Source organism: Oryza glaberrima, chromosome 9, assembly GCF_000147395.1.
Source record: "Oryza glaberrima chromosome 9, OglaRS2, whole genome shotgun sequence".
Lineage (NCBI taxonomy): Eukaryota > Viridiplantae > Streptophyta > Magnoliopsida > Poales > Poaceae > Oryza > Oryza glaberrima.
In genome coordinates, this window is record NC_068334.1 from 7,744,882 (window position 1) to 7,816,970 (window position 72,089).

General features: G+C 41.6%; 1 protein-coding gene and 1 long non-coding RNA gene across 11 annotated transcripts; one reads left to right on the plus strand and one right to left on the minus strand.

Annotated features, from left to right (window-relative positions):
* Positions 1-13,482: 13,482 nt before the first annotated feature.
* On the plus strand, positions 13,483-42,031 carry LOC127784420 (protein ACCELERATED CELL DEATH 6-like). 10 transcript variants are annotated; one of them, XM_052311715.1, is made up of 6 exons: positions 13,483-13,613; positions 13,700-13,724; positions 26,996-27,707; positions 27,835-28,385; positions 36,682-36,803; positions 37,206-37,414. In XM_052311715.1, the coding sequence occupies exons 1-6, from the start codon at positions 13,522-13,524 to the stop codon at positions 37,282-37,284; spliced, it is 1,581 nt and encodes a 526-aa protein (XP_052167675.1). In that variant the 5' UTR covers positions 13,483-13,521; the 3' UTR covers positions 37,285-37,414. The 10 variants fall into 10 exon arrangements, with proteins under 10 accessions (XP_052167675.1, XP_052167683.1, XP_052167684.1 ...); XM_052311723.1 differs by lacking the exon at positions 36,682-36,803 and adding an exon at positions 28,766-28,821 and having other exon boundaries at positions 13,485-13,613; positions 37,206-37,286; XM_052311724.1 differs by lacking the exon at positions 37,206-37,414 and adding an exon at positions 28,766-28,821 and having other exon boundaries at positions 13,485-13,613; positions 36,682-36,719.
* LOC127784421 (uncharacterized) lies at positions 37,958-39,939 on the minus strand. The gene is made up of 4 exons (XR_008019486.1): positions 39,872-39,939; positions 39,693-39,739; positions 39,415-39,471; positions 37,958-38,702 (listed from the first exon to the last, which is right to left on the minus strand). It is a non-coding gene; the product is annotated as an uncharacterized LOC127784421 (long non-coding RNA).
* Positions 42,032-72,089: the final 30,058 nt, after the last annotated feature.

Sequence of the window (72,089 nt, forward strand, 5' to 3'; positions counted from 1 at the left end):
AGTTAGGTTGGAGAATGCAGTTGTTCAATTTTGGCATGAGGGGCATCAGGAAAGTTCATGCAAGCAAGAAAAAGAATGATTGGAATTGAACTGGCTAGTGGACCAGGAGCTTCTCCGTGCCATGCTACTGTCCGATGATGCACGCTACTACGTGCTACGTTTCGTGTTGCAGGTGATTGGAACAACGGTTATTCAGGGAAGGTAGCTAGACCAGCTGTAATGTAGTGGAGCCTTATTAGCGACAAGTTGCGCACTCTGGATCAGAAGAATATCAAAGTAGGATGGGAGGTATTAACCTGGCAATTGCTGCCTAGCTAGCAGGATCGTCCTTGCTAATTACCTTGGCAAGTGAACCACACTACTAGGGAAAAGCATTATCGCAAACGGGCAAAAATGGTCTTCGCAAGCGGGGCGGCCGTCCGTCCGTAAGCAAACGACTGTGAAGATCGGGGCAGGACGGCCGTCCGTCTGCGAAGAAAATTTTCGCAGGCGGACGTTGGCTAGTCTGGTCCACCTGCAAAAATAGTAAGCGGCCGCCTGCAACAAAAAAATATCCGCCTGCGAAGATAGGTAGAAAATTTTGAAATTTAATAATAATTTGCCCGTAAATTTAATAATAATTTGCCTGTTAATAGAAATTCTTTGCAGGTAGATTATTATGTACATATATTGGAAGATTATCAAGCATTAGGTACTGATAAATCTACATATATTGCATAACTCAAAAGTGTTGCCAAAATATATATATTACAATATTTTTTTACATTGTCACTTCAAATACGCCATCCAGTTATATTATGGCATAGCAGTGTTCCACTCCCGAAGATCCTTGAATTCGTCACTTGTCACTAGGGCACCCTCTGGGTCGAAGAAATCTCCTTTCACATGTCAGCATTCATGGTGTATGAAGTTGCACAGATCACACTGGACATTTGTGATGCCTGTATCGTCAAAGCTTGTTCGATGTTCTAATCTTGGCAACTGCATGCATTGAAGATAAACAATATATTAGTATCATAAATATGTGAAGCTTTCTAGTACATAGTATAGATACTTACATCCTCTGCGTTAACCCAGTACCTCTCATTAACCCTAAGGAATTCGCACGCATAATACCCGCAAAGGACAATTCCTCTAAGTTGCTTGTGGACACATCATAGAAAAAATAGTTAAATTTTGCAATTAGTGAAACAATTGGAATACATTAAGTGAGTGGAGTATTACTGGCCAATAGGTATGTACTAGCAGCTTCTCCTTTGTTTGGGTCTGTTCTCCACCCTTGAACTTGTAGTATTGGTACGCACTGTATGGATGTCGTACCGTTTCACATTAAGGAGGATATTTAATTATAATATTCATATAAAAATGCAAGAGTCACAATCACTTACTACTGTAAGATTGTTAGAAATTCTTTATATGACTGGTGTCTGTAATCGAGAGGGTCCAAGACTACCACGGTTCCGTCTTTAGGGTGGATGAGTAAACAGATATAATGATCGCTATATATTAACAACAACATTATTTGTTAGTACCAGCTAAAATAAGACATATGTGTAGAAGATAAATGTACCAGACTTACTCAAAATTATAAGCGGCCATGACGACTCTCTTATTTTGAAAGTGCAAGAAGGCTCGTCCAATGTACTGTGCGACAATAATCAATTTCTCCTTGTGCAAGCCCTTCTTGTATTTAGCTATCTCTTTTGGAGTCTTGCCCTTCAGCTGGTCTGACCCTGGTGCTAGCCTCACGGTATGTTGTGTTTGACAGATCCGAGTTGGATCCAAGAAGCCGATAGGTTCCTTTTTCTTCTTAGCATCCATGTATTGCATCCTACAGAAGAAGTTTGTTAGTAACATTCACATGGATTTGTATTGTACATACTTTTCATGTAATTAATTAAAACTCATACTCACATGCACCAAACACCGACATAGTTGACGCCCATCTTATCCCGACGATATATGGTGTTGAGATCTGAGATATCTAGCCATACGTAACCTTCGGCACCGAAACAATCTGCCGGTGATCGAGCTGTTATATTGCCCAAGCCTTTCTTGCTCGCTTCCATGTAGAAGGTATTTAACCTTCTCATCTCCCATGGTCCTTCGTTTAGTGCCCACTCCGGCAAGAGTGCTTTCCCATGTTCGTACTTTTCCGGGCAATCATCAGTTGGCAAGCATGTTGGCCCGGCTAGTGCAGCGGCCTTCTAGGGGTCATCATCTCTGAGTTTGGCACGTTCCTTACCCCCTCTGAAGACGGTTACCATGAACTTCTCCTTGTTCTCATCTTTGGACTTGGAGTGGTGGCTCCTAAGCACTCTAGGCACCTCAGAATTGGTAGTGGCCTTCTCAGTGACCGGGGTGTCTTGCACCTCGGGGTATTTTGCAGGAGAAGGGTCTTCAAATATTTCTGGCTCTGTACCGTCCCATTCCAATCCTGGTACTTCTTCTATATCTGTCCCGACTGATGCCACAAATTGCACCTCAGGTTCTGCCATTGTAATCTCCATGTGGACATCTGGCACTACAATCTCCATGGGCACCACCGGCACTGCAATCTCCGGTGGCACTTCCGGCACTAGATTTTCCTTATGCATCTCGGGTTCCTCCGCCTTATCAGTCACCTTCCTCTTAGGTTGTCTCGGAGGTTTTCCCAACCCTGGTTTTGGCAGTACAGGTTTTCGCGTGGCGTCGGTGCCCAATCCAAAGGATATGTCATTCTTGTGCCAAAGAATTACAAGATCAACCGCATCCCCAAGTATGGATACAGCATCTTGAGTAGGGAAGTCTATGTCGTAGGACTCAAACCCTTCGTGGACCACTTGCGGCTGCACTTTGGCATACGCATTGCCTATGAACTCTTCATTATATGTTCTCCCAGTGATAGCAATGGTTATAGCGGCCTCAAGAGTTTTCCCGGCGTGTCCAATGGGAACGTGCAATCTGCAGGGTGTATTCTCCTTGAGGTCATCAAAGGGGTAATCAGGCTCAGGTTCCTTGGTTTCGGGGGGAGGCAAAAGCATGTGCTTGACACAGAAATCCATCATTTGCCTTTCAAAATCTGCAGCCCCTTCGTCTCTAAGTTTATCCTTGAACGTTTCACGCGTCTTGTAGGGGTCATGTTTGAACCCTTCCTTCCAACTCATCTTGGACGACACACCTCGAACCCTACCCCTATGCTCAGGAGTACCAAGCGTCGTACTTAACACATCTTTCTCCCTCTTAGGCTTAAAAGCTCCTTTCTTCTGTGCACTGGATAAATTCTCTATTGTATCGACCACCACCACCAGCTCCGGATCTTCAAACAATACTTTGCCTTCATCCGTAATCTTAGGAGTTCTAGCTCTTACCTAGTTCCTTGATCTCTGTGTCCATTCCTCCATTGGTACCGGAAGCCCCGCCTTCCTCATTTTCTCCTCCTCTTTTGTCCACTGCTCCACCTTTGGTGCATATCCCATAGAGCCTAAGCGATGAGGAAATTTGTTCTTCTTGGCCAACTCTGAAAACTTTTTGCTCCTTTCAAGTTCTTCCGGGGAGTTCTTGAATGTCAGAAAGTCGTCCCATGCTTCGGGGTTATGTTGGCATACGTCGAAAACGGTGTACGTCCCATCTTCACGAATTTCTTGTTCAAGGTGGTTTTCCAACCACGCCAAGACTTCTCCATTGTTTGCAGTGCACAATTCCTCACTGCTGCCTCTGATCCATCCGGGAACTGGAAGATTTTCTTCAACTCTTTCCATAGGTCTTCCTTATCCCCAATCGATACATGATCCCAGTCCTTGACCGTAATGGGATCTTTTCCCTTACTATTATGCCACACTATGAACTGAATTTCACACGTGCCGTCTTAGGGGCGAGCGGCTCTCCTTTTGGCGAAACATAGGTAACAACATGAAACCCTTCGTCCTTTCTATTCACGCTTCTCTCGCCCCTTCTTTTCTTCGCCTTTGCTGACCGTTCGCTTTTCTTTGAGCCGGTTGTGTTAGCTGGGACCTCATCGTCTTTCGACGGATCTTTTTTCTTGGGCTGCCGTTTTGATCATCGTGGTGCCGTTTCCTACGAGAAGGTATATACCAAATTTACTATTAGCTCGGGCTAATAGTTATCACGGTGAACAGTTTACATATTAAGTTTACTTACCCCTTCTTTAGGGGGAATAGTTATCACGGTGAACAGTTTACATACCTTAACAACAAGACTAAAGGTACCTTCATAGTCTACATACTATAACGCTACTTAAACCCTTTTGCAACTAAGCGAGCTTTATATCTATCAAGACTACCATCTTCTTTCCTTTTTATCTTATAAACCCATTTGCAATCAATGACATTTCTACCCTTCTGAGGAGGAACTAAATGCATCCATTGCAAGTTTCCAATTCTTATCTTTCAAAGCATCTTGTAAATTTTCAGACACACCAGTTGAGGTCAAAAGACCCCATTTTACTGTACCATCAGTGTAGATTTTCTCCTTGCGAATTCCACATTGCAGCCGTGTGCGAAGACGTGCTGCTGCGTCAGACTCCTGATTCTGATTTGCAATTCCAAGTCCGCGCTTCGCCGTCGGATCGGCGGCGGCGATAATTCCAAGTCCGCGCCTCGCCGTCGGATGGCCACCGCTGCCACCGCTCCTCCACCGGCTGCCATCGCCTCGTTTTCCTCTCTCCCGTTTGTGCGCGTGCCTGTCGGTCCCTTGCCGCGTGCCTGCTGGCCCTTGCCGCGCACCGCTACCATGCAAGTCTTGCCGCATATTGCCGTGCCGTGTCGGTGCCTGCCAGCCACTTGCCGCGCGTGCCGCACCGTGCCGGCCAGTTGCCGTGTCGCCCGTCCATTTTGCTTGCCGTGCCAACGCCGTGTTTGCCTCAGCTCAGCAGCTGAGCCGACAAACCCTAGCGTTGCTTGGTCGGTTTCGTGACCGACCCGAGCCACCGGTTTCGTGGATCGGCGTTGGACCGCACGCGTTGTCCCGGACCACGGTAGGTCGGCTCCTTGAGATGCTGACCTATGGGGCCTATCTGCCAGTGCCGTTTCCCCTTGTTGTCCACCCTCGGGCGTTTATGCATAATAATTGAATAAGGATTTTTGGTTTATAGTAAGAACACAGTGAAGCTTCTAAAATTCATATGTACTTCATCTGTATTCCGTTTTAATCCATTCAAGATTCAGTAAATTCATAAAAACACCTAGAATCTATTAAAAATAATTTTGTTTCCTGTTTCAATAGACTTCTAGAAGGTTTGCTTGTGTGTTTTGCTTGTTGTATAGAATGCGGCAGTTCCGACACTCATGTCTACTTCGAATTGGTCGCTGAAGCCCCTCCAACTCAAGAGCAAGGCAAGTCATACACAAACCATTGATCATATTGAACCTATTTTTACAAATCCCTCGCTTTCTATTTAAATTGCATTGTTTTTATATTGTCATGTGGGATGGATTCCTATTGTACTTAGCCTATTGTTATCCTATGTCATTTATAGCTTGGGAAATAATTTGACTAGATGATTGGTTTAGGTGATGCTTGGATCAATTAGCACACTATGGGTTTCACATTAACTTTAGTCCTTAATTTAATGATTGATTACCACCATGGTAATAAGTAAACTAAAATATGCTAAAATGGTGTATTGTGGGTGCATGGTTTTGATAGTCGCACCCATGACAATTAAGGACCGGTTCCCGGGAAACACTGGAAGAATTACTCGTACTTACCACAAGACAACATGAGCAACGGCTGGATTTGGAGTGTAGCTTTTTCCTAGCCGACGTACTAAGGCAAGGGTGGGTGTGATGGAGTAGGATGGGTCCTATGACGACCTCTATTGCTTCCAGATTCACCTAGGCATGAGGGGGCTGCCCACTGCCGGTAGGGGTGGGGGCAAAACCTGAGGTGGGCGCGATTGGTTAGGGAGGGTTATACAAAGGGTCCTATCACAGTCTCTTTCCGAGGTACCTTGGTGGTATTGAGGCGTATGATAACATGTCGTGGGGCTGTGTCTTGTGGGTAAAGTTGTACACTTCTAATCAGAGTAAAACTATTCGAATAGTCGTGCCCGCGGTTATGGGCAGTCAACCAGATTCACCGTTATTAGTCTCACCTGAATATTTGGACTTGTTGAATGGTTTAGTTCAGGTGGTTTGTTTGGGCCTGTTTCAACGTGGTTTAGCGTTGGATAGTGATGTTTAATATTGATTAATTTATATCTAGTGTTTTACTATATTCAACTTGTGATTTTAAAATGCCAGCTTTATGCAAATATCCTATACCCTCCTTTGGTACTATCTTGCATCATGCCTTCTATTGGTATGGATTGTTGAGTACGGTGGGTAGTACTCAGTCTTACTTTATTTTTCCCCCAACCCTCAAAAGCAAAGTATTATTCAGATGGAGATTATTGGGAAGAGTAGGCTTGTTGCGGACGTCAAGGATGCCTGTGGATTTGTAGACGCTATGTTTTCTCAAGAGATCGATGATTAGTTAACTCGATTATTTATTTCCGATGCATATATAAGACTTATTTATATTTTTGTAAGACGTGGACCTGTGTATCAATATTATCGTCAATGTACCCTGGCTGGTCCTAGACAGATATTTTAATACACTTTCTGCTTGAAATTCGCGTTAACGAATTTCTAGGCGTTACAGACACCACATTTCATTTCATTATATGCAGGCATTGACAGTCAGATATTATGATTTAAGAACCATCAACAGTCGCCATGACGGCAGCGCACCGGTTTTGCCGTGGTTGGAGGGGTCGTTAACGTGAATGACCTTGGCGGTGGCAGCAACGAAGTTGGCGAGGAAGAACGGTGCCAGGGAAGTCGTGGCCGGGGATGGAGCGTGAGGAGTCATATGCCTACGGACGCTGGCCTGTTGACGGTGAAGTTGAGAGCTCCGAAGCAGAACTCGGCCCCTACAGCGAAGCGGAGTGTCTGGACAGATTCGAGGACACCGGGGCCCACCTGGACAAGTTGGCCGGAGTTGTTGGCGAAAAACTTGAAGGAGTTGAAGGAGAAAAGTTTGGCGGTGGGGAAAGTGGCGGTTTCGCGAACGTGGCCCCGTGAAATGCATGCCATCTCCTCGAAGAAAAGACGATTGAGTGCCCCCTAACTAGCATGCCAATTTTCGATTTCTAGGATCGAGAATATGAGGTGCACTAGATCAAGGAGAGATGGTGACATAGACAATTATCCTGGTTCAGGCCCTTAGCATGGGGTAATACCCTACGTCCGGTGATGTAGATTGGATCTATGTCAACTAAAAAGACAAGAGTGTTACCGCTTAGGGTTAGTGCCAGCGCCCTTATAGAGCTAGGGCAACCGACGACATGCTTCGTACAGTATCCCTCATAATCCGGGTACCTACCATTTGCTTACTAGGGACGAGATAGACTTCCTTATCTCTTATCCCTTTCTATATATCCAAAGTATTACATGGGCCTAGGACACTCAGCCCACCCTATGCAGTACGACCCAAATGCCTGTCCTTGGGTATCCGGGTACCGTGTGCCCCATAGCATGCATGACGGTGGAAGGAGGTGACGACGCGCCTCGCCGTGATCAGTGGTCGACGAGCGGGATGGTTGCCTGGTTGGCAGCTGCCTCCGCCGGTACACCATGCAATGATAGAAACTACGTCGCTGCTGGTGTGTTGAGAAGGTCCAGCGAGAGCAACCAATGGGTTTGCATTCCACACTTCCCGAGCGGCGCGTCGAGAACCTCCAGCCGTGGTTGTTCACATTCGCTAGTGGCGGGCGGGGCGGCAACGACGACCACCACCATGGGCCACAGTGGCGGGGGCGGCGTTCGCGACTACATCATCGCCAAGTGCACATGCTCCCACTGGTTCGGACTCCTCTGGTGTGGCCGGCGCGACGACTGCTACACGAGGACTCATACACGCGGTCAACGTTCGACGCCATCCTTGCCGGCTACGTGACGGCTTCTTCCACCTGGATTTGCACCCAACACCATTGGTAGTGTGGCACCTGCCGCGCAACCACACCGCATGCATGGTGAGCTCGCCATTGCTCGATCTGCTTCCATGGCGAAGCTCGACAAGGCTTCAAGGGCGGCGCTGTTGGTATTTCTTACGATCACAGATAGAATCCGCAAGCGCACGGATATACCAATGTAGCACTTCCCCTACGGAGTATTCCAAGTGTATCGAATCCAAGAGAACGTGTGTGATTATCTTCTCGTCAGGTTCATCCAAGGACACAAAGCTAATGTGGGCATAGGGCAGAGAGGATTTCCTAATGAGAAACAGTGTCTAGGGAAAGCTTAACTTTAATCGTAACGCAATACTTCAGGCACTAGCAACCCACTGTTCCCAGATGTCGCTCTACTATGTACCCGGACAGGGAGGACTTAAGTGCTCTTGAGGGCTGTCACCACCTCTACACCTACCTCAAACATACTGTGGGATACGCAACAACCACTAGAGATTAATTACCCAGACACCACGTTTACGCAATTAATAACTACTCTAGTGCCGATCAAACACTAAAGCAATCACTATAAATAAATGGACTATAATGAACCATGATCTCGTATGCTAATTAGGAACTAACCAAGAAGTAATTCTCACTAAGCAAACCTTAATTACTCACAATGATATTTTCTATTAAAGCAGAGTAATTAACAAGATACAAAAGTAAGAGGAGATTACCGACAACTCCGGGATTCCTCCGATTACTTCTACCTTAATGTAATACCCCGTATATTAAAAGATTTTTAGGTTTTTTTTGTTTGGGTTGACTTGTTAAAATAAAGATGTTAACAGAAATAAATAAAAGAAAAATATCTTTAGAAGTGGGTCAACATGAGAAGGCCCATAAACCCAGCCCATTAGTTCTCCCCTAAAACCTAGAGAGAGGGGAACCGAATCCCACCTCCCCTCATAGTGCCGCCTGATTGGGTGCCTCCTTCCTCCTCTCCTCCTGTGTTCGCATCTCTCCCATCTACAGCAAATTGCTCTCCGTAGATCTCCACCTTCATAGCTTGGATCAAGAAGCGAAGTAGAAAAACGGAACGAGGAGGAGAGGAGTAGAAGGAGGGGTTAGACCGGAGTCTCCCCTATTGTCTCCTCACAAGTTCTCTAAAGAAACCCTAGGTGAGGCTTATCCCCTTGTTGTATCAGTTTTTCTAGCATGGCTTTAGTGCATTAATTCGTGGTTAGGGAAGGCTAGAGAAGGAGTTTGGGTATTTGTGGTTCGGTTTGTTGAAGTTCTGCATGTGGGCAGATTTGCAGTGCTTCAGTGTTTCGATGTTTTGGGGCTCTAAATGTTGTTTTCTGCAAAAGTGTATAACTAGGAAGTTGTATATATGTTTGGATATATCTTTTGACCAAAGGGCGCGATTTTTATCTCAAGTGGTTTAGGAGATATAATTTTTTTAGTATGACTGTTGTTTTTGTGTCATAATCTGGATAGTAGTAGATTGAACTGTTTTTGGAGGGGCTAAACAGTAGAATCAGCCCGGCCGCCTATAGACAAAGTTGTAGACGTTTTTCTTAGCTTTCCATATGGTAAAGTACAACCTGATTGGGCGCGTAGAACTCCAGTTATGGTTGTTTTAGCGTGGACAGTCTGAAATTCTGGACAGATTCTAAAGCTTGCTTTCAAGTGCAAATTAGACCATTTAAATAGCAGAATAAAAATATGCTTTCTACATGAAAGTTGTAGGTATTGCTCTGTAGATTTTCAAAATTTATACATTTTCCGTCATAGCCTTTTCATATTTCGAGATATAAAGGTTTGAAGCAGCAGTCTTGTGTATAATCCAAGTGGCGTTCCTTGTTATTGAGTTTTGATGGGATGGGGCAGTAGGTTCACCTTTTTATTGTTTTATACTCATGTTTGAATGTGTTTGCTAAGGTTTTGTTTGTGATTAGGTGGTGGTCCATCAGCTCGTGCATGATACCAATCCTTCGTTGGAGGCAAGTGCATGACGAACTAATTGTGTGATTCATGGATTGTTTACTCTATCTATTTATTTCTGATATATTTCAACGTGATAAGTAACTGCTTATATTCATATTATTGTTCACGCCATTTAGATTTCAAGTTGATCTTATGTGTACGATGTTATTCTTGTTTTAATATTCTGGATTCTGATTCTGCTTAAATAATTCAAATTCCCTGCTTGCCATGGATGTGTTTCAATTTGGTTCTTTGATTCCGGTTTCAATTATTCAAGTACCATGTGTAGTCATGGTACTGCAATTTGGTTCTTTATTCAAGTTCCCGTGGGTAAGCGCTGATCACGCTTATTCGGCTTTGCCAGCAAATGCTAGGATGTATTCACTATTGCCGGAATGAAAACTACTATTTCAATTCATGTCTGCCCGGGATGGGAACTACTATCTCCTTTGACTTGGTGTTTGAAAATGTGTTTCCTATCAAAGAAAAGAAAATCTTCTGTTCATGCTTTATTGTCAATGATGTGTATATGTGTTTTCTAGTTCATATTGTACTTGCTGAGTATTTTTATACTCACTCTTGTGTTTTATTTGGTTTTAGGTACGCATTGAGACCGACATGCATGGGCGGGAAGTAACGCCCTTATATTCACATCTACTTGTACACTATCAAACTATATTGCTTAGGTCCATAATGACACTTAAATTATATCCTGGTTTGGTCTTATAATAATCTTTTAGATTTCTAATAGTTTTTTCTCCATGGATTATAAGGATGGATCGTATTATAGGAATGATATTGTTATTAGTTTAACTTATAATTGCCTGTCGTGGATGTCCGTATTTGCAGGGGTGACTCTGCCGAAATTTCTAATAATTTTAGAAGTTAGTGGTTTGAGTGTTTTTTTGGTGTGGCACTCTAGGTACGTGGTTACCTGGGGTGTTACACTTACTCTCTCCCTTATCATTCCCATAACAATAAAGTACACTAGGTCCTCTTGTAATTCATCTTATGCTTTGGTGTGTGTGAATGAGGGAGAGGAGAGGGGTATTTATAGGTGGAGAGTTGCCTTGGGAGAGTGGAGATGCTCCAAGCATCCTATGAGCATATTCCTTCTAGCTTCATCTCCTCTTGACAAGTGTCCTCTCCATGACGGTTTCCACCGGTAGAAAATGCCACAACCGTCATTGGGATGAGGAGTACAATCGTCATATCGAATATGGGCTGGATTGGGCCAGCTGTGGGTTCCGCCGATCCAGGGGTTCGGCCGAACCCTGGTTGGCTCCCCTGGCCCACATCTTTCTTCAGGATGCTGACATGTGGGCCCCACTTCATGATGCTCCATGTTTTGGTCCAAATAATTGCACATTTTATATGTTGTAGCTCAAAACCATGTGAGTTCATGAGAGCAAAATATATTTCCATTCTTTATGCTCATTCTCTCCCAACTTTGGTGGTTGATCACCTGCATACAAATATACACCACCACTCGTGGAAATTGTTAGAAATAAATCCTACCACTATGTTGGAAGTTTCACATTTGTGGTTTTATACAGGTATTGACAACGTTATTTTGGCACTTAACAGCCGTCAACAGGCGCCGTGGAGCTCCAGGCGGCGTGTCTCCCCTCTTTGCGTTGTCTGCGCGTTCATCGGCATCAGCACTTGATGCCTTGAGCTGACCAACTCAGTGGCTGCTGGCAGGGGAAGAGAGGTGAGGAAGATGAAGAATCAGTCTGACATGTCACTGGTGGAGAAATGATTTGTGCTCCCGGTTGGTAACCCTATGTAACCCAGGTTTTTCAACTAGGACTATGAATCCGGGACTAAAGATCACTATCTTTAGTCCCGATTCAAATACCCGGGACTAAAGATCGATCTTTAGTCCTGGTTGGTAAAAATCGTCTTTAGTCCGGATTAATGTTACCAACCGGGACTAAGGGATTTTTTTTTCTTTTTTGTTTTTTTTTTTGCTTCCACTGCTGTTTTGCTATTTCCATCTCGAGCACAATCGCACAAAAATCATACGCATAAATCATTTACAAATCACGCACAACACACCTAAATCATCCACAAAAATCATTTACAAATCATACACAACACATGCCCATCCACAATCCACAAATCATCTCCAAATCAACAAAAAAAATCTACACATCAATTCACAAAATAAAAAAAAGCTCCACAGGACCACAACCACCACCCGACCACCTCCCCTCCCGGATCCGGCGGAGGGGAGGCCGCCGCCACCCTCACACCGCCCTAGTGCCGCCGCCGCCACCCCGCTGGCTAGCTCGCCCTGCCGCCTCCCCCTCCCAGATCCGGCGGAGGGGAGGCCGTCGCCCCGCTGCTTCCCCGGCCGCCTCCCCTCCCAGATTTGGCAGAGGGGAGGCTGCCACCCCCCGCCACTTTCCCGGCCGCTCGGCTCGCCCCGCCGCCTCCCCTCCCGGATCCGGCGGAGGGGAGGCTGCCCCCGCCGCCCCGCCGCTTCCCTTCCCCTCCCACTGCCGGCTGTTGCTAAGAGGGAGGGAGAGGGAGAGGGAGCGGCTTGATATCGAGAGAGGGAGAAAAATCTCTCCGCAGAGAGTTGAGAGAGGACAATGCGGAGAGATTTTTCTAAGTGTTGATTATATAATTTGGTTGGTAACAGGGCGGGGAGAATGATGCGGAGAGGGCTGATCCGGATTTTTCTTTTGTCCCGGTTGGTATTACCAACTGGGACTAAAAATAGTATAAGCATGACACCAGCCTGACAACTTGTCCCGGTTGGTAAAAAAGTACCCCGGGCTTTTTGAACCAGGACTAAAGATATTCTTTAGTCCCGGTTCTTACTCAAACCAGGAGTATTGTGGATTTTGGCTGACCGGGCAAAGATGGTTTCTCCAGTAGTGTGTGGGACATTAATTATTTTCAAATATATTTTATTGACTTAGATATGATTGACACATCAGCGCTACATTGGCGAAACCACAATGTTTCAAACTTCGAACGGTTTTAAGAATTGAGGGGTGTATTATACCCGGTTTTAAAGTAAGGGGTGTGTTTCAGACAAATGCTATATAGTTGAGGGTAAAATGGACCGAATAAAATATGTTTGTCCGTCGCTAATGACGTGCTTAATGAATTTACGTTGCACAATTAACAAAAATAATCCATATAAATCGAGGGTACATTTGCAACATTTTTTTTTGGTTTTATTTGCCTTTTCAGTTTTTTTTTTTGGTGTTGCCATATTTCTTTGACGGTTGCACTGTTCTCCACTTTTTTTTTTCGGTCAAATACGATGCAGCGCTGCACGCTTCTCTCCTGCTGGGCAGACGACGCCTGCAGGCTGACGGCTTTTGTCAGCGGCCCAACGGCGTCGTCACCATCACCTTGCGTCCGTCCATCCGGAACAGTGCACTAGAGCAGTTGAACAGTGCGGGGTTCCTAACCACACAGCCTAGCGCTGCGAACCACAACTAGCGAACTAGCCTTATCATTTCCGTTAGATGGTTGGATCAATAATGACCGCAAATTCATAGCTGTTACTGAAGCTGACCCTGGAGGCCTGGACGCCCCATGTCTTGGAAAACCGTGCACGCTTTGTATATAATCACATGAAGCCCCCGCGTCCTGCTAGACCCTTCTCACAGCGCCAGATTTTGAAGCTTGCAGCAGATCGAGATATTCGAGTTGGGTCGCCAGCTAGGTGCACTTCACCACTTTCCCTTTTCTCATCCACAGATCGAGTTCGATTAATTTATCTTTATTAGTTTTATTTTGTTTCAAAGCTAGGAGGAGGCGCTCTCCAGTTAAAATGGTTAGTCTTTTGTTTTAGTTAGTTTCTAACGGCAAAACACCCAACTTATTTGTCAAATAATTTTCATTTCCGCTGGTTATCAAAAGAGAGAAAATACGACTATACAAGCATTTGCGAATTTACCACTTTTTTTTCAATTTTGCAAGCATGCCGCTCGAACAACAGTTCAAGTTGAATTTTCGCAATGTTCTAGTGACACTCTTGCAATAACGATTCAAAACAGTGGTAAATTTATAATTACCCCAAAATAAGATGTTGAAGATTCAGCAGGTTTAGTGTTGGCCGAACGACAGCGATTCCTCATAGTAAGAGGAACATAGGTCATTTACATATAGGCCTTGGTAGAATCTCTATTGTTAGATTTTTTTTCTAAAAAGTATATGGAATTTTTATATTGATAGTATTGATGTCTAATTCGGAATTTTTGTTGGGATGATGATTATATCATTGTTCACGTGAAAAATCATGTACGTTGCTTTCTTATGGTCTAGCGAGAATTGTTAAGCAATTAGGAGTCCGACTTTCGCCCCAAGTTAGCATGTGAGGGTTTTAAAAGGATTTCTTATATGACTCCTTATGTATTTACAAAAGTGAACGAACATAAAAATAGATTCAAATACGAACCGGCATATCAAAGTATCACAGAAACCATCTTTAATTTTTGAGCACTGCTCCCGTCCAGCAAACGGTACCCCAGGTACCAGTAACCCAGGTACAAAACTTAATCTGACCATTGAATTAGAGCGGGGCACAATCGGGATTGAACTTAATGTAGACCCCCGTTTTTATAACGGAATCACTCATGTTAATAGTACCATTTCCCTGAATCAAGTAGTCTGGTACTCACGGTTACATTGCTGAATTATCAAGTGCGCATACAAAGATTGTTTAGCGCGAATTATTACATCATAGGCCCGCGGGCAGTCTTAGATCATAGGACTAAACGGTCCACAATACAAACAATAACAGAAATAGATAAGGCAGCAGATTATAGGCAGCGGCTATGCCATTGCCACAGGCAACGACCATAACTAAGACCTACGGAGCGCCGTCATCCTCCGCATCCTCCTGAAGATAAGCATAGGGATCCTCCTCGACTTCATTGCCATCCACTGATTAAATTTTGTAATAGCAAGAGTGAGTACCAACCGTACTCAGCAAGCCATCATAACAACAGTGCATATGATAGTGATATTCAAAGTATGGCCGTTGGTTTATTTGCATAAAGCTAGTTTCACAATTCTTTTCACAAACTTATTATCTAGCATAGACTAGTCCAGTTTTAATTCCAGTATTTATTACACAGCAACGGTTCTATTCACCATCCATTGTCTTCCCAAAGATGGCTTCCCGTTACTGGCTGTAATGGTTTTCTGGGGTTTACTCCTTCTCGTCTCTCGAGAAGATGATCCGCCAGTATAAAATCATCATGCATATCCCATCCCATTCAATTTAAGAATTTAGAGTCTAGCCAAGTGTAATACATGTCCTGATGCTCAATATCCGCGAGCACGGCTATTCGAATAGATTAGTTTTACTCACACTGCAGTGGATGTACACTTTACCCGTACTCCGCGACTTGCCCAACACATGAGCCTACGTCCCAACGAATGAGACTTGCCACGGCAAAGCCTTTCAATAACCTCACGTTGGCAGTACCCGCTCCATGAACTTGCATCCTCATGCACTCTAGGCGTCATGAGTTTTTAGCAGTGAGAGGAGTTCTGGCGCTCCCGGGAAGGGAAGACTCACACATGCATTAAGTTTTAGTTAAATTAAGTTTACACATAGCAGTCCTACCGATGGCGGCACCACTGTAGGCACTCGCCCCTCGCGGCCCCACCAATGGCTGTCCCATCGTAGGCCCTGACTCCCACACACCAAGAATAACCACTATGCAGGGATACTGCCTTCGCTCGGCTACGTACTCCGCTAGGTCTATACCCATACGAGAAGTACGGTTGTACGAGGGTCGTTTCATGCTTAACTTCACGGCTCGGTCCTTAACTGACCAGGGACGGCACTAGCCTTTTCCGGACACCACCCAAGTACCCCAGCCGCCCCGGTCGAAAACAGTGTTTAGTTTTGTTTCTCTTTTCACAATTCATGTTATCCTTGTCATGGCAATGTGGTGCCCATGCCTCCACATGCCGCATCTCAACTACCTTCCCTAAGGTAGTTGCCCAAGCATATAGCACTTGATAAATATGAGAATGCATGATTCTAATTAGCATGACTAAGCATTTGTTCAATATCGACTAAGTACACACGTTAGCAGGGTTTACAATGGTCATACAGATAATCAATATCAAGGCATGGCATATTTAGCAAGTAGGGCATTCATATTCACATATGTATAGCATGCAATTTTATTTAAATCAACATAATTTTCGCAATAGGTTCAACATGCTCAAAGATTAGTGATGACTTGCCTTGATCGCAGTCTTGCTATCCCTGCTCCTCAATCGACTCAACAATTCCCTCGGAATCTAAATTTACATGCGAAAGATCGGATTTGAACTCAATTAGAATTCAAATAAATTCACCAAAATTTAAACAGTACAAAGCATATTGAGAAAATGGTATCACCAGATAGATCTTGATTTTAGATGAATTTAGGTTCAAGTTTCATTCAATTCCGAGTTAAGATGAGTGAGTTATGCTTGTTTAAAGATTCAATTTTGAATTAATTCAAACAATTGTGAAATGGCACTGTGCAGCCGAGAGGGGCATTATTACAGTGGCTGACATGTGGGCCATCCCCCTATTTTATTTCTGGTTTTTATTTTTTTAAAGGAAATCCTATTGTGTCATTGACAGGTGGGTCCGGCCCCCTGTTGAATCTCCAGTGGGACCCGCATGTTATTAAGACATTCACTTAAAACCTAATTTAATTAGATTTCTAAGCATCCGGGCCTACATGTCATAGGTTCATAATAATATCATTAGTTTTAGGGATTACTGTACACTAATGAAGTAGGGTCCACATGTCATAATCTCATCCTCTCTCGTGCCTTCTCTCTCTCCCGTCGTCTTCTTCCTCGTGCTCGCGACGAAGCAGAGGAGCGGCGCGCGACGGTACGATGGCCCGAGCCGGAACGGCTCGGTGCACGGTGGGGCGAGCGGCGACGCATCACCGGATGCCCGCCGGCGGCGGCGGCGAAGCGCGGCGACCGTCCGGCGCATGGCGCGACGGCGCGCGACGGCGCCGAGATCCCAAAATCGGCGGCGGCACGATGAGGACCAATGTGAGCGCAACCAACAACGATTCAACCATCTAGGGTTCACATGGAGTATATAGAAGCAAAAATCTAGCCTCGGTTGTATTGGAACAAAGTCCCCCCACGGTGAGCTCAGCCATCGCGCGGCGGCGGCCGGAGTCGGCACGGGTACGGCGGCGCACACCCCAAATCGAGGGGGCCGTTGGTTTCTAGGTGACCAGGCGGGACTATAGGCGCGAGGGCTTACCACGAAGTGGCGGAACGGCGAAGTTCGACGGCGAGTGGCGCGGTGCGGTCGAAACAGGGGCAGACGGCGGTCGGCGACGGTCGCAAGTGTTCGATGCTCGTACTCCCTCACGTAGCGGCTCCCGGCTCCCTCCAACAGCAGCAACGGCAACGGGCACACCTCCTCAACACACCCCGCCACCCACACCGGCCGAGAGGCCCTGCGGCGGTGGCGCAATTTTGTTTTCTCTGGGATGGAGCAAGAACTCCGGGAAAGGGGAGACGAATGAGGGTTCGATTTTGGATAAGGTCGAGCTAAAGGCGAGCTTATAACAGCGAGAGGGAGGACGGTTCCTATTGGATAAGATCACTCGATGACTCAGCCATGTTTCGATCTCTCCTAGGTTCGATTCAATGCCTTGGGCCGGCATGATTGCCTAGATGATAGGGTTCCAGGAGAGGGATCATTATCTGTGGGAGGAACCCCCCCTATTATCCAGCGGTCTCGGTGGGGTGCGACAGGATGGCAACGCGACGGTGACAAGAGCGATGGCGACGGACAGAGATAACGGCTTGGATAGGGGGCGCCGGGCTATGCCCTAGGGTGACGCGGGGTTGTCGTGGCGGCCGTTATCACTCCATCCCGAGGGCGACGTGTGAGGGGACGGGATGACGCGGGCACCCGTGGCGGCGCAGCCTTTGGCACGGGCATTTGGCGGATTGGTCGGCGGCAGGCCCACGCGGCGTGGCATGACGCGGTGCGGCGCACGGGCACGACTAGTGCGGCGCACGAGTCGGAAAGCAGGCGCGCGGCACGGCAGCGGTTGGAGAGGGCGGCGTCGGGTGTTCGGTCGGGTTAGGCACAGATCGAACACCTGGCGCGCAATGAACAGTAGCGCCAGGAAAAGAAAAAGGAAGAGAAGAGAAAGGATAAGGAAAAAAGGAAGGGCTAATCTGCAAAATGGCTTGGAATTGAGTTGTAACTCTATATATTTTGGATTCAAGAATTCAAACATTTGATTTGAATATTTATTTGGTTATTCATTAGTCCCCAAATGAATTTGCTTCCCATCATCCCAAATACAAATATTTTAATTTGCATTTTTATTTATTTATTCATATCTCTACCAAATGATATTACTCTATATTGGATTATTCCAAAATTAACTTAAATAATTGGGGGGCTTTGATAGTCCTAAAATTAATTAAAATATTCAATGGGTCCATTATTAATACAATAGCACATTGGTTGAACTTATTTGCATAACAAGTTATTCATGTAAATTGTAATTATTATTTAGATGCGCGTCTTTACTTTGATTTTTCCATTGAGATGATTTACAGTTTGGCAAGCAATATCAACCATAACATCCATCATGATGCAAAGTTTTAAAAAGTTCAAAATTTTAGTGATTTTTATTATCGAGGATTTTTAGGATGTTACACTTAATCTCGCGAGGACTCAGTCTCCTGCCACGCGTTGCATCCGCATCTGAAGTCTACACCGCGTCACCGCCGCAATCCTTTCGCCCTACTCCGACGCGGTGTCCAAGTGCCGTCCTCTTCCGGCCTCCGATGCGGTGTGGCGGCTCCTCCTTTGGCCGCAGCTTTTCCCCTCCCCTCGGTCCCCTCCTCCCCTACGCCTCTCGGCTGCCCCTGTGCGGTGCGGCAGCTCGTCCTTTGTCCATGGCCACAACTTGTCCCCTCCCCTCCGTCCCCTATGCATCTCGGCTGCTGGCACCTACGCAGTCTCCGGCATAGGATCACGATACCCTGAGTTTCTTTACGGAAGATGTATGAGAGAGATGAAGTATTTCTTTCCTGCTGGACATTGCTTTGCTGCTATATTCATTGGAAGAATCTGCTATGTTGATGGGAGAGGCTGAGTTTGATTTATGTTGTGTGCCAAGTTCTGGACCTAGTTCCTTGTCTTTTGATATATGTAATGAACCTACTTGATTTTGCTGAAAGTATGAATGTAATAGTAGTAAAAAAGAAGTAGATGTTCTGAAAGTTTGTAGTTTCTTGCTCTGATGTGTAAACTGTTCTTTCGTTGTAGACCTTAAGCTTACTGTTTCATCTTAAACAAAATTAACATCGGCGGTCATTGAACAAATTGTCAACTATCTTGAATAAAATGGACACTATTACAACTAGTGATCCCACAAACAAACTTCTGAAATTCTTCGATCTCTTTTCTTTGCTTGCCCAATTTCTTCTTGCTTGTGCGATCCATGGCCAAAAGCCTTTTAGCCATCTCAATATCTAGCTTCGTTTTTTCTTCTTTCTGTCCCCTCCTTCCAGGGTTGCTAGTGCTCGCGATCCAATGCATACCACAGCGATGGCGATTCCACGAACAAAGGCTTGCGATGGCGTCGGCGGACAAGCTGCCGAGGCCATATTCGCCGCGCTGAGCTCGTCGCCATGGTCACCTCTTCTTGTTGGCGCATTGAGGTCGTCGTCATCCAAGGATAGAACGACTCCCAGAAGTCGGCGGCGGCCGGACCTGGACCGGCTATAGGAAGGGCAAGTTGGGAATGGGCAAGTTGGCGACGACTGGTTGCAGTGAGGGAGGATGCGAAGTCCGGCGAGATTGGCTGCGCCGCTGCTAGGGATGACAGAAGGGGATCGGGAAGAGACAGATTACCGGGTTGGGGACTTGTACCGTCTCTAAAAAATTGACTAACCACGCAAAAATCCAATTCTGCCCTTCCACTAGTTCCATACACGCGAACAAAGGGGGAGGTACCCCACACCGGATTCCCGTACCTCGCGGTACCGACGATTGTGGGTCGTTTGATCTGGCTGAATGGACGGTTATGATTGCAGTACCACGTGGTACCAAAAATTCAGCTGGACAGTAAAAATTCTCTTAATTTTTATAATAGTAGATAAGTAGAGATAGAGATAGAGATTGACCGGTCTAACAAAAGGTGTAGACGTGGTACACTTGAGCGCGTGAAACTCGATGATGATAAGGTTCGATTGTTAAAATCCTAAGGCAACAAAGATTACTATTTAATATCTATTAAAAGAAAATTACATATAAAAATTTTTTGAAAATTTTATATAGATGTAGCTGTGCAATTTCTCAATTGGTTAGTTTCTTTACAGCTAATCCAGGCCACCCATGTTCAAGTCCTAAACTTGTTAGCATTTAAGGCTAATTATTTTTTCAGTCGTAGTCCTAAACTTATTAGCATTTATGGCTAATTATTTTTTCAGTCGTAGTGATAGGTGACCTACTGTCGATAGCGAGATATCCGTGGTGACGTCATCAATTTTAAAATATATTGGTCCGGTATTTCGGAGGTGCTCATAGGGGTAGGGTACATACCTGTGTATGTTTATAGGGATGAGTATATGTGCCTGCATTTGTATTTTGTTTCTTAAAAACATCATCAATTTCGAGATATGCTGGCCCGATATTTTGTAGATGCTCATGTATTCATGTGGGTAGGGTGTATCTGTGTATGTTCGTATGGACGAGTATACATATCTACGTTTTTACTATACCAATCAGGTTTTGCCTTCAAACCTATACCAATACCAATCAGCATTGGATTCGTCAGCAGATGTGTTGATTTGCATAGGTGACCGTCTACACGGAGGAGTTAGCACTAGTCCAATAACGAATTTTCCGTGCGGTCGAAAGTGATTTTCGCGTACGGATCTTCCACCCGTCTGTAATGAAGTGCCTGCAAAAATAGCTATTTTTGCGTGCGGGTGGCGCACCCGCACACGGTGGTTATGTTGCCCGCACGTAAAAATGAAAAACCGAAAAAAAAATCCAAAAAAAAACCCTAACCCTAAAGTTGCTGCCGCCGCCCTCCTCGTGGTCGTCCTCGTCGTTGTCGTCATCGCTGTTGCCGGATCCGCTGCCTCCCCACCGTCCGAGCCCGCCCACCCGCCGTTACCGCCGTGCCGGCCGCCACCGCCGCCGCATCCTGGCAGGGGACGGCTACCGCCGCCAGATCAGGGTTGGGGGCAGCTGCCTCCGCCGGATCCGGGCAGGGGCCGGTCGCTCGCCACCGTGCGCACGCCAGCGAGCCCGCCGCTCCCGGTTGCTTGCCGCCAAGCCCGCCGCTCCCGCCTGCCGCTGCCGGAGCCGAAGGAGGCAAAGAGGTCGGAGCCGGAGGAGAAGGAGAAGGAGAAGGTGGCGCTGGCGCCGGCGGTGTGGCCTGCAGGATGCGAGCTCCACGCAGCCGCGCGGTGCTAGCTTAGCGGAAGTGAGGAGAATATTGAGCGGAGGAGAGGAAAGTGTGGAGAAGATGGAGGGGGGGAGAGGAGAAAGGAAATTTTATTTTTTTTTTGAACAGGTTCATAGGGAATGAGTATTTTTCTGTGCGGGTCTATTAGGAGGCCCACCTGCGAAAATTGATTTTTGCATGTGGTTTTCACACGGAACCGCACACAAAAATGGAGGATGATTTTCGCAGACGCGACTTGTTATCTGCAATCTAAATGGGTCCCTGTACAAGAACATTGTTTTTTAAGTAGTGTAGCGAACGTCCTTCTATCAAGAAGAAGTGGGAAGACTATAAGTTACCCATCTATGCTCTAAAAATACTATAAATATTCCTTAATTTATTACCCATCAGCTAAAGATTTACGATGTTAATAGAGTCACCAACCATCTCGATCTAGAGAACTCTAAATCAATATGGGGTTTGGAATAGGACAAAGGCTGTGTTCAGATGACCCTTTTCCCAACCCCTCTCCCTCATTTTCCACGCGCACGCTTTTCAAACTGCTAACCGGTGTATTTTTTTATAAAAAGTTTCTATACGAAAGTTGCTTAAAAAATCAAATTAATCCATTTTTGTAAAAAAAGAAAATACTTAATTAATCATGCGCTAATGGATTGCTCTATTTTCCATGATCACTGTTCCGGATGGGAACTTGTTCTAGCGAACACACCCAAAATCCACTAACGGAGCCAATTTAGAGATCAGACCAACCTCTAGGTCAATTTGGATTGATTTGAAGTTAACCATCTGTCTCGTGGGCGAATCAGAAGCTTTTCGAGACAAACCTATAGAGGGTATATCACTTGTCGACGAGCTATATCTATCTATGGTATTTGTAGAGTATGAGGATTGTTAGTGCTAGGGTATGCACAAGATTGAGGAATAAGAGACGGAATATATTGATTTTTATATAGTTTCGGACCCCTTAACTGACAGGTAATAGCTCTACTCCTGTTGACCGGAGTCATTGTTGCCTTTATATATCAGTCTCACACGAGTACAACATTTGAGTTGACCTAATCTAGTCCCTATCGGTCTAGCAGCATGAAGCTCTCACATGTGATCGACGACTTGTGCAGTCTTATTCCTCAAACATGAACTCGACGAAATTGAATATATCTCTAGATCCCTTATGTCCACATTGGGTTTGTCTAAATTTGTCCTCGTGTCTCTCTCCTTCTAGGGAGTCTTGTATTTATATCATTGAGTATCCTCTTATCCAAGTAGAACTAGGTAACTGATACAAACACACCCGCAAGGGGAGGCTCGATCTTCACGGTAGTAGGTTTTGAACCAAAGAGCACCGGTGTAAATCGTGCACAAGAGGATAACTAGCTTTATACCTACAAGGGTTGGATGCGACCAAGTGGTGAGGGTGAGAACGATCCGAATCCTCTTGGATTCCGACCCATCAAACCAAGCAATCACAGAACCATAATCCAGGACTAATCCACACAAGAGGGGGTAAGACACTTATGCAATCTTCGACAATCGTCTCTCATCTATGCTTTCTATAAAGTTAAAGCCCACTAAGTATAAAGCTCAACATGCAAACATGCCACCTCATCATTCACTAGCAACAACTAATTATCAAATAGTTCATACAAACATGCAATATCATCCATACTTTATTTAATTCTACAAATCAAAATGCAAATAGATCCAATCATCACCTCTCTCATCATTTCCATAATATTTCAACAAATATATCCATCATTTTTTATAATACTTAACATACATACATCCATATATTCTGTATCAAAGCGAAGATATTATTTAGTTTGTTTCATGTTTACTACTAATAAATCCTAACTTTTCATTTCTTTTTCCCCTGTCTTCCGCTTCTTGCGATACAAATTTTGGCTAACAACATAAATTTCATCTATAATCCTCTACAAAGTCTATTAAATTTATTTCTCTTCAAATATGGCTTGAAAAAAAATCAGTTTTATTTGTTGTTAATAATTAACATCATACTTACTTCTTGCTCGATTGTTGAAAGATATATATGTTAGAAATTACTTAGTAATTCTCGCAGTAAAGCGCAGGGAATCACCTAGTATATCTATAAAGTTCATCCCCACTAAGTGTAGTTAATGCTATTTCTCTCTTCTCTCTTGAAGCCACATCATCTCAATTATTTTTAGCCATTGGATGATTCATCAAGGGTGTAAATTGCACCTCTTCGCATCATCTAAATTGTTTTTAGGCTTTGGATGATTTATCAAGGGTTTAAATTACATCTCTCCCCCCCCCCAAAAGGCATACCATACAACTCAATTATTTATAACCTATGGATAATTGATAAAGGTAAAAAAATAAACACATGAAAAAATCATATAGTAGGGAAAAAAGAAAATTTTAGAACTCATATATACTATATTATCACACAATTCTCCTGCAGCAACACGTGGGGTACCCATCTAGTACATGAGGTTTTAATTGAACAAAAGTTGTCTAATGGATAAAGTAGAGTGGTATTTATACTAGGAACATCCCTCCTAGCTTACTGTGAACATAAGAAACCACATCCAAGTAATCAAGGCTAACATAAATGAGAATGCAAAAAGTTTTCTCGGGTTCGCGCACAGCCCTTCAGCTCCTGCACATCCTTAAGTAAAATTACTCTAACTTCTTATTGGAAAATGATATTGTAACCCTTGTCATTCTCAAGGTAACCTATCCTTCTTGGCGTAGTGATGATGCCTTCAGATATAAACCATAGCAATATAAAGGTAGAGCATTTAGGTAGTATAAAACTCTCACTAAAATTTGGGTTAAGTTGAGCAAAGAGTGAGTTTACCTCTTGTTGTATTTTCCTAGCATTGAGGTAGTATAATTTAAAAACATAAAAAGATAAAAACATAAATTACATTTATCATTAAAAAATACATCCGCTTCGGTCTCCTTCCCTCTTTTCTCCATGAATAGATGATATCACAATTATTATTAGTGAAAATAATTTTAAGTTGACTTTATAAACATAGATTGTATATATTATCGTATATATGTAATTAAATTAGCTCCACAATGTTTAAAAAAGAAAATTTATAAAATCATATTATTTTACCCATTATATTAACAATTATAATTCTTAGTTAGGTGCACCTTTTATTTTGTACCATTAAATTAGCAATTTATGATCTATATAAACTAATTTATAACCCACTATTTTGAACTATTTTTAATAAAAAATATTTTGCTATGATAATAGACCATCAGGTCTATCTTTTGTTCTAAAAAAGCCTCTAAAGATCTCTTTCCTGTCTTTGCACGTTGCACAATATGTCCTTGCCTAGTGGGCATATGACCTAGTGCTCTACCTGAAGTAGCTAAGTTGATCACAATCGCCCATAAACTTTATTAAAAACACTTCAAAATTTATAGGCACACTACACATACTAATATATTTTTACTCTTATTTCAAATAAATATTGTTTTGAACAAAAACAAACAAACATACAAAAAAGAAAGAAATTAGCTGCAAACTATCGTTGATATTTTGGACTACAAGCCAAGTAATTGTGTAGGTGAATTGTTTCCTAACATAAAATGCCTTAAAAATTCATTAGAATTATGGAGAAAAAATATGAAAATTTTAAACTTGTACGAACGGAAAAAAAAATCCAACCATAATTTTCATATTATATTAATCTAGCTTATAGATTATACTAATCTATTATATTATACTAATTTGGCTTATAGATTAGTATATTGGATTATACTAATCTAGCTTATAGATTATAATAATCTATCATAATAATCTACTTATTTGTTTCAGCTTATATACTCCTAATAATCTAGATTATAATAATTCTAAGCTAAATCAAACATGGCCTAAATCATGCGTCTTTGTGAAGTGATTCGGTCACAATAACCTTGAGTTCCTTACCGTCCTAATTTTTCCTTTTCACAATATTGAATGGTATGCATGATAATTGCATACTCGATCCAAAGGTTGGTTCAAAAGTCATATGAGCTTGATCTATCTTGTAAGTCGATGAATTGTTTTTAGATTCACCCGACCTATAGTTTGTCCTATGAGATATGAGATATGATTTTTGAATAAACTATAATATCTTGTTTTAATAATATGAATGCCCACGTGTTGCGTGAGTCATTCCTAGTTTTTCTAACAAACGCTGTATATAAGAGAATTAGTATTAAAATAAGAGGGATACCAATCACATAGTGAAAAAAGTGAATGGGATCAAGTAAAACTATTTAATTATATGTGATGCGACTGCATAATAAACAGTTCATTTGAATGTTTTGATCTTCTTGTTGGCTTATCCTAGAAATTCTCATATTAATAGGAGAAAAAGAAAAACAGAGCCCATATAGAAATACAATTTAGAAATAGTTGAAATTCGGAATTAAAAAATAAGGAATATTGGAAGAGGATAATAGAGTCCATATAGAAATACAATTAAGAAATAATAGAAATTCGGAATTAAAAATAAGGAATATTATAAGTAGAGTACAAAGTCCATATAGAAATACAATTAAGGAATAATAGAAATTCGGAATTAAAAATAAGGAATAACAGAAGCAGAGTATAGAGTCCATATAGGAATTTAAAAGTAACTAAAATTCGGAATAAACATAATAAAATTAAAAGTAGAGTTTAGATAAAATTAAAAGTAGAGTTTAGAGTTCGTATAAAAATACAATTTACAAATAAATAAAATTCGAAATTGAAAAGAAACATGGGAAGAAGAGTATAAAGTAATATAGCAATACAATTTAGAAGTAAGTGAAATTCGAAATTAAAAATTAATGAATATTGAAAGATGAGTTTAAGTCCACATAGAAATACAATTAGAAATAATAAAAATTCAGAATTAAAAAAAAATATTATTGGAAGAAGAACCTAGAGTCAACTCCCTACGTCCCAAAATAAATCAACTTCTACAATTCAAACTTTGTCCGAAAATAAATCTACCTCTACCTTCTTATCTACTCTCGGTTCACAAATCAAAAAATTTTATTCCTTCAATACCCCTTACCTACCTACCCACCAATACTAATTTACTAATATTAAGGGGTAGTTTGGACATTTATCCTCTCCTTTAGTGATGCATTGGGATGCTAGAATTTGTCTCTTTGTGGAAAAGAGGGAGTATATAGAAATACAATTTACAGATAACAAAAATTCGGAATTAAAACAAAGAAATATTGAAAGACGAATCTAGAGTCCATATAGGAATATAATTTACAAATAACTAAAATTTAATATTAAAAATAATTAATAACTAACACGTATGTAAAATACAATATAAATATTACACATTAGTAGCTTCGTAAAGTTAGTACAAAATTTAAAATTATGTTGTCATTTTAATATATTTGAATAATACATTGAGAAAACATATATGTTATTATATGAGAGAAAATACCATGCATTAGTATTAAAATAAGAGGGATACCAATCACATAGTGAAAAAAAGTGAATGGGATCAAGTAAAACTATTTCATTATATGTGATGTGACTGCATAATAAACAGTTTATTCGAACGTTTTGATCTTCTTTGTTGGCTTATTGGATTATTTGATCAGTTTCATTTTGTGGTAGATGGTCGTCGGTACAGCTGCAACTAGTAATGCCTTAGGAGAATCAAGTATGGACAAGTGTGTCCCGGAAGCAAAGGTAACCAATGATACCGGATTAGAAGGATCCAAAGATAAAGCTGGCAGCAGAACTACTTCAGCAGCAATGGCCCCAGAATGGCTGAAAGCAACGATGTCTGGTGATGCAACATCAATCCACGACATGGCTTCACAGGATCCAAACGTGCTGCTTATAACAACCGCGGCCGGCAACACCTGCCTCCACATATCCTGCGCCCAGGGTCACGAGGAGTTCTGCAAGGCTGTAGTGGCGTTGAACCCGTCTGTCCTCGCTGCCGTCAACGCAGACAATGAAACACCCCTCATCACAGCCGCCAAACGTGGTGGCCGTGCTTCCTTATCAATAGCTTCCCTTTTGCTAAAGCTTTGCCAATGTCACCAGCTGAGCAAGGCAATCACACAGAAAGACAAGAAAGGATGCAACGCACTGCACCACGCCATCCGCAGCGGCGACAGCAAGCTCGCGCTGGAGCTCATCAAGGCGGAGCCAGCATTGTCGCGAGTTTCCAACAACGACGAAGAGTCACCCTTGTTCATTGCAGCGGTGAGGAATCTTACAGATGTCGTCGGGAAACTGTTGGAGATTTCTGATGCTGCTCATGGGGGATCTGGTAAGCAAAATGCTCTGCATGCCGCCGTGAGAAATGGCAATCCAGGTGAGACCGTGAGAGTCTAGTATTGATCGATCGTTACATCAGCTAATTATAATCTCTAACACGTATGCGCGCATATCATATTAATTTACTTGATCTTCTTGTTTTGCCATTTTTCATTTCCTTCCAGATATTGCTAAAAGGATTATGGAGGTACATCCTTGGATGGCCAGAGAAGAGATTGGTGATGACAAGCCTGCAGCTACTCCAACGTGGCGAGCAGTAAATGATGGCAAGATCGATGTCGTAACAGTACTGTTGAAATATGATCCGTCTCTAGGGTATCTAATGAACAGAGAAGGCAGTAGTCTTCTTTGTACCGCCGGACGTAACGGCCATGTTGCTGTTGCTCGAGAGCTTCTTAAGCATTGTCCAGATACTCCATACTGCAGCGAAACAGGCTGGACGTGTCTTCACGCAGCTGCATACTCTGATCGCATAGAGTTTGTTCGGTTTGTTCTGGGGTCAGAACAACTACGGCATCTCGTTAACATCCAAGATAAATACGGACGAACTGCTCTGCATCTCGCAGCAGAGAAGCTTAATTCGAGGATAATTTCTGCTTTATTGCTTCACCAAGGCATAGACGTCACACTGCTTAACAACGACGGTCAGACGGCCACCTCGGTTTTAACTGAAGCTTTAGCTAGCAGAAAGGACGATGACATCGACCACATCTGGGTATGTATTTCCACCATCCTATAATAGTTACTATCTTTATAGTATTTAAAAGTTATAGTAAAATAGTTATCACTATGATAGTGCTACTTGTCATATCAACCACTTCGAATTCAAATTTCTCCACATTCTACCTATAACCACCATCCTACATCTAACTATACATTATTTATTATAAGCGGTATTATATACTCCCTCTGTCTCAAAATATAACAACTTTTGGACTCTGACACGATCTTCGATATGCTACTTTGACCAACAATATCAACAAAAATAAAATATTTTAAATAAAAAGATTTGCATATTATGATAGCTTGTTTAATGATAAATCTAGAAACATCAATTTTATATGATTGACCTTTTTTATTTTTTTCTATTAATAGTCTGTTGATGCGAAAAACATACACTGGCCTGGAAGATCTGCTTAACTCCTGTGCAGGTTCAAAATCTCGCCTTTAGATTCGTAAGCATGACAGTTGATTTGATCTTGCAATCAATAAGAAAGAAAGACAAGAAAAACACGGTTAAATCCATAGACGATAGCCGATCGGCTAGTTGCCGATGACATATCATTTATCTCTGAGCCGATGTTATATCTGAATCGATCGGCAGTCATTAATGAATGAAATAAGACTAAATCTACTCTATCGGCTATAGATATTAATAACATATAATCTCTACTTCGATACATATTTAAACTAAGTGATTGGGATAGATCGGTCGCCGTGCCGAGATAGTATAAATCACTCCAGTCGAAATATATACTAAAGTATTGATTATATAGATGTTTATAGCATAGCCGATCAAAAAGATCTAGCATGTACCAGCTAATACTCCGATACCACTCTATACTAAGATATTAGAACAAGCAGAATATATCAAACAAGAAGCCTAATATACCTTAATGCAATAAGATCTTAATATAAATGGCAGATTTAGCATATCAATTGAACATATAGGATATAAAGTAGCTAAATCAGGTAAGATCGGCTGAAACCCCGATACTATCTCTATTAATTATCATAAAACAGGCTAGATATCACAATTATAGATAGAACTTAATAGATCGAACTCAACCGATGCAGCATTAAGCATAAAGATAACTGTAGGATCTAAACAAGATGATGAAAACTTCTAAGAGATGGTAGATACCCGATACAATCCAAGTTAACAACAAAACATAGCCCTATCGGTTACTTCTTAACAGCAAGAACCAGCTGATGACAAGTTATATAGTACAACTAACAAAGATTGTAAAGTATATATGATAACTCGACGAATTACATAAACAAGATTAGAGTGTCATAAAGATGGAAGCACTAATCCCGAGAACGCAAACCGCCTTGACAAGTTTACCTCTAGTTGAAGATCGAATCAATGCAGCTCAACCCGAAAGCAAGAACTCGTCGAAATAGAATAAAAGGGTGGCGATGCGCCGAAAGTGTTATTGAATGTGTATTATTTGATTACATAGGCTCGGGTCATATTTATATCTGAGATTACAAGATATGTCCTTGCCGGACACGATTCTTATCTCTAACAAACTCTAAGATACCATAAGTCTTTGCGACAGACTTTTGCCCAAACATATCTCTAAGGAATTTACATGAGATATCCTTATTAATAGATACAATTGACTTTCTAAAAGCTTTTTCTCCATCGTGGCAATCCTTATGAAGCACGTTAATCGATTCTAGGAACAGCCTCGAAGCCATCTTTATCAGAATCGGCTATACCAACTCTATCGGCTGTATCAGTTATCCTCTGTCCGATCCATCTCAGCCGATTCAGACTCTAGCCGATGCCTTCACAGCCGACGCATACGCTGTTCTTCAAATCTAACTCTTTGCCGAATCCGCCGAATCCGCTTCGATTCCAATGTCGAACCTGATTCATATCTTACCAAATTTGGTCGTTAACATAGTCAAAGTTAAAAATGTTTGACTTGTCACTATGCTAAAAATGCTTATACTTACACACACATTTATATATATATATATACACACACACATATACATACACATATATATACATATACATATGTGTATATATGTGTATAGACACTAAAAAAAATGTTCGTGTGTTGCAACGGGTAAATGTGTTTTTTTCCAGTGATACAATAGTTATTAAGAATTAGTATCGCTATATATTATAATTGAAACCGCGCTGCCTCCTACCTCTCTTCGCTCTGTCTGCCTGTCTTAACTTCCGGAAGAAAGTTTCGTGCCTGTACAATGCCGAAGCCGATCTTCCCCATCAAATTTAATTGAATCTTTCTCGGTCTCCCAAATTGATTGAGGGCTTTTGATCAACTTGATCTCTTCTTTCAATTTTTCCTAAAAACGCAGCGAATCCACAAAACTCAGGATAAAAACAACCGGGGAAAAATCACCGGCCGAGCATCATTCACTACCATTAAACTGAGTTTAAATCTAGTGAATTAAAGCCAAATTGAAAGGGAGAAATCATGGGGGAAAGGATGATTGAGGAGTGGAGAATCCATTTTTTTAATTAATTAGAGGAGAAAATGCATGTGGAGGTAGATCGATGTGGCGGCGGTGTTAGGGTTCGGCTCGGGCGGCACGGCGGCGGCTAGAGGCACACGACAATGGTTTAGACACGTAGAGACGACATATGAAATCAAATGCATGGAATCCTTGCTTATTTTTTTATTAGGTATTAGGTATTAAGATAGATTAGAGATAAAGATAAATATTAGAAAATCAACTAAAATGCGGATGACGTACTAAAATTTTACCAGAAACATCTTCAATTTTTATAATATTTTTATAATAGTATATATATACCCCCTCTCCTCCTGGTGTGCGCCTCCCTCTGCTCTCCCATGCCCTTCCTCCTCCCTCTCCCTTTTTTCTTTTTTTCTCTTTTATAGAAAATTAAAAAAAAATAAATTAGTGAATTCAAGATTTGAACTATGATCTCACAGTATATACCAAGTTATTCTTACCGATACATCCAATGATGATATTTGTTTTAAGGATTATTGTTTGTTTTTTTATCTTACTTTGTGAGAAAGGAATATAGTGACCGATTCTAATCTCTTTCACTACCACCATAAAACAAAACATATATATTATTACGAAACTCATAACATTTTACTATATTCGTGAAGTGTAATTATCGTAAAAGTACAGTAACGCGTCACGCTACGGTAAAACATATAGGACATTACTGCACTTCTGACTGTAACACTATGGTGAAATTATAGTAAACCAGGAATCAAAGCAAAAAAATATTGTTTAAAACATCTTACTTGTAAATATTGTTAGTCTAAGTAGCATCTCAAAGACTGTGTCAAAAATCTAAAAATGCTTATATTTTTAGTCGGGGAGAGTGGTAACCAATTAATGACACCCAAACAAAAGTTTAGAGTTTTCCCAGCTGACATGTACAGCTAATCCACATCCAACCTCCTGCACGTTCGCATCCATCGTTCGTGCAATCGTGCTCATTCATTGCGCTTGACCCGACTGGCTAGACAACGACCAAACCTCTCCTGACAAAAAAAAACTGCTCGCGTTGCCACTTCTGATCAGCTATCTCATCATTTGTCACCTTGCCTTATACTAACTCCATATTTTAACGTTTTGTTTAACGTTTGACCATTCGTCTTATTCAAAAAATTTATATTATTATAATTTATTTTATTGTGACTTGATTTATCATCAAATATTCACTAAGCATGACATAAATATTTTCAGATTTTCATAAAAATTTTGAATAAAACGAATGGTCAAACGTTGGTCAAAAAGTCAACGGCGTCATATATTAAAATATAGAGGGATATATTAAAATATGGAGGGAGTATCATTTATCACCTTGCCTTATACCCCTCCGTCCAAAAAAAACCCAACGTAGGTAGCGATGGGACATAATATAGTATAATGAATCTAGACATGAGAATACCCAGATTCATTGTACTGTATAATGTCCCATCACTATCTTAAAACGTTAGTTTTTTTAACGGAGGAAGTAGCTCTTAAAACCTTCTCCTACCTACCGCTCCATCCCATGAAACTGAAGTAAAAAAAAAATACCCGTCCATCAAAAAAAAAACTAATCCTAACTTCATCTGGTAAAAAAAATACCCGACCATCCTTAAGATTAGATTTTTTAACTTTACAAGTGTTTAACTTGTAATTATTACAAGTGATTGAGTAGTACTACTTTGCTAAAAAAATCTAATGTGTTCAGAGTTTGTCTTTTTAGCAAAATAGTACGTGTAAAAAAGTTCAGGATACCCAGACTGATACGAATTGGATTGGAACGGAAAAACGAGCCATCCCAGATGGTACAGTTGACACGAAAAAATATAGACATGGGAGATCTGCTTAGCTCCAGTGCAGATCTAAATCTTGGTGAGATACGGGCGTGATAGTCAGTTTGACCCTGCAACTGACAAAACATACAAATTGAAGATCAATGAGCTGATCGGTTGACAAGCCGATGGAGTGATTCCAGCCTATGCCGATACTAGCCGATAGCGATAGAGTTTTGAGATGTCGGCTATATGTCCAATGTAGATAATGGTACTTGAGTAAATAATGATATAATGCAATCGGCTGATGATAATACAGTATAACAGTCATATAATCCAATAGAAACCAATCGGCTAATAATGATATGATAGGATAAGTACTGATCCGAAGGATAAAGCATACATCGGCTAGAGGTCCGATGTCATAAAATCCATAAGATTAGATTGAACAGTGAAATCTTTATTGCAATCGGCTAAATCCAACTTGTATGTAATCCTTGTAAGCCGATACAACGTCCAGATACCTCATCGGCTAAAGCCCCAATGAAACCCTTATTGGCAGTCAACAAGCAGGCTAGATATTACGATTCTAAGCATGACTTAGTAGATCAAATTTAGCTGATGCAACACTAAGTATGAAAAGAAACATAATATCTGGACAATCAAGCCTTTGGCTGATTTTAAGGGTGGTAGATGTCTAAGTTAATCTAATCTAGCAACACAATTTAGCCGATGCCGGCAGAAACCCTAAAACGAGAAGCAGCCAATAGAGCTAAATTGATATGCTAAGACTAGATTAACAGAGACATCTGATAAATAGGTAGGCAAATATATCATCCAAACTAGAGTAATTCAAGAGGTCGAATGTACTGATGCAGCCTTGAACGATGCCGACGTAGACGAGACAATTGCCTAGGCCGGTGGAACGTTGGACTTATCCCTTCGCTAGAGATCGAACTGAACCGATGCAGCCCCGCGTCAGGTGCCAAATTCCACTGGAGGATAAGTAAAAACCTCGGTAAAGAGGGTAGCGATGCGCTTAGAGTAGTATTATTGATCGTGGAGATAATTTACAATGACCTGGGTGTACATATTTATACCCATGGGGAGTGTTCGCAGTATGTCATGAGACCCTTCGACCAGACCTACCGAAACCATGCAACCAGCGAGGATTCAGGCCCAGGACGCTAAGATCATCTAGGCGAAGTCCCATGACGAAGACTATGAAGTAGAAATCGCGAAGGCCGAAGAATCGCGCTGGTATCCGGCAAGACCAAATGCATCATTGGGCGAAGGGTGTATGCCGAAGGATGGGGGCTTCGCCATAACAAGCCCAACTTTGAAGAGGCCAAAGGGGCCATCCCAGCCGCTCAGGCCTGTTCGCCAATTGGCCCATTAGAGGCCCATGTATCCAAATTACACTGTATACCCAATCAAACGTCCCTTTCATAAGGGCAGCCATGTAAATTCCCCTGTAAAGCCTAAATCCTAATGGGGGAACCTTTAATAGGATTATAAATAGCCCCTAGGGACATGTGAAATGGGGATCCCAAAGAAAAATCTCAAAATAATACATGTACTTTTTCCAACACTGTTGAGTAACCACGTCCTTCGACGTACGCGGTTGTCGCTTCGACAACAGCTGGCGCCGACCATGGGGACCTCTGAGTGAAACCACTAAGAGCGAATGCCACCGAAGAATGTCGCAAAGGAGAAGGTTGCTAGGCGAATGGAGTGTGAAGCAGGAAGCGAGATGGCCGCCGAAGAGGTAGTAGAGCCTTCGGTGCCCGACGTCGAAGCTGGCGTGGCACCATTGGCTTCGGCACCTGCGCTGCAACCACCACCTTCAGCTCCTGCCGCTTCGACGGGGCAGGCGCCCAACACGGCTTCAACGGCAAGGGCGCTCCAGACCAGGGCGGAGATCCTTTCAACGAGCCAACAGGTGGCGCCCCAAGCCGCTTCGCCACAGCAGGCTCCGACTTCGACCGCGCTCGCCGCTGCACAAGTCAACCCCAACCTCGACGCGCAGGCCGAAGCTGACATGGAGGCCATGCGTCAGAACATGGCACGACTTCAGGACATGCTTCGTCAGATCGAAGGGCAGCAGCAGGCGTACGAATCGGCCCGACAAGCTAAGGCTGCATCAGCGCCCATTCTCTAGTACTCGGCGGGCTATAACCCACCTCAAGTCTATCCGCAAGCGCCGATCCAGGTCTTTCCGCTGCAAGTCATGCAAGCGCCAGCGTGCTTCGCCTGACAGCCTTCAGCCGCAACCGTACGCCCATCCCCTCACGTACAAGCACAAGTTCAGCCGGTTGCTGCCCAAGTGCATCCTCCGCTACTGGCACAGACATCACAGGCGATGGTGGAAGGGGTTTCAGCCTGGCAAGCGCAGTTTCAAGCTTTCCTTCACCAGCTCAACTAACCCCACAATATGACTCTTTTTAGGGGCTTCAGGCAGAGCTCATCTACTGGACTTCAGATGCTACTGATGGCACTGGATGGGTGTAAATGTTCGTCAAAATTAACACATTAAACCACCTAGCTACTTTGTATTCATTCAAACCAATCCTTCTAACGAAGTGACACCATTTTCTAAAAAAAAAAAAAAACGAAGTGACACCTACTGACCTACATATATTTCATATACATACCCTAAAATAAATAGCACAATAGTCACAGTTGTAGAACCACAGAATCCAATCCTTCTAACGATGTGATACCTACATATATTTCATATGCATACCCTAAAATAAATAGCACAATAGTCACATAGGTGTAGAACCACAGAATTAATCAAGCCACCATAAAACATTATCTGAAATAAGATAAAAGCTGTCAGACCTATTGCTTCTGCTGTTGGCATGAGATGCAACGGGAAAAACTGTGTGATAGAGTGTAGAGAAGCATCCATTTGAGGCGATGACTGAACAATTGACGGGTGATTGCATCCCAATATGCTCTAGCAAGTGATAACTCCAACACAGCAATGTAGGGCGTGCGAGTTTTCTGTGGCAGAGAACAATGTAAGACCTGCTTGGGTTAACTTTCAAGTATTCGCAATTTGCCTTCAACCATCACTCCAAGACAAGCCACTAGTTCATTCTTTGCACAGGTCAGTTGCAAATTAGATAAGCCACTAATAGCTAAATACATATTGATCCATCACTTCCACGATTCAATCAGTACTAATCTCTGTTAAATCTTGCTAGAGATGATTAAACCTAACACAGACACAGGTGTTAGTGGAGGCAATCCTTCAGTTAAGTAGAACAAAACGATCTATTACTAGTTGTTGGGATGATATTTGCACAGAAATGCATGCTTAAGATAAATTGTTGCGAGGGCACTAATTGACATCCTTGCTAAATAGTATCCCTCCTATATGCTTCAATGCTTTCTCATACTCTGCCTTCTGAAACTCATCAAACCTTGAAGTGTCTGCCAGCAACAGCTCTGTGTATTTCATGTAAAGTGTTGTTTCTTTCTTTACATTCGCTTCATCCTGCTTTATTCTGGCCAATTCAAGCTGCTCTTTCGAGAGGCGGAGCTGTACCTCTGACATTTTCTCACGATCATTGTTAAGCATGGTCTGAAGATATAATGCATGTTTGATGTCTTCCTGCACCTCACATGAAGAAGATGATGCCTTGCCTTTACGTTTCCGATTGACCTTTCGCGCCTTGAAACCTTGATGAGGCTGTGTTTCTTTTTTAGGTTCATCTTCCCTTGCCACTCTCTCATTGTCTAGCACCTCAAAATCTTGTGGGCCCGATTCTTTTTCAAGCATTTCATCCCTCACTGCCACCCCCTGCTGATGTTCGTTCAATTTGGATGTTCCAGTCATCAATTGGTGCCTCCCAAGCTGAAATTCAATAGGCCACGACGCATCAGTTGTCAATAGTTCTAATTGCTTCTTTTGATTTGAGACAGACGGCTGGACTTCTGTCATATCTTCATGGTTCTTGGGAAGCATGTCCAGAGGATCCACTAAGCATTTTCCTTCTTGCATATCTTCAGAATCTTCCGAAGATGACACGTAACCACCGGACTCAGATCGCATCACTCTTTTTGTGGAGAAAGAAGAGATGTATTCTTTCCACTTGGGTTGGTCCCAAACAGCGTTCCAGCAATGGCCAAAGGTGAACTTATGCTTCGCTTCTTCGAGATACATCACATGTGCTTCCTTATTATACATCAGCCAAGTTTTGTCCATCTGTTGCATGCCCTCTGACTGGCCGCTAGGATATTTTGCCATGACCCGGCACCAACAATCATTGAAATGTGCCACCTTATTGATCATCCTCTGCCAGCGGTTCTTCAAATGCTTCACTTCCCTTCTCCGAGCTCCGGGGGTTGCACTGTTATATTCTGCTGCAACCTTATCCCAGTACTTGTCAGTCTTGTAGTTAATCAACCAAGTGCTTATCTGTAGTTCCAGCACGGAGATGTTAGGATACCATTTGCAATGTCCAAAAATTAGAAATAGAAAAAGGAAGAGGAATGCTTACCAATCTAATGTCTTCCTCTTCTGTCCATGCTAGTCGCCTAGCAGTCCTCTCAGGTTCAGCATCGTCATCATCTTGTTGTCCTGGACCAGTTACTGAATGTGGGGTGCCTTGATCAGAGGGTGCCTTGGATGGCATAACTGTAGCTGGTACATATGGTGATGGCATAGCTCCATCAGGTGGCGGTAATGAGTATGGAGCATATTGTGGTGGAACAGCATATTGGAAATTTTGCGAGTATGGAGGATAGTGAGGAAACGGCGGGAAAGGGAAATTCATTGCATATGCTGGATGTGAAAGTAAGTGCTGCGGAAATTGTGGATGGCAGAAACTCGTGGAGCTGGGTTTTTCTGGTGGGACATTTTGGCAAGTTTTTTTATCTGAATAACTACTAGGTGGGTGAGGCCCCATTGCAAATGAGTGGAATGGTGTGAAATGTATATAGTGGGTATGTCAAACGAGCAGAAAGCACATGGGTTTGAACTTTGAAGCCAATTCTGAGAACCTATTTGGTTGAAGTTCCCAACAGATAAATAAGAATACACCCAAGAGATATCTTGTTCAGCTCTAATTTCATTTACTGTTCCGTTGGATGCCACTTGGAGGAGAGCAACAACCCTGCAGAAACATATGTTGTAAAAATAAGATTTCAAATCATGTAAACAATCAGATTTACTTCGTCCGTTTCATATTATAACACTTACTAGCAATGCCCACATTCATATATACGTTAATGAATCTAGACATATATGTGTACTAGATTCATTAACATCTATATGAATGTGGACAATGCTAGAAAGTCTTATAACCTGAAACGGAGGTAGTACTACAAATGATAAGAAATTGTAATACAGTACTAATGAAATAGTTCAAATAACTTATTAATTCCTTTGGCGTTGAATTGTATTGAGTTAGGATCTATTTTCTAGAGCTGAAAGGGCAAACTAAAGAATCATTTCCCATTTCCACAAGGGCCATGGAGAGTGACCAAAATGCTGCTCCCATCGAGAAGTCAAGAATCAGTCGAGGCAAGCATAAAACTGCCCACTGAGTTGGCAAAAAACTATCTGCCTACTGTTGATTAAAACCTGTGATGCACCCCTCCCCTCTGCCAACTCACACCCCGTTTTTTTTGGAAAAAAGAATGATCTCAGCAATTTTTTTTGTTACACTAGCAAAACATGCAAACTTGAACAGTAAGGACAAAATGAATTTAGTCTGATTCCAGTGGTGGAAAACAAATGTGATGCACTTGGAACAAATGCATATGGGTCTTAAGTAACTCCAGACAACAGATTCAGGGAAAAGATTTGTCAGATAAAAAGTAGACCAAAAGGTACAATTATATGGAACAGAATCTGCTATTTCTTCTTTCCAAAAGCTAACTGTGACATTTTATTGAAAGGAATCAGCGGTAAATATAAATATAGAACTTGATGCAAGATCAATTACACCGGAAACGTCACTCTCAAACCAAAGTAGACGCTGTTGGAGTCTTGATACTGGTTTTCAGTTCTTTTCACAGTAAGGCTTCTGGAAAAAAAAAAGGCTATGCCATTTGTAACAAGAAGTTCTTGCACAATTTCTACATGACATTCTCGTTAATCATAGAAGAACATAAACCTGTTCTTTACAATGATAAGATCTAGCTCACTTGTGCAAATTTAATGTCAAAATATTAAGGAAAACTAATTACCTCATCTTTCATAAAGGACATGCTAAACAGAACATGAACTAGAAATAATCACCTCCTAAATTATTTTTCCCAGTTCAAGTGTGGCATATATTGTGGTAGGACCAGAGTAAGAGACTGGATAGAAACATCAGTTCTAAAAACAAGACAAATCAAGGGAGAAGAGGAAGGTCAAGTTATTTTAGAAAGTAGCAATCCATCTCCACAACTCAATTAACTAAACATGAAAACTAATAAGATGTGATACAAGAAGAAAAAGCACTGGCTGTTCAACAAAGCAGGAGGTGCATGATGCTATCACTCAACTCAATATTGACTATTTATCGGTTTTACGCCAAACATAACAATTAATTAGCCACACAACATCCAAAACTTTAGTGCGACCTGTTTGAAGGAGCTTCCTAATAGTCTGTCCTACAGGCCACAATGTCATATAAACAAATGTCGTATAAAAGAAAACAGTTACCATAAAAACATGACATGGATGGTTCAGTCACTCAAAAAAAAAACAGAGGAATCAAAGGTCCATTATTCACTCTCTGACGGTCTTACAAAGTAATATTCTCCCAAACAAAACCTGAGATGTACGTAGACCACAATGAGAATAACCTGCAGATTGGGGGAAAATACATGCATGTCATCTGCCAAGTTGGGAATATAAATGGACATATAGATTGGTTAATTGCACAATTTAACCACATTATTTTGCCTACCGGGACAAATATGTATCAAACAGCAGCAAGAAAAAACACCTACATTATCATAACAAAAATCGACACGCATAATCTGCAAAAGCGTGCAATCCGATTTGGGGAAAAAAAAACAAATACCTAATCCAGCAGAATTCTTGTGTTCTGGCCTCCTGTTGCGATCCCTCCTAAAGAAAACAAAAACAAAAACTCAATAAGATCGCAACACTGCGAGCAAGAGATTTACACGGCAACGGGAGGAGAGATCTCTTTGAGATAAAAATTAAGATTGGGAAGTAAAGATGCCGTTTCCGGAATACCAACCGACGTCGCGCGGCGGCGGAGGTGCCGGAGAAACGAAGGGCCGCCGGTGCTCGGGCGGGCGGGCGGGCGGGCGCTGCGTCGGAGAGCGGAGGCTACGCGCGGACGGCCAGGAGGACAGGGGAGTTCTCCGGTGCCGAGGTACCACGCATGCAGCCGCCGGCGGCGGCGAGGGTTTTGGCTGACGGCGGAATCCGGGTGTGGGGTTCAGGCGGAATGTGGCACTCCAAAGTCAAAAGGGCCAAATTTAACTAATTCTCCAAGGTTAGGTTTGGCTATTATTTACAACTCCCATACAAGATATTATTTACTCCCTCCGTAAAAAAACAATAAAAAAAATAAAAAAACCAACCTAATAAAGATGAGAAATTACATAGTACAATAAATCCATATCTAGATTCGTTGTACTGTAACGTCGGGAAAAATGTTTTTTCTAGTAGTGACTCTTCTCTATGGTTTACTTATATGCAACTTGTTCTTCATTTAGTTGATGTATATTGCCGGCTTAATGTACGATGCACTTGATCAAATGGTGCAAACCTATATAATGCATTTTCTTCTGACAATATAAATTGGTTGTACCACCCACAACAGGGCAGTAATGAGATGTAGCTTAATAGCCGAAGATGTGGCCGAGGTCCTTGACAACAATGATGAGCACGGCGTTGCTTAACCACAAGGATGATGGGAAACAGATCCCCCGACTTTGTGCAGCCTGCAGTTGTGCGACTGATATGTGGGCCCCATGTCAGTGGCACAATTGTAAACTGCACAACATCAGGGGAGTCTCATCTAGGACGATGAGTAGTAGGATGCACGCTTTGCGGTGCTCTAGAGTCTAGTGCTGCGCTGTGGTGTGGGAGATCAATCTTATATATCTTCTGAGATAAGAGGGTTTGTAGTACAAGTGGAAGTTGCCCTTGCCAAATTTACACATGAACATCCTCTCGCGATCAACTTGCACCGAAATGCCTATTTCTGATGTAGGCATGTAAACTTGGTGGACTGAATGATCCTGATGCCTCACAATCCTATATCCGCCTCCGGTATAAACAAATGAAAAGCAATATTCCCCTTCAAAGGGTTTTATCAAGGACAAGCAAATTTGCTTTACTCGAGGAGTATGTAGGTCGCCCACCCAGTTGTGCATGCTTTCTGTGAATCTCGAAGCGAGCTTACAAGATCTCTATGCTTGGAGAGATAGCTGTTTGTTACTCTATTTCTTGGTTTACTTATATCCAGTCTTGAAATGTTTCAAGTGAATGGGACAGATCACCATCCGCCATCCGATCGATGATTTGTGGTGCAGATTGCGCAGGAGTTCTTGCCTTGTGAGTTAGCAGTTTTGGGCCTGGAGATCCTTCTTGGTCCCTCAAATCCTAGTAATTTTCTTGCTTCCATTGATGCTTTCCCGTTTGCTCATGCACCCGATTTGTGTGGTTTATTTTGGTGTGAAACGTGCTCATTCGCTTGGTACGCTTGGTAATGCCACTATGCCATGAAGTTGGTACTGCGGAATTTATACACATGAACGTAATCTCTTGAGCAGCTTGCACCCCAAATGCCCATTTATAACATTGGCATGTAAATATGATGGGGCTGTTCATATATATTGATCTCATTTCAAACCATATTATTTTTGATAAAGTTATCAAAGATGTATATACATTTAGTTTTTTTGCCAAAGTTTGATCAATACATAAGAAATCCTATCAAAATTTTGGTAATATTATCAACTTACCAAAAGTTTGACATTGCCAAAATTTGGTAATATTTACTTTGGCTACAGTAAAAACAGCCCAGGTATCTCCAGGCGACAGAGGTGGAGGCAGAAGCTACTCCAGACAATTTCACGAAGCCAGTGGATGTCATGTAGCTGTCACCGTTGCACATGGATACACCCTCAAATCCTAGTAATTTTCTTGCTTCTATTGATGCTTTTCCGATTGCTCATGCACCCGATTTGTGTGGTATCGGTGTGAAACATTTGCATATGCTCATTCACTTGGTAATACCAATATGCCATGAAGTTTCTACTGCTGAATTTATACACATGAATGGAATCTGTTGAGCAGCTTGCACCCAAATGCCCATTTATAACGTTGGCGTGTAAATATGGTGAGCGGAACTCTCCCGGTACCTCACAATCCTACAATTGTTTACAGGATCAACAAACAAAAAAAACCACCGTACGGTAGAACACCCACCCAATTGTGCATGTTCTTTTAACCATCACAGCAAGCTTACATGATCTGTGGATGCAGAACTGTTTGTTGCATGGTTTACTTATACCCAGTCTTGAAATGTTGCAAGTGATTGGGAGAGATCATCGTACGCCGTCCGATCAACGATGTGCCACGCAGATTGTGCAGGAGTTATCCCTGCCATATTGCAAATTAGTGGCCGTCGCTCAAGTAAATCTGGGCCGCAACTTCTGGACCTGAAAGTCCTCATGGCCCAAAGGGCGTCTGCTCATACACACACAGGCCTGCATGTCTCTCCTCCTCAGTAACAAATGAAAAAACATTGTTAATTCATATTTAATGGGATTTTGCTTGGAAACCTAGCTCAAACATTTATTTAAGTGATGGTGAGTATGGTACTATGGTAGAATCTCGCATGCAAATTTGTAACATGTCAGCACACTTAAATTCTGAGAAAGCAGGCAGGTCGGACTATATTCAAATTTAGTATGAAAATTTCTAGTTTGTGTCAGTGCCATGCATCTGTAGAAATTAAGGTAGAGGAGAGCTCAGTGATCTCTATAGATGATTGACAATTTGAGTCAATGGACTGAACATCGAGCGGATCTAGTTTGCAAGGGAAATTTTCAATGAATCCAACATTCCTTGGATATTAATTTCCTGGATGTTTGCGACATTGGAGCCTTCCATGGCAATGTAAATAGCTACATATCCTTCTCCTAAGTACATTAAGAAAAATGACTCCCCAAATACTAAAATTCTATTATATATATATATATATTTAAATAATACTATATTCCATATTGTTCTATCAACAGTTGTCGAATAACTATATGAAGTAGAATATTTTCACCTAGCATACCCAAGCATTTCTAGATCAATTGATGGTCTATAGGTACACGACGTCAGTCTGCTGGCACTCTTTTTTCTTTACGCCATGGCCAACGCGAAGACGTGGCATGTACCTCTAGCCTCCCACGTTGGACACGAGGTCAAAAAGCGCGCGAACCTCCTGCATACACCACGCACCCCTGTGCGAGGCGCCGATCTAAGGCTAGGGTTCGAGCCGTGGCTCACGTTGTGCAGCTTGAGGCCTCTCGGTTGTGCAGCTTTTCATTGAACAGGACACACCTGTGGGTATTGTCTCCATTGAAGAAATAAGGTCCCTTGTGTAGCCTTAGCCCACTTAGCAAACGGGGCTACGGCCTGCGTTGGCCATGGCTTGATGTGCCTACAATCCGGAGTGCCTTAACACTGCTCTCACATGATGCTTCAACCATATATCTAATCAAGAAAAATGTTGAGGAAGCCTTTGTACCAATTACTCCTGATACCACACAGTCTAATATGCATTAGACATGTATAAACGATATATAGCAAACATCTCTATGCTGGAACAAGGGACATCTGCTCTGTTTATGGTACAGTGGGATAGATCACTACCTCACGTGAGTTTGAGCCTTGAGCGTATTCACCTTTGCCGCTCTTATATAAGCATAGACACACATTGTATATTGATGATAATTACCTTAGATATTTTTTCCTTTTAACAAACTAGCTTGCTAATACATAAAAAATGCATCTGATTGATTGAATTAATAATAACAAATGGAAGAGTTTTTTTTTTACATCCTCGATGTGGTGTGGGCAGGTATTATGCTTTCCAACATTATTTGGTATATACTCCCTCTGTTTCTGGTTACAAGACGTTTTAACTTTGGTCAAAGTCAAATTGCTTAAAGTTTGACTAAGTTTATAGACAAATACAGTGATATTTATCTACTAAATTGGTTTCATCAAATTAATAATTGAATATATTTTCATAATAAATTTGTCATAGGTTGAAAATGTTACTACTTTTTTCTATAAAATCGGTTAAACTTTAAACAGCTTGACTTTGACGAAAGTTAAAACGTCTTATAATCTGAAACGGAGAGAGTATATGAATATTTGAGATTTTGAACTAGGATGGCACCACAATTTAAACATGTGTGGTATTGTAGTACTACCTTCTCAAGGATCATTAAAACCTGAAGGCAGACTTCAAAAGGTTCTGAGAGTTGGTGTCTCAGTTAATGTGTTAATTGTGTATGGGACATTCATCCATCAATTCTCATTCTTGCAGTTGCAGTTGCCTGATCCATAACTGGCTTATTAATTCAACCACAAGACATTGGAACTATCAAACATGACAGAAATAGCAAATGGCAGATAAAAAGTCTTTGAATCCAGCAGAACAAACTTGTGTCATGTATTTGGTTTCTATCAGTGTATCATGCTTCTCTAGAAACATATAGGAGCATGGTGATCTGTAGTTGATTGGCATTTCGAGCCACTGGACTGAACACCAGAGTCTCTGATTTGCATGGAAAGACTAATAATATATGAATTCAACGTTCCCTGGATGTTAATCTCTAGCAGAATATTGTTTGAACTGTTTTGGAGGAGCACAACTCAATCAAATTTCATACGAATGCCTTCGTATACAGTTCCAGTTCAACAAACATGCACTTATGCAACAGAGTCTTGCTGTTCATGTTCCACGTTCTCCCTATGCTCTTCTGCTGTTCCTCGCTGTGACAAGAAAGAGGACGGCCATTCGATTGGAGGGCTGATCAGAGGACCATCCATCACCGGATGCAAACAAGGCGAAGTTCACTGCCACTGCGATGCGAAGCAGAAGAAGAGGCCACAATCGCTAGGCTATAGAGGAAATCTATTCAGTTTGCATAATAGGTGAGTATACTTCCACACTCAGCCCATCCTCAGAACATGGTGAACCTCGCAAGCTTCAGCGGTGTGCTGTTCGCATGCTGCACATCTCGGGTGCAGTATCTCCTATTGATGTATCCTGATAGTGGCTCCTGATGCTTCATATGCCTATGCTCATGCAGCTGATATTTGAGAGATTGAATGGCATATGCACTGTTTAGGTTTTTATGGGAGTTTTTGGTTTGTGCAAGTGGAGGGGGTCACTTGATAGAACTTTGTGACCTATGAGACTGAGGCTCTCTCTTACATATATGGGCAGTTCTTCTTGATTGAACGAATGTATAGTTGGTACAAACTAGTTAGTTTATTTGCTTCATATTAAAATATAGAGCAGCAAGAGAATGGACTTGTGGCTTCGCATTATTGTTGATAACACATTATTATTTACATCCTGATTAAATGGACTGTTCTTGGCATGGGTTGATATTTAATAAATTTATAGAAAAAGTTAATTCTGTACCATTAAGAAGAAGCACACACTCAAAATAAACACCATCTATTATATACTAAAAATCCATTAAACTTCCTCAAAACGCTCTTAAGCCGTCAGTTAGCGCTCTAATAAATTAAAGAAAAACCTAGAAAATTAGAGAAAAAAACATATATCTTTCGATTTTCACTTAAATCGGTAGTTCCAATACTATAAATAGTTAGATTAGATTTCTTAAAACAAATCGACCAAAACTCTTATATAGTCTTTCCTTCCCTTCAGTAGGAAAACGTACAAATATTGAAACATTGACCTTCCTTTTTTCTTTTTCCACGTATATAGTTGAGACAATAATAATAATTATTATTATTAGCGATAATATTTTTTATAAAATAGTTACTTTACAAACATTTAATATATTATCATATCACTCTTTACAAACAGATGCAAATAAATTGGCTCTACAATATTTAAAAACAAAGTTGACACCCATTATTTTATATTGTGTACACATTATTTTAGACTAATTTTAATAAAAATATTAGTTCACCGATTTTTACATAAATCAGTATTAAACCATCACAACTATCTTTTAAATAAACAAAGCCTCGAAATCACAAAGATTTTGAGAAAAAACACACATTCACTACCAGAGAGTGTGAAGCTATCGAGTGCCACAGTAAGTTACCGTGAGTTTTTGTTGGAACTCGGTAAAAAAACAAGAATACCGAGTGTATTCGAGAAAAACTCGGGAAGCTAACAAAAAATACCGAGTACCTACATAATAAACTTGGTAACCATGGGACCCACCATTTTTACCGTGGCACGGGCGGACTATTTTGGCTTGGCGCGCAAAATTTCCGTTGGCGGGTGGACGGCACGTGAAATTTCCGTTGGCGGGGTGGACGGCGCGCGAAATTTCCGTTGGCGGGGTGGACGGCGCGCGGAATTTCTTTGGCGCCCGACGATTTCCGTTGGCGCAGGCGGATGATGCGCCACGATTTTTGGCTGCACAGTAAATTTTCGAGTGTTTGTGTCTATTCACCATCGGGAACAGACTGGCCCAATAGAAAGTTGGCCCAAATAGCACCGCAAAACCCTACCCATGAACCGCTCCCCCTTCTCTTCTCCATTCTCCGAGAAAATTGACATTGTGCCACTCTGCAAAATGGATTCGATAAAATGCCACTATCAACAAATGGTTACACGCTAAAATACTATCTTGGACCAAATTACCCTCCTCTCATCTTCTTCCTCCCTCCATCACCATCAGCTCTCGCCGGCCGCCACCATCCGCCTTCGCGTGAGCTCTCCTCCATGGAGAACCACGGACCACAGGCCCCTGCGGGGATCCCTCCCATGGCTCCCCTCCCCGTGCCTCCTCCCATTGCCCCCATCCTAGCCCCACCTCCGTGGTCTAACTCAGTTTTATGTTACAATTTCTCCTAGATTATTAGAGTTCAACTTGAAGGCTTTTTTTTAAAATAATTTCTAGAAATGATTTAAAATATGGATTATTAATTTAGGCGATTTTTAGGGCGTGACAGTTTTACAGAACTTCTTGAGCTGTTAAAGGACCTGTTGCCAGAGGGGAACAATTTACCGCAGACGACATATGAAGCGAAGCAAGTATTATGTCCGTTGGGCCTGGAGGTCAGAAGGATTCATGCATGTCCACACGACTGCATTTTGTATTACAAGGAATACGCTGACTTGGATGTCTGCCCTGTCTGTGGGGCATCAAGATACAAACGAGCAAAGAGTGAAGGTGAAGGAAGTAAGTCAAAGAAGGGAGGCCCAGCAAAGGTGGTGTGGTATCTCCCAATTGCGGAGCGCATGAAGAGAATGTTTGCGAATAAGGAACAAGCTAAGCTAGTGCGCTGGCATGCCGAAGAACGGAAAGTCGATAGTATGCTGAGGCACCCAGCAGATTCAGTACAGTGGAGGACAATCGATAGGATTTATCAGGAATTCTCAAATGACCCAAGAAACATGTGTTTTGCAATATGTACGGACAGCATTAATCCATTTGGTGATTTGAGCAGTCGTCACAGTACATGGCCAGTTCTGCTTGTTAACTATAACCTTCCTCCCTAGTTGTGCTTCAAAAGAAAGTATATTATGCTTGCCATGCTCATTCAAGGACCGAGACAACCTGGCAACAATATCGATGTGTTCCTTGAACCGATAATCGATGACTTCGAAAGGCTATGGAATGAGGGCACACGGACATGGGACGCATATGCACAAGAGTATTTCAACCTCCATGCGATGCTGTTTTGTACCATCAACGATTATCCGGCCCTTGGCAACCTTTCTGGCCAAACTGTGAAAGGGAAATGGGCGTGTTCGGAGTGTATGGAGGAAACAAGAAGCAAATGGTTGAAGCATTCACACAAGACGGTCTACATGGGTCACAGGAGATTTCTCCCAAGGTATCACCCATATAGGAATATGAAAAAGAATTTCAATGGATACAGAGATACAGCCGGACCCCCGGCAGAGCTAAAGGGACAGAGGTGCACAACTTAGTGATGGGAATAACAAACGAGTTTGGAAAAAAGAGAAAAGTTGGAAAGACAAAAGAGAAGAGCACGTCGAAGGAAAAAACAGAGGAGCATGTGGAAAAACAAAAGACAAAAGAGAGGAGCATGTGGAAAAAGAAGTCAATATTTTGGAGACTACCATACTGGAAGGATCTTGAAGTTCGCCACTGCATAGATTTGATGCATGTCGAGAAGAATGTATGCGAGAGTTTAATGGGATTACTGCTTAACCCAGGTACTACAAAGGATGGTCTCAACGCCCGACGAGATCTGGAAGAAATGGGTGTTTGCTCGGAACTACATCCCATAACCACGGAATCCGGCAGGGTTTACCTTCCTCCAGCCTGCTACACTCTCTCGAAAGAAGAGAAGATTGATTTGCTAACATGTTTGAGTGGTATAAAGGTTCCATTTGGTTACTCATCAAGAATCAGTAGGCTCGTTTCACTGCAAGATCTTAAGTTGGTAGGAATGAAGTTGCATGATTGCCACGTTCTTATCACACAGCTGTTGCCCGTTGCACTAAGGAATATTTTGCCTCCTAAGGTGCGACACATGATCCAGCGGTTGTGTTCCTTCTTCCATGCAATCAGCCAGAAGATCATTGATCCCGAGGGACTAGATGAACAACAAGCAGAACTTGTGAGAACTCTATGTCATCTTGAGATGTACTTTCCTCCAACTTTCTTTGACATAATGGAACATCTTCCTGTGCACCTTGTGAGGCAAACAAAGTGTTGTGGTCCAGCATTCATGACGCAGATGTATCCTTGCGAAAGGTACCTCGGGATCCTTAAGGGTTATGTACGGAACCGTTCACACCCTGAGGGGAGTATCATCGAGAGTTACACCACCGAAGAGGTCATCGATTTTTGTGTGGACTACATGTCAGAAACTTCTTCAATTGGATTACCACGATCTCATCACGAAGGGATGCTTGATGGTGTTGGTACTATTGGAAGAAAGACTGTTAGGTTGGATCGGAAGGTGTACGATAAAGCTCATTTCATGGTACTATAGCATATGACTGATGTGGTGCCGTACGTTGACGAACACCTTGCAGTTCTCCGACAGGAAACCCAGGCCGATCAGAGAGTTGGGTCAGAAATAAGCACATGTCTTCTTTCAACGAGTGGCTGAAGAACCGAATTACCAGGTTGCAGAACTTGTCTAGTGAAACACTTCAGTGGTTGTCATAGGGTCCTGAATGGAGTGCCACCACCTGGCAAGGATATGACATAAATGGATACACCTTTCACACGGTAAAGCAAGACAGCAAATGCACAGTGCAGAACAGTAGGTTACGCATCGAGGCTGCTAGTGACGGTGGTCGTCGTGATCAATACTATGGTAGAGTTGAGCAAATATTGGAGCTAGATTACTTGAAGTTCAAAGTCCCGTTGTTTCGTTGTCGATGGGTCGATCTTCGCAATGTAAAATTTGACAATGAAGGTTTCACCACTGTCAACTTTGCTAACAACGCGTACAAGGATGAACCGTTCGTTCTCGCCAAACAAGTTCTTCAAGTGTTCTACATAGTTGACCGTGCCAAGAAGCCGCCACCGCGCCGCCGTGCCGAGAAGCCGTGCGCCGTGCGCCGACCGGGACTCGTCGTCGCCGTGCGCCGCCTCCTCTGCTCGTCGTCTCCTCTCCAGGTACCCCTCTCTCTCTGATGCCGATGAATGGAATGGTGCAGTGGATGGATGAATAAATGATGCAATGGAATGGATGAATGAATGGTGAACTTTGGATGAATGATGAACTTTGGATGAATGATGAATTTTGTCATTCCGTTCAGATTGTTGAATGTGTAGCTAGTTTGAAACTTGAATGTGGATTTAAGTGCCATTTTGACATGTAACCATTCATGGAGTGTGTACTGCTTTATATGTTGTTTTATTCCCTTTTGCTAGACCTATTGAATTTTGTGGATCATGTTTACATTTAGTTGAAAAAGGATGGATTGATAGATTGGCAACAGTGTTTCTAGCTAGGTAGGGTAGCTAGCTAGAAATAGTTTGTCTAGCTAGCTAGTTAGGGGTTATGTTCAGATTTAATGTAGTTCCGAGGTTATCAAACCATCACAAAATACAAAATGCATGGGGAATTTTGGTGGATTGGTCAGTGTAATGCATGGACGGAACCGACCTAGACACCAAAATTTTCCATGCATTTTGTTTTCTGTCATTCTTTGATAATTAAGGACCTTTATTAGGTTTAGGGTTTGAAATTTAGTTAAAAGGGAAGAATTGATAGATTGGCCGCAGATTTAATGTAGTTCCGAGGTTATCAAACCATCACAGAATACAAAATGCATGGGGAATTTTGGTGGATTGGTCAGTGTAGTCCATGGACGGAACCGACCTAGACACCAAAATTCTCCATGCATTTTGTTTTCTGTCATTCTTTGATGATTAAGGAACTTTGCAGATTATCTAAACTTGTTGATTTATATACCCTTTTTGTCTATGAATAGGTGAATTGCATGAATTGTTGTTTACATACATGATTTATATACCCTTGCTGCTGCTGCCACATAAATGATTGTGGGCTGTTTTATTATCTACACTTGCTTGAATTTAATGGATGAATTGCTGTTTACATGTAGTTAGTAGTACTCTCCTTTTTTTTATGAAATATATGCATATTTGAGATGTGAAATATATGAGGTGATGAATTTGGACTGTTTGTGGATGAAATATATGCAGTATTAGAGGAATTAGTCTTTTTGTATTAGATGATTTTAGGATTAATTTTGCTGCATTGGTTGAATTTGACATGATTTTAACTAGATAAATGGCCAGTGATGTTTTATGTTAATACACCCCTGCTACTGCTGTTATTGTGGGCTACTTGTTAATACACCCCTTTTGTTGCTGCCCCTGTGGAGTATCTTTGCCCCTGCTGCTGCTGCCCAATGTGTTCCTTGTTAAATGGCCAGTGATGAATTGCTCAATAAGAACAGATTATCTACACTTGTTAATTTGCCCCTGTTGTTGCTGCCCCTGTGGACTATCTTTGCCCTGCTACTGGTCTTACTGTGGCTACTTGTTCACCCTGCTGTTTTATGTGAATTTCCCCCTGCTGTTGCTGCCCCTGTGGCATATATACTCCTGCTGCTGCTGTTTTATGTCAATAACATTCTATCTGTACCCTTGCTGCTGCTGTTTTTTAAATTTGCATGATTGATTAAGTGGTTATATACCTCTACACTTGTTCTTTATGGATAAGAACAGAGTATCTACACTTGTTCTTTCTTTATGCATAAGAACAGATTTTCTGCACTTGCTCTTTTTTCTGGATTGATAAGAGGAGACTATATACACTTATTCTTTTTTTATGCATAAGAACAGATTTTGATGTTGTGATTTCCTCTTTTTACCCCTTCATGCAAATGATGGTAATTGATGCATATTTCTGAGCAAAACTGAGGCCATATCTTTCATAGTATACCCCGTATTATATTGGATCTAATGCTATTTAGTATAATGGTAGGAAATTTATAAGCTTTTTCGCGAAAATTAGACCATGACAACGCCCGGCGCAAACCTGCCCTCCCCAACACCTGCGAGGATCCAGGAAGAAGCAAACCCAGACACGGAGACAGTTGCCGAAGGTCATCCCTCGACAACGGCGGTCGAACAACCCGAAATTCATGGTAATTTATAGGACAAATTTTCACCACATGACCACATAAATTTTAGCTAGCACCCCTTAGCAAATGTTGCCTTCTGTTTGTGCTGCAGAATTGCCGCAGGAACAATATACATCGATGTCGGCCGGGACAAGTGCAAGTAGGTCGAGTAGAAATCCCGGTCACAAAATATATGGCTGACCACAGTGCAAGTTATAAGAGAGATTGACGCTAGTGGAAGGCCCACGGCACCCAGGACTGTCATTGGAAGATGGTCTAACTGCTGCGGGCTGGCAGCACGTGAGAACTTCGGGATCCTCCATAAAGATATCTACAAGGTCACAGAAGCCGAGAAAGAGCGAGCTTGGACGGCAATGGAGAAATGGTTCACATTTCCGGCTGAAGTAAAGGATAGGCTCAAGCGGAAGGCATTCCAGAAGATGGGTAAAGCTTGGAAGAATTGGAAGTCGAAGCTCTTCACCGAGTTTGTCAACCCGCCCGGCAATCATACGCCGTTCGATGAATACCCTCAAATAACCGAGGCGGTGTGGGAGGAATTCTTCTCTCTCAAGAACACCCAAGAGTTTAGGGAATCAAGCGAGGCACATCGCCAACTGCAACAGCGGAATGAGCACCCACATCGGCTGGGCATCGCAGGGTACATCGGCAAGGAGGCAATATGGGCCCAAGAAGATGCAGCCGCTGTAGCAGCGAATGTCCCTGCCCTATTTTCAGACATCCCTGAACAAAGAACTCGCAACTGGGCGCGGGCAAGGGGTAAGGTCAACCCGGATGGCTCTGTCACATTTGAGAACAAAAGTGATGCCGTCGTCTATCAGGAACTGGTGAGTTCACTACTTAACCTAACTAATTTCCATTCGTATAAAGTAGAAGTTTGTATAAACGACTCCTTTTTTTCTAGTTGGGCTTGGAAGCTTCACAAAGCGAGGTTGAGTCCACGCCGAAGAGGCGCGAAGATGACATCCTCACAAAGGCGCTCGGAACCAAAGAACATCCTGGCCGGACTAGGCGAATTGGTAGCGATGTGCCCTGGAAGCATGGACTCCTGCAGTACAGCTCCCAATACAGGAAACGGAAAGTCTCCAAGGAAGAGAGGGACGCTCGTTTGAAGGCCGAACTTAAGGTTGAGGTCATTCAAGAACTAGAAGCTAGCATGAATGCTAGGGTGGAAGAAAGGGTTAACAAGGTCCTCGCCGACATGAATATACCCCGAGGCACAACACCTGCTGTGCATCCAACTCCTCGTGCACAACACGACGCGAGTCCATCACAGCATAGGAGTAGTTGTGCATCCACAGAGGTGCTGGCCCCTGGTCTCCCGATCGCACCACTAGCTGCAGTGGACCATATAGAGTTAATTGATGTTATCCAATCCACAGAGGTGCTGGCCCTTGGTCTCCCGATCGCACCACTAGCTGCAGTGGACCATATAGAGTTAATTGATGTTATCCAATCCACAGAGGTGCTGGCCCCTGGTCTCCCGATCGCACCACTAGCTGCAGTGGACCATATAGAGTTAATTGATGTTATCTAATAAAAAAAACCTTTACACGTTCCAATATTAAATTCAGACTTTCACATATGCAGGGCGTAGCACAGTGTGTCCTGCTGGTGAGGGTCCACCCAACTTTCGCTCTCAGAGTCGCTGAGGGCATGGCTTTCAAACCCTCGGTTACAGACAAGGTCCACGGCGCAGACCTGCTAGCTGGGTATGCCAAGGTGTCCATCGATATAGTAAAGGACACCTGGTTAGGCTATCCGCTGCCCGTGCCCCCCAATGATGAAATCATGACTTTGGGCGATGCGTGCAAGACGTTCATACAATGGCCCAAAGAAGACATAGTTGTGAAGATGACTCCTCGTCCAAGTCGACCGACGGAGCTTACACCTCCCAAGTCTAAGCTATCAATTGAGGCTCCCCGTGGACCGGCATTGTCAGTACCTCATTCTCCTGGTGGAGCTGATATGGATTTGGCAGATATAGCTCAAAGCTTGGCTCCAATAAACACCACAAGAAAGGCCGATAGCTCCCCACCACTTGTCAAATGCCAGAAGCGTAAACGCGGCAAGGGGAAGGTCGGGGAGTTGGCGCCGGAGCCAAAAAGGGGCAAGGCTGCGACGTCGATGTCGGTGAGCAAAGCGGGGAAGGTCGTGAGGGCGCCAGCCCAATTTGAGCTAGGCATGCCATTGGTGGAGGACAATGTGTTAGCCGTGATGGGTATTGCTTGCCGAGAGCTATATAAGCAATACATGGAGTTAAGCAATGCCAAGCGGAAAATGAGGGAGTCATCCATAGTTGGACATCACGACCACCAGCCATTCCTATCGTCGCCTGCCTATATAACTATAGGCTTTGATGACCTCTTCGACCTTTTCAGGATCCGGAAGTTGAACACTGGTCTTCTAAAATGCTACTCCTTGTAAGTGCATACCTTCTATACTTGTGATATGATTGGACTATATCTCCTAATTAAATTAGTTCTAATACGTAAATGTTTTAAGGTTTTGTTGGATCGAGAGTCATCGCCTTGGTAATCAGGTTGGGTTCCTTGATCCATCCATGGTGAATGAGGTTAATTTACGACAGAGGTTCACTGAGGTGGTTGACTAACCGGTGTTTATGGGCCCATCAAGACAAGGAGTACATCATGTGCACACACAACCAAGAGTAAGAGGACAATACTCTTCGTGTATATTATTTTTGAAGTTAAGGTTCTTAGTACTAACGCTACATAACCACTGCGCATGCGACATTGGATTCTCCTAGTCATCGTACCTAAGTGGAGTAGGGTTACCTACCTTAACTCCAATAAGTCCAAAGATTATGATTTCACTGAAATCACCAAGGCCTTAAATATGGCTTGGGGCCCATATGTGGAAAAGGGTGGTAGGCATAAGGAGGGCAAGGACGAACTTTACCATGACACCAAGTTTGCATGCGCACAACAGTTCGGAGACCAATGTGGTTTCCACGTGTGCCACAACATGTCAACACTTCTAAGAGAGGTGAAATATTTCGACCCTGAGGTTGTTGCTAATGGCGAATAAGCTCATTTCAATACCAACATTGCTATTCAAAACGTGCTAACATCTTGTTTATTAAACAGAAAGGTAGAGCTGGCCTCAAGATCTCACCCATCAACCCCCCCGCTATCAGAGGCGAAGTGTGCGCCTTCATTCTGGCAGAAATAATGAACAAAAAAGGACGTTTTCACGTCAAATAGACTCATGAACTTGGCTAGATAATTTATTGTGATGTAAAAAAGATGTTTTCATAATTTCTTGTGATGTAAAAAAATATGTTTTTATGGAGTGCAATGTAATTTACTTTCATATGTGCAATATTTATGGTAGTTTACTAAAGTGTCATCAAATTTGATCAACTACTATTTACGTTGTACTATTCATTTGTTTTCTCCTTTTTTTTTCCTTATTGACAGGTTGTGGAGGTCAAGGACATTATGGCTTTAATCCATTTGGTAAGTATATATGCGGTTATATGAGCAATGACCAAAATTGGGGCTTTCAAGGGGTGTGAATTTGCTGTGCAAAATTGTGGCATTTGAACTGCATATGTGAATGATGAATGGAATGGATGAATTTTTGATATGGATCTGTGCTGTTGGGGATTGAGATGGATCTGTGATGTTATATTGTGGGGGGGGGGTGACTGGAATATATCTGTGATGTATCTGTGTTTCAGAGGGCATGGCTAGCAAATCCTGAGGCTAGCCAATATTTAGCATTTTTTTTCTAGAATTAACTCATCAGTGACGGGTCGGAACAAAAATCCGTCAAAGGTAACATCACCTATGACGGACTAGCAAATAAAGGCCCGTCAGAGGTGACCTACCTGTGACGGGCCTTTACTTTTGGGGCCGTCACAGGTAGATCGCCTGTGACAACTTCTAACTACGGAGACCATCACCTCTGACGGCCTTTATTTAAAGGGCCGTCAGAGATGAGTCACCTGTGATGGGTCCTAACTTGCCCTAGTCAAGCGGAGACCAACACCTCTGACGGCCTTCTAGTAACTTGCCCGTCAGAGGTGGGTGTCACCTGTGACGGCTGGTCACCCGTCAAAGGTGACTGGACTCACCAGTGACCACTGATCACTGACCATGCGCGAAGCCGTCAAAGATGAGGGTTTGGGCCGTCACAGGTGACCTTGGCTAGTGTAGTGTAAGTACAATAATTAGTGCTAATCTAATGGTGTATGTGCAGCTATGCTAATGGCTAAGCACCGTATTTAGCTCTAATGCAAGGCTGCATGCGGCAGAGCACGGACACCTGCCCGTGCTGGCCGGGCCTTGGCTCTGCCAATGGTTATATATGCGAGATAGTATCACAGTACACAAAATCTGTTGGTTTCGATCGATTCAAGGCCTTTTCGTCATTTAAATTGCAGAATAAGATAGCAGCGGCATCCTTTGATTTACTCGACTTGTTTCAATGGATTTTCCATGCCATCGCAACTCGGAGCTATTATGTGACCTGCACATATCTCCAACCTAGGATTGCAAACCTTGTTTCCACCATTTTCCTAATGCCTTCCACTTCAAAGCAGTTGAACGTACTTTGCCAGCATAGAAAGTTGGACGAGATTCAATCGCCACTCTGCCAACCAGGAAGCAGTGAAGCTGATTCTGGTTACATATTATTTGGGCTTGGGAGGTATATATGAAGAAAGTCATTTGTGTGAAACAAAAATGATACTTTATATGTCATCGCAGATGGCCATCCAGAAAAACATGCATTGAGCAAATAGGGTTGTTGGGCAGCACTACTATGCACTATTGGGTTCAAGGTTTCAACTCTCAACTCTACAATCATGAGGGAACCTTACCTTCAAAAACAGAGCGTAGTGTTCATGACGATGAAGGCATATCTGAAGAATTAATGGCTAATATTGGACTATATATCCACTTTACAGATCACAAACCCTGCTTTTAGAGTGTAGTGTTCCCTTCATGCCGGAATTTGCATCCAAGCACCAGGACATTGTTTTATGAGCTGGAGCTTTATATCTGAACAAAATAATAAAGAAGGCAGTAGATAAAAAATCATTAAAGAGAACATGGATCATACTATCACTGCAGGACATAACGCCAATAAAATCTCTATCTGCAACACATATTTTGCACAGAAAGAGCGGGTGACATGTAATTCATCCAAGAAACTAAAATCAAAGTTCTAGACAAATAATGCATTCCACCGTTGTATTCCAAACCCAAATCTCCCATCCTGTAAAACTATTTTGGAGCTCTTCGTCTTCATCATATAGTGACCTTAGTTACATCCACGATAAGCAAGCCAAGAAATTCGAAGCTGGGATGATGGTACAATCATACATGTTCCAAGCAATTCGTGGATCACAAATGTAGTTTGTACCATGTAAAGGTAATGGTTCGGAATCAAATATTCATTTCTATAGAGAATAGGCATTGTGTGTAACCTTTACCTAGGAGAACCATTTTATACAACATGGCCAGGGATACATGATGCTAATGCATCATTCCACATTTGTGGAGACAGGGATCGAGAGATCGAGCAAGATGGAGACACATGTTGTCCTCCCATAACCCACCTCATGAACGACCGACCTAGGTAAGGGGGGGGGGAACCAAAGAGGTATCGTTGACAATCAGATCCTTGATGGAATTAATTGGATTCAATCCGCTAAGGAGTCAATTAATGAATATACCTTTGTACCCCCATTCCCCTGAGCTCCCTCCTTAATTTCACGACTAACCATATAATCGCCATCACCGCATCTCCCAAACTTTATATCATCTTCAAGATTTAGGAAAATGATGCATATATGTGCTACGATTATACGATTGTAATGTTTATTCTTATAAATCTAAGACCAATATGGAAAATCCGTTGATAAAAGGTAGTGCGGCCTAAATCATCGTACTTTTAGAGAGTTCAAGGGGATATACAATAGATGTTTCTATAAAGTGCATAATTTTTCTATAGGTAATATGAGTGTGACACTTTCTAGGCCAATAAATTCAACTGTTGCTGCTAGGAGAGGTCATAATATTTCCAATTCTATACATATTATGCAACCCCTGTGCTACATGTTTAGTCCAAAGGAGTTGCATAATGTATACAAAAGTTGGAGAAACAATACATGGGGTGAGACTATCTTCTCATTCATTCCCATAGCACCAAGTACACAATAAGTAGCTCGCCTTCTCCTTATATTGTCATATTTCATACATGGAAGGTTTAGGTGTGGGCCTAATAAGTGTATATGGGCTGGGCCTTCAGGGGCCCAAGCCTATAGGTTTCCTAACAAAATTTACTCATTTTATTATAATACTGCTAGAGTGGCATATGCCTCTTACGAAGATTAGTTCAATGTCACGATAAGTATGGAACATCACTTTGGGCGCCCCCATCACCAAGTATTTCCCAACTCCTCCCAATCCTAATTTAATCAAGGATAGACCCTTCTAATTCGATGAGTCATGCAGACCAGCATACCAACAATAATAACACAATAATCAATTTAATGCTGAAAGGTCATTATACTGAAAAACATGCTTTATTTATCTTCGTTTTGGAAGTTGTACTTTTATTTTGGCAGTCTTCACTAGATGTACAAATATTGCTGGACTCATGGGAAGATCGATGCTTTATATACTGAGAGGTTTAGTTTGGTGTCATTTTCATCCAAAGGAAATTAAATCAATGTCCATATCATCACTTCTTATGATCTTTTAATGTGCTCAATTTTGTATACTACTGTTGACGTGGCTAACCACTATTTATTTTCCTCTTGGATGCATGAAAATGGCGAAACTACACTGGGAGTGTGTGTGAGATGGTCTTCAGACATAGCATGATACATTCTATGGTAAGCATGTTTGTTAATTAGAGGCTAGTAAAAGAATTGACTTAAGTTGCAAGAAGGGAGAAAGGAAAGAACTGATTTTTACGATTGTTCTACTTGTACTAGAATAATATTGGCATATTATTTTTCTAATTAAATGGAATATGTCTATAAATTTATACTATCACGTTATCTACTAGAACTTACAAATCAATGACTAGCTTAGATCACTTTTACTAGTGATAATACTGGTGGTATGCTATGCTCTATAACAAATTAATTGAAACAATGGTAGCAGAGGTTGAGGATTAATACAGCACCTCATGATCTTGCCTTGCAATTGTCCTGCTATTGCTACTTTCAATAATATTATTTCAGGAAACCAACAATATTAAGTTTTTGCGTTATGTGGTATTATCCTGGAAAATTATTTCAAGTTTGTGCATCTCTTCTCTCACACAGCAGGAAGATACAGATGTAATTAGATTGCAATGGAGTATTTTGCAATCAGCATTGTCCTCTTTGTTCAAAATCTAGTCTGTTCTTACTGCCTCTTGGTAGGCTTATACGGTTGCCTGTTATTGCTGACTAGAGGCCTTCTTACCCTTTTGTATTCATCCTTTTCTATATGCTCTAGCGCTGCTCCCTGATGACACCCACTCCTAACAAGCGAAGAAAATATATATGCTTGGCTTTTGTAAAATGTTTCACACTGATTAATTGAGTGCAACCAGAGCTAAACTTTTGGGAATGGTTGTTTCGGCCATGGGAACTGATTGTGAAAATTAGTAGCATCGCATGACTAGGAATTGAAGGAATGAAATGAAGATGAGGGAATGACTGTTTGCTATATTTAAGCTTTTATGATATTGTTTAAAAATATAGGATGATTTGTAGTTGGGTACAATGATAGAAAAGGGGCGTGATTGTTTTCAGAAAAATAGAGCACAACGGTTTGTGCACAATGTTGTACTTCACTGTCATTTTCATTGCTTTATTGCTTAAATAGCTGGAAGCCTAGGGGAAATTAATATAATTTTAGTACAACTTTTAATATATCTACCTGGCACAGAAATGTTATTTCCAAGAACACGCTTAGGCCTGGTTTAGTTCCCATTTATTTTTCAAAAAGTCACATCGAATTTTGACACATGCATAGAGCATTAAATATAGATAAAAACAAAACTAATTGTACGGTTTGCATGGAAATCACGAGACGAATCTTTTGAGCCTAATTAGTCCATGATTAGCTATAAGTGCTACAGTAACCCACATGTGCTAATGACGGATTAATTAGGCTCAAAAGATTCTTCTTGCAGTGTCCAGGCGAGTTATGAAATTAGTTTTTTCATTCATGTCCAAAAACCCCTTTCGACATCCGGTAAAACATCCGATGTGACACCAAAAATTTTAATTTCCCGAACTAAACAGTGCCTTAGATGTACTGAAGTCTGAAGGTACCATTTCTGTAGTGCTTAACTGCAATGCATAGGTTATCTTGCTCGTGTAGTTTCATCAATGCAAACTTATATGCAGATGTGAATGCTTTCAACGAACATCCATTAAACAGTTGCTTCGGATCTCAAAGAAATATACAAGAGAACAAAACATAAAATTCCCGATCCTGCTTTCCAAACAGAATTAGCTTGGCCAATCCTGGTAAAAGCCACACGTTCGAATCTTAGAATCTGAGGTTATTCAGGGTGTTCTTCAAAATTACCAGTTAATTTACATGTGAAAATTTGCAGATCACGGAAGGAGCGTCACTGGTTTAAATTGTATATACAATTAACAAATGTAAGACTTAATTGCACCAATTAATCCAATTTGTTCATGGGAGATATATAGCAGGCACATGAAAGGCCACAATCATCAAGGCAAAGCTGTTTATGGCTGATAGTACAAGTTCTGTTAGACAGACCTTTCAGGGCATCTTTTGCATGCAGCAAGCTTCCGTAGCAATGGACGTAGATGGCACATCAGTGTGAGTTCAGAACAAATTCGTTTTCCTTTTCCTGACAACTTCCAAGCCAAAATGCAAGGTTGCTTCAATATAAGAAGAAACGTCGAGTGAATTAAGTGAGAACAATGGTAACCTAACAATTTATATATACAAGTATGGAAGAAGGCAATGCAAGGCTAGAAGCAAACGAGTATGTGTTCGTGACTATGCATATGGTATATATGGATGTGGAGTCACCGAGACAAAGGCTGAGAAACAAAGGACGTAACGGAATCAAAAAGGACAATGGCAGGGCACTATGGCTGTGAGTATCTAAGGGAGCGTATAGATTATGGGTGTAAAGTTTTGGTGTGTCACATCGGATATTATATAGGGTGTCACATGGGGTGTTTGGACACTAATAAAAAAAAACTAATTACAGAATCCGTCAGTAAATCGCGAGACAAATTTATTAAGCCTAATTAATCCTTCATTAGTAAATGTTTAGTGTAGCACCACATTGTTGAATCATGGAGCAATTAGGCTTAAAAGATTCGTCTCGCAAATTAGTCGAAATCTATGCAATTAGTTATTTTTTAGCCTATATTTAATACTTTATACATGTGTCCAAATGTTCGATGTGAAAGGGTGTAAAATTTTAGGGTGTGATCTAACAGGCCCTGAGTGTTAAAAAAAAAAAAAGAGTGTTATCACCCTGCTGGACAGTGATCAAATCAAAGCTCTTGCCTCTTGTAATTCTTCTGCTGTTTCTGTTTTCAGTATCTTATTTCCAACCAACGGACAACAAAACTCAGTGTAGTGTGCAGTATTATTCTGGAATGTCTCAAATTTGTGCATCTCTGCTACAACAAAGCATATAGGCACAGTTTTTAATGTTGGTAGAGTATTGAGTTTACTCTATAGTTTATCTTTGTTCAATATAACCTTTCTTAACACCTCTAAAGTCAGAATTATTTGCTTCTTTCTCCCTGGTTATCATTTGTCTGCAAGTATGACAGGCAAGATCAAATCCAGCTGCCCCGTTTAGAAAACATGACCGATCACCACTTCGTTGAGCAATTCTACAGAATTTTAAGGATCTATCTGCAGCTGTTATATATTACAGTCAAATTCCTCTGTTTGGTAGTGACTTCTCTAGGTACATCAAACATTCCTTTTAGATGGCTTTGCTTTTTTATCTAAAAAATGACAAATTAGCAGCAATATGTGCTGCCGATCGTCTTGCCTTGCTAACAAGGGGCCTCCTACCCCGCGCGTGTGCGCCGCGCGAGTAACTCGCGCGCGTGGTCGGCGACCCTAGCGTTTCTAGCTTTTCTTTTCTGTTTTTTTCTCGCTTTTTTCTTTTCTGTTTTTTTATTTCTTTTTATTTAGGACATGGCAAATTAGGATAGGTATGAAAATTTAGCTACAACAAACTTTTAAATTCAAGATTTAAAAACTTTCGACTTATGTTTGAAAACTTGTAAGCCAAGATTTAAAACTTTTAACTCAATATTTTTTGAAATTTTCAACTCAGATTTGAAAATTCTCAAGTGAAGACCTTAAACTTTTTACTCAGATTTGAAAACTTTCAACTTAGATTTGAAAACTTTCAACTCAGACTTGAAAACTTTTAGCTCGGATTTGAAAGTTTTCAAATCAAGATTTGAAACTTTTCAACTCAAATCCGAAAACTTTCAACTCAAATCTAAAAAAGTTCAAGTCAATATTTCAAAACTTTTAACTCAAATTTTAAAACTTTCATCTCAAAATTTAAAATATTCAATTTAAAATTGAAAACTTTCATCTCAAAATTCAAAATACTCAACTTAAATTTTTAAAAACTTTTAACTCAAATTCAAAACTCTCACGTAAAATTGGAGGTGAAAGATTCAATTTATAAAATATAGAAAAATAATCCCACGTGTGGAGAAAAAAAAAGGGAAAGATTTCAAAAAAAAAAACAGCCGTGTATTGGCGTATGCCAGAATGTGAGAAAAAGCGAAAAGAAAGGAAGTGATCGTGAGAAAAAAAAAGAAAAGAAAAGGAAGCGTATGGTATGGGTCACGCGTGATATGGGCCAGAAACGCGCGTTGACACGCGCTAATTAGGAAATTCCTGCTAACAGCACTTCATCCTACCCAAATCGATTTAACCTTCTCTGCATGCTACAACTCTGGCTGCTTCATGATGTCTCCCAGCCCTAACAAGCGCAGAAATCTGTCTTTTGGAAAACGCTGCACATTATGTGAGCACCTAGCAGTGGAAACTAGCTTAATTTGCGTGACTAGGGATGAACGTAGGTGCAGAGAATGTTGAATAGTAGGGTGAGAGATACAATGCGAATTGTTAGACACATTGTATAAGTATCAGGGGCTGGTATATATATAGGAGATGTATTCGTAGAGATAAGGAAGCGTTGAAGATACGGAAGATTTTGATATAAATCAATCTTATCATACGGTCACGCTAATAAACACGCAGCACTTGGATTAGAAAACCGAGCACCTCCGAGAGCTCTCAATCCCATGTTTTCCGTATTTTTTCCACCTCATCCGCGTTTTCCGTTTTCTACCACCCCACGTTTTTTTCCCCATCCTGCATATACCACCATTCTCCATTCCAGCCCAGTAAAAAAAATCATCCTTTCTTTTCGCATGTACCCGCGTACTTCATTCCATACAAAGGTTTGTTCCTCATTGGGCCCTGTAAATAAATTACGCTGTAGTTATACCATGTGAAAGCCACGATTCTTGTTAAGTAAAAAGTTTATTCTCCCAATTATTATGTTCTCTATTCACCTATAATTTCCATCAATTAGTAATAATTCTTTTACTAAACCCATAATTTCTTTTTTCTTTTTTTAGATAATGGAATAAAACATCCCGGCCTTTGCTCATCAGAGCTACAGCCAATTATTACAAAAGTAACACCCAAACACTAAGTGTAGTTCAAATGAATTAAACACACCCAACAAAATAAAAAAACAAACTAAGATAAGGAGAGCACATTTATTCAAGTCTATTTGTGAATCTCCATCCATAGTTTGCAAAGAGTTGCATGACCGTTGTCTCAAGCCTACGACATGCAACCTTCATAAGCTCCCGATCATCTTCACACATTTGCAGTTGTGCCCAAAATCGCCTCTACTTACCATCTTTTTGCTAAACCGTAATTACTACAAATGAAAAAAGTTAGTAACTATTTTACTTACAGGTCTTTTTTATAATTTAGAAATGTATTTACTTACATTTGCAATTTTATTTTACTAACAGGTCTTTTTATAATTTAGTAACACATTAGTATTTTTTTATAATTTAGTAATACATCTACTTCCATTTACCATTTTATTTTACTAACAGGTCTTTCTATAATTTACTTCCATTTGCCATTTTGATTTGGCTCAACAACTGACAAGAGTTCCAGAAACATTTTTTTTACATAACATACCCAGACAGAAATGTAGTTTGTATAAACAAAAAAACATTACAGACACGCAATCATTCGATAGATAAAGGGGGAAAAAAATCAAAATTAGCCGCTGGGTCTAGATTATCTCTGGACACACACCGGCGAGATGCAACTAGAGGCAGCGTCGGAGGATGCGGGCTGGGATGGGACACCGGTAGAGCAACACGATGGGCGATTGGGCGAGGCCACCGCCCACCGGGACCAGCAGCTAGCCGGGAGAGCAGATCCACAAGGAGGCAGCGCTGGTGGAAGAACCAGCCGAGGATGAAATGCCACTTGTACTAATGTTTGACTGACCTTTCTTTAGATGTTTTACAGAGTTTGTTTGGTACAATCTGCATCATCTCTACTCATAGCACCAGGAAACATCAGAGGAAACTAGAGCTAAAGCACCAACTGTGTAGGAATGCAGACTTAAAGTCTTCTTCGGGCTGGCCATGCATCAACTTTCGTAGGTAACCTTATAGGGCTCGCCACTGTTAGAAGGCAAAAGTTCCCTTTGAGCAGTAATATGACCAGCATTCACGGTGCCCATACATGGAGTAAAGACATCATTGTCACGTCCTTTTTTCTAGGACTGCCGAAAGATTAGACCGTCCATATTTTATTAAGAGGAGAGAAGATTACATTATTTATATATAATCGTCTTCAAACTGTCTAGGTGAGACAGCGGCCAGAAAGCCGAAGCATCTAGGTGAACAGAAACACTCAACGCGAAAACTCCATATTTGAAGATGCAAGCTTCTCTCCAATAAGGACCTCTTCTCTGATACCTCAGTAAATCTGTGCTGCCAGCTGCCGTGCGCGACTTGTGTTTGAAAATCCTGGCGTTGCGTTCCTTCCAAATAGTACCTATCACACCATCGCGCATAGGGAATCAAAAGTTCTGAGATAGCTACAGAATCATTGTCACCAGCATTGGATTTGGTATCGGCTCAGAACCACCTATACTTTCCTGATGCCTCGCATGCCCAGAGAGAGGATGTTCTCAGCCTCCTAGTATTGTGATATAAGATGGATGAAGCTAAGAAACACACTATACTGATGGAGGAGCTCAGGGATATAAAGGCTGAGAGGAGGAAACATCAACTTTCATGAATAGTCAATGATTCAATGCAGAAACAAGTGGTCTTTTCTGCTGTGGCACTTTTGTTATGGGAGCAAGGAAACCATGAGACGGCAATTCTGCATTGGCACTGTCTTTGTTTATCTTTGTCCTTCTAGTGATCTCAATATATAATTAATAGGAGTCAACGCAATACTAACAGTGAAGTGGTGATGATAAGAGATCACCGCTGTTGCACCTTGGCGCAATTGAAATGAACCATTTAACTTTAAGTTGACTACATATTCTTACTCTGACAGTAACAACTCTGGCATGTCTAGTAGTTCAGAATATATGCAGGAAGTTCAGAATTAGGAAGTCATCTGTTACATTCCTGTTTGTAGATATTTTCAATTAATATATACCTTGATACTATTTCTTGGTTGCAACGTAAATCCTTCTGCGGATGCACAAAATGGTAGCAAAAGACTAATCATCTAATTATCTTGTTTTTGTTAGGTTCCAGTGCGTGGGGTGAAGAACATAACCTGGCTTGTTACACTACTAGATAAAACCATTTTTTGCAGGCAGCCAAAATTAGTTTTCCCAGGCAAAAGGCTGGTCCACCAGTCCGCCTGAGAAGATCCATCTTCGCAGGAGGACCTCTTAATCAGTCCCCCTGCAAAAATGGATCTTTCCAGTCGGACATATTCTCAATATGTCGTCTACGAAAATACGAAGTGGTGTTCATTTTAGTACGCTTGCTGTCTTAAAAAAATATTCGCATCAAAATTTAAATTTTCCCATCAAATTTTTTAATATTAATTTTTAACCAATAATGTTGTATTTAATTAATTCATTATTACGTAAATACATTTGTATCAAACATGTAATAAGAATATAACACACATATATTGGATGCATTAATTAGTGCAAAAGTGTCAGCCATATATACAACAATATTTACAATATTGCCATTTCCAATTATATTGTTAATTACACAAGCACGTGGCTCTACTCCTGAAGGGACTTATATTTGTCGCTCATCGCAAAGTTGCCCTCGGTGTTAAAAGAAAAGTCCATCTTTATGACAACACTCGCAGTAGATGAAGTGACAGCTTATATGTTAAGTTGAGAGACTTACATTCTTTGCGTTGGTTTTATACCTCCCATTAAACCTAAGGAACTCGCATGTCTAATATCCGAAAATGACACGTCTTTAAAGTTGCTTGTTACACTTGATGATCTACACACAGAAGAAATTAATTATAAAGTGTAGGAAAAAGATTTTAATAAATAACTGTGCAGAGTAATACTGGCCAGTATGTATGCACTAACAACTTCTCCCTCGTTTCAACTGTTCAAAAATCCAACGAAGATTTCGAGTTAAAAATCTCCCCCTATATTTACCTTGTTTTTGGAGAGAGAAACTTCGTAAGAACTGTGCTGGTCTCGGGGAGGAGGATGATTATATAGGGTCATTTTCCTAGGTGGACGACTTAAGATGACGTCTTTGCAAGAAGAGCTCTTAAGTCATCTGCCTGCAAAATCCTCAATCTTCCCTGGCGGATGACATAAGACGTCGCCTGGGAAGATATCCCAGGCGGACCTCTTGAGGCGCGGCCTGTGAAGGTGTATCTTCCTAGGCGACGTCTTATGTCGTCCGTCTGGGAAGATTGATTTTCACAAGCGGACAGCCATCTCGGCTCCCCTCCCTAATTTTGCAAGCGGACCGATTGTGGCAATGATTTTATCCAGTAGTGTTATTTTCCATGTTAATTACCATGGCCTCCAGTCTTCAATCTTCATATGCAATAATGATCGGCGTGTCGTGAGCATGTTCATCTTTATTACGATATGCCATTTCATGAGGCGTTCCATACCAAAAACCGGAGCTCCCGTAGCACATAGGACTAAACGACATGTATGTTGGATTATCAAATTACTTGTAGCACAAAGGTGTGTAGACTTCTAATAATACCTTTGGCATTGTAAGTAGAGAACTATTTTGTTCGCTATTTTCATGGCATTAATTAAAAGAACATGAGGTGCAGTGAAGCCCCTCGATATACTTTAACAAAGAGGAACAGTAAAACGTCGTTATATACGGAATGGAAAGGGTTATGGCTTTACAAAGTGTAGTAGCTTGGATAGCTGGACTAATTATGGAGTAGCAGAGAAGGATGATGTACAAATCTTTACAGTCAATATTAACTAAAGAAATAGCACTCTTCACTTTACAGGTATTAATGTATTACAGATTTACACGAACACACTTATAATATTACTCCATCCGTTTCAAAATATTTGACACCGTTGACTTTTTAGTATATGTTTGACTGTTCGTCTTATTCACAAAAAATTTTGAAATATGTAAAACTATATGTGTACATGAAAGTATATTAACAATGAATTAAATGATATGAGAAGAATAAATTACTACTTAAATTTTTTGAATAAGACGAATGGTCAAACACGTATTAAAAAGTCAACGGTGTCAAACATTTTGAAACGGAGGGAATCTCTGTTTACTGAAAGTACCATAGCTGTCGTGGTGTAGTTTGATATATGGTTATGTTCCCCATGCAATTTTATTAGTGGCAAATTTATCTTGAGAAATATGTACATATGCTTTAATCAAACCTGTAGAAAGGTGGCTACGGATCTCGAATAAAATGTACGAGAAGAAAAGGCAAAACTCACGGTGATGCTTTTGGAACAGTAATTTGATAAAGTTGTGGTTAAAACATTATCCTTGGATATATACCGCAATTTAGGCTGTTCTACAGTGCATTGAAAATCACAGACTTACCTGCAAACACAACCTCAATCTGTGGAACTCTCCACTGCTCCAATCGGATTTCTTTGTTAAAGACAGGAGACACCACTGCTAGAGAAACTATCTTTCATCAGGTATCTAAAACACAAATATCTCAGTAGGTTTAAGAATTGGTACCTAAAAATGCTTTAGTACATGCTGTAAAAGTCCAAAGTACTATAAACATCAACAGTCAAGGTTCATAACGCTAACCGGGACTAATAATGCATCTTTAATCTGGGTTGCTAATACTAACCTAGTCTAAAGATACCTCCAGGGTTTATTTTAAAAAGACTCTATCCAAGTCAGATGTATGTGTTAGGTAAGATGGTATCGCGCATGAAGTTGAAGTGAGAGATCTTGAGTTAAAATCTCACATGCAGCCCACATATTTTTTTGATTGAGTAGTTTGTGAGGGCTTCTAGTTCTACCGCAGCAAGCTTGATCGACTTTTGCAGTCGATGATGCCTCGAGTTGTCTATTGTTACCCTTTTTCTATTTTCCTGACAACTCCCAAGCCAATATGGTGGCTTCTATTGAAGAAGAAATGAGTGAATCCAGTGAGAGAAGAACTTCCAAATGCACAGCGAAAAGACGATGCAAAAGCTGGAGGCATCAGAGTGTGCACTTCACCTTTGCCTACAATGGTGTGGCTATATATTTGGTTTGGATGTGGACAGACAATGAAAGGAACCATACATTAGCCTTAACTTTGCCTACATTATGATGACTTGATCGCCTGACAGATAACATCAAACCAAATCGACATTGTTTTCCTCCCATCCACGAAAGCAAGTACCAAATCTATTCTTATAGGCTGTAACAGGATAGAAATCTCATCTTTGTGTACCTATACTCCTAACTTTTTCTACTGTTTTTTTTGGAAGTGTAGGTATATGTGTTATTATGGAGGTATATAACCTCTGACGGCGGTCCGACCGTGCCAATAGAAGAAAAAGAGTAAATTCCACCCACGATATAAACAATTTGGCAGGTGGGTGCGATATCATGCAAGAACTTAAGAATTGAATGTCTCAGTACAACAACTTGACAAGTGGGTGTATTCTACTATAAGAACTTGACAATTTAGTATTTTGGTGTATCAACTTGGCTAAGCTTATGTTAGGTGTATTTTTTTTCACGATACCAGTATGCCATTACACAGTATTCCTACGGATATTATCTTATAATATTGATTTTAATCTTTAAGAGTTATACTACACATACAATTTACATCCGACCAATTACCTTTAATATTTTTTTTGTTTTCTTCACCTTCTCAAATATCAACCGAAATATAATAATTTCTACGTACAGTTTTATTGACTTTCAGTTATTAGTTATTAGGATAAAAATATAAATATGCTTATACAAATCCACGCTGGTATTATGTCAAAATAAATACTTAAAAATTAAAATGCTCCAAATAATTAAGTTGTCATATAACTTTTTAATTTATTGTATCAAAATCGTACCTACCTTGCAACTTGTTGTATTTATACAATCACTTATAAATTATAATATTCTTATACTAAATTGCACTTTCCTACCAAGTTGTTGCACTAGAACGCTCATTTCTCAAGTTATTACACCAAATTACACCCACCTACCAAGTTGTTACACCGTAGGTGCAATTTACTTGAAGAAAAAAATAAATCGAACAATTATTAGTAGATCAAATTTATTGCTTCTAATTGAGTTTACAAAGTACAACAATAATACTCCCGTGTCAAGTTTTGAGCTCAAATCGAAACCTAGTATAAAACCATATTTTTTTCTCCATACTATTTATACCCTGAAGTGGATATACAAAAGCCATAGAAAACCATAGGAAACCTTCCCAGAAGTATCCAACTTATCCCCTTAGTACACAAACTTCAACTTTCCAAAATCCGAACTATCCTTGTAGATTTAACTACACCTCATGTACGCACACAATATCTGTTATATGTCATATGGAATTTTTATCATCACGTACGTTGTTCTCTAGTCTTATTATCCCGCATGGTCTCTTACTACTAGAAAAAATGTTCTTGCAAGCAGTCAAAACACATTTTTGTACGTGGCCATAACCTTCGCCTGCACCTAAAGGCCTATAAAAATCAATGATTTTTACAGGCGGACACCTTGACCGCCTGCGCGCCTCCAATAAGCAGTCTGCCTATGAAAATAATTTTGGGAAAAAAATATTTGAAAATATTCACATCCAGGTAGTATTTGCACATATTAATCACTATACAAATCAAATCAACACACAAATGACAACAACAAGATTCACATATCAAATGTCACTATACAAATGAGAAAAACAAGATTCACATAGTCCAAAAAAATAAAACAGAAAGAAAAATAGAAATTATGGATCAGATCTAGAGAAAGAACAATGGATGAGCTCTGGATTTGGATCTGATCTACCGCCGGCCCTCATCGCCGAGCAGCCGCCTTCGGCCCTGCATGCCTCGCCGAGCCGCCTACGCTAGCTCCGCCTTGCCGTGGTTCCTCCGCCGAACCTCCTCGTTGGTGCCGACCCTCGGCTCGAGCCTTACCGAGCCACCGCTAGCCCTCCCCACCGAACCGCCGCCATCCCTTGACCTCGCCGAGCCGAGCTGCCGCTATCGCTCCGCCTTGCCGAGTCGCCTCCACCGGACCCCTCCTCGCCGAGCCGCACCGACCCCGATGCCTGCCCTCCTCCTCCTCGCCGAGCCGCTGCTGCCGTGGACCTCTCCTCGCCTAGCCGCGCTTACTGTTGACGATAAAATCGAATACACTGGCCTGGGATATCTACTTAGCTCCTGTGCAGGTCCAAATCATGATGAGATGCGGGCGTGCCAGTCAGTTTGATCCTGCAATTGACAAGATATGCAAATAGTAGATCAAAACAGCCGATCGGCTGACAAGCCGATGGAGTAGTTCTAGCCGATAGCCGATAATAGCCGATGCCGATACCAGCCGATAGCGTTAGGGTTGAAGCAATCGGCTATATGTCCAATGTAGATAATAATATAAAGGCAATCGGCTGATGATGATGTAATAAAATAACAATATAATCCAGTATAAACCAATCGACAAATAATGATATGATAAATAAGCATCGATTCGAAGGTTAAAGCACACATTGGCTGGAGGTCCGATGTCATGAAATCCACAAGATTAGATTAAACAGTGAAACCTTTGTTGACATCCGCTAAATCCAACTTATATGTATATGGAATCCTTATTAGCCGATGCAACATCCAGATAACTCACCGGCTGAAACCCCGATGAAACCTTTATTGACAATCAAGAAGCAGGCTAGAGATTATCGTTCTAAGCACGACTTAGTAGATCAAACTTAACTGATGTAGCACTAAGTATGAAAGAAACATAATATCTAGTCAATCAAGCCGTTGACTGAGTTTTCAGGGTGGTGGATGTCTAAGCTAATCTAATCTAGCAACGCGATCAAGCTGATACCGGCAGAAACCCTAAAACGAGAAGCAGCCGATAGAGCTAAATTGATATGCTAAGACTAGATTAACAGAGACATGATAAATAGGTAGGCAAATATATCATCCAAACCAGAGCAATCCAAGAGGTCGAATGTACAGATGCAGCCTTGAACGACGCCGACGTAAACGATACAATTGCCTGGGCCGACGGAACATTGGACTTACCCCTTAGCCGGAGATCGAACACCGATGCAGCCCCGCGTCAGGTGCCAAGTCCCGCCGGACGATAAAATAAAGTAGAAAAGGTAAAAGGTGGCGATGCGCTGAATTGTATTGATCGTGAAGATAGATTACATAGACCCCGGGTGTACATATTTATACCCATGGGTTGATACAAGTCCTTGTCGGACAAGAAAGAAACATTCCTAAAGATAAAAGGAAAAGATAAAGTCCTTATAGGACACTAAACACACTTTCCTAAAGATAAAAGGAAACTAACAATCTATTACTAATTAATAGATAACTTGCCATGCCGCATTCTCTTTGAACTTGGTCTCTTCTGGATAAGCTTCCTTTAGTAGATCAATTTCCTTAGCCAAATATAGCAAGAATCCGACAATTGATGACTTGACAACTCTCATCGGCTAATCTTAGGACTTCGAAACCGATGCTGAATCTAAGCCGATGACTACTCCAGGCTTACCAAATATCACTGTTAACACCTACTCCGGTGCGGGCCCTCCTCTTCCATGGCTAGCCGCGCCAACGCCGCAGGCCCTCCTCGTCGAACCGCCACCGCCGCCGAACCTCCTCCTCCTCACTCAGCCACCGCCGACCCTACAACTAGCTATTCTCCTTGCAGGCTCTAAGGAGAGGGAGAGAGAGGGAGAGAGAGGGTGAGAGGGAGGGAAGTGACGGCTAGGGTTTCTCATGTGATGCAATGCCTCCGCCGGTCACACCCCTCACGAATATATAGGATCCATCACTCGGGCCTCCAAGGCCCGTAGGACTCCTATTCGGATCCCTATCCGAATTAAGCTCATATTGGATCTCTATCCAATC

What these genes read in the sequence shown, in the direction of transcription:
- LOC127784420 (XM_052311715.1), top strand. Translation starts at nt 13,522, where the DNA reads ATGAAGCCCCCGCGTCCTGCTAGACCCTTCTCACAGCGCCAGATTTTG. An exon ending in ATGACATCGACCACATCTGG is followed by an intron (nt 28,386 to 36,681) that starts GTATGTATTTCC and finishes GCATATCTTCAG; the next exon opens with AATCTTCCGAAGATGACACG. An exon ending in CGTTCCAGCAATGGCCAAAG is followed by an intron (nt 36,804 to 37,205) that starts GTGAACTTATGC and finishes TGTCCATGCTAG; the next exon opens with TCGCCTAGCAGTCCTCTCAG.